Source organism: Nothobranchius furzeri, chromosome 2, assembly GCF_043380555.1.
Source record: "Nothobranchius furzeri strain GRZ-AD chromosome 2, NfurGRZ-RIMD1, whole genome shotgun sequence".
Taxonomy (NCBI): Eukaryota; Metazoa; Chordata; class Actinopteri; order Cyprinodontiformes; family Nothobranchiidae; genus Nothobranchius; species Nothobranchius furzeri.
This window is the reverse complement of record NC_091742.1, coordinates 83,345,811-83,417,899: the sequence shown is the minus strand read 5'-3', so window position 1 is coordinate 83,417,899 and position 72,089 is coordinate 83,345,811. Positions and strand designations below refer to the sequence as shown.

The window sequence follows — 72,089 nt, the reverse complement described above, 5'->3', positions numbered from 1 at the left end:
AATGAACATCACCACTGAGATCATGACAGCTGATGAACATCAGAAACCTTCAGCAGTGGTGGGTCCTCAAGGTCTGCTAGTCTTCATGTTTTCCATGTACTCTGCTCCAACACACCTGGTTTGAACCAGTGGAGGATTAAAAGCCTTCTGTTGAATGGGGGTGGTACAGTTGGTTCAGGGATGTTGGAATAAGAAAATATCTAAAGCGTACACTATTATGTATTATGTATTATCCCAGTTGGACACATCACGGACTCCTGGAAACAGTGGAACTTGATTTGTTTATCTCATCTGTCTGTGGAGGACTCTGAAGACGTGTGGATATTCGCGGTGTTGGTGTCAGGTTTCCTGCTCATTGGCCTTGGAGGCTACCTGGCTTACCGGAAAATTAATGAGCTGTCGAGGAATATTGGCCTGATCCCGGAGCTCAGAGATGGTTTGCACCGTGCTGTGAATTCACAGACTCAAATAATTGTCGAGATGAATCGTAAGCTTGGGACTTTGGCGGAGTCATTCTTTAGCACCAAAGATGGATGCCATCAAGGAGAGAGTGGATGAATCAGCACGGATTGGGATTCTGAGAGTTTGAGTACCAAGGAACCTTAAGACAGAGAGGAAACTATCTCTGTCTGGCCCCAAAACAATTTCTAATCAGAATCTGGCACCCTTGAGCCTGCAAGGCTCCAACGAAAACTCCCCCCTCAGAAGATATGTGGAATGTGCCGTCACTATGGCAACTCAACTCTGTCTACTTTCCCAGCCTGGGCGGGACTGCGGGAAGGCCGCTGAAGTGTCCAGGGTCACTGCAACCCTCCAACCCTCATTGCCCCCCCCCCATCCACACTGAGGTGACATGTGCTGCCTCATCGTGGCTGCAGGAACTGAAGTTGGGATAGTCCCAACCCACCACCCAACCTAGTGGACACTTATGTTGTGATGTCTGAAGTCTGTTGCATCTCTGTCTGAGGTGTTTTTTCCAGAGCAAAGCAGCCCTCCTGGTGGGAGGGTAACTTAGAAGTGCCTTTTTTTCCCTCCACCTGAACCAATCCTCGTGTAAACCCCTCTTATCTCTATTAAGGTAGCGTGACTCAGGGTTGCGAATGACGACAGTCACCAGTTCTTGTCATGTGTCTTGCCCATGTATGTCTGATCTCCAAATTGGGTGTACTGAAACTCTAATTTCCCTCTGGGATTAATAAAGTATCTTTGATTTGATTTGATTATGACCCAAGAGGACCAGGATTGCATATTGTGTTGTTTGATTATTACAAGTAGACTGATTGTTCATTATAACCTCCTCTACCATCCTGCGGGGGGTGCTGCAAAGCCCTCGACACCCCCACCTCCCACAAAATCTTTGTCCTTGAGCACATTTCCACATTTCTCAGAACTGCAGACGCTTTTTGTTTCACAGAAAAACTCTCTTTTTTTTTGTTCAAGATCTGTAAGGGCTGCTGCTAACTTGACAATGGTTCTGTTTTGTTTATGATAATTGTTTTTCTGACTCATAATCATTGTGACAGATTTGTTGACGTTTAAATGTGCCACAAATAACCGGCAATTTTGTGCTCAGAAGTCCCGACTGAATACGTGGAACCTGCAGAGTCTCCGTGTTTGTGGCGACTGGGACGGGTGGACAGTTAGGTCTTATGAATGGAGAAGAAGTTAACTAAACATGCAGAGTGGCTTCAGAAAATCAAATTTGCTTATTTAATAAATGCATGAGGCCGCACCTGTGGCCACTTTGGAATTACAGTAATATTTACGACCCTCTTGGTGGATGTCTTTTGAATTCACGCAGGGTTCCTCTGAAACTAATGTAATTTTGATGAATGCCAGCAATTTAATATGCGCTGTGCTTTCTCCCAAATGGGCATGTGTTGACTAAATGCCATAAAATGACATTTCTTTATTAGTATATTACATCATCAAAAGGTTTGTGGTGCTTTTAGGGAAGTACAGGGTCAAAGAGGCGCTATTAGCTAAAGGCCAGAGCCATGCAAAACCTGGCTGAAGCGCTAATGAAGGCTATCGTGTTTATATGGACAACAGTTAAAACATACACATCTGGGTCTATAAAGTGAGTGTTTACAGGCCTTTAGAAGTTCTGGGTTCTTCAGGACAGGGAGTGATATTTTGCTTTTTGAGATCTTTTAGCCTTTCCACAGGTTTAGCGGTAGTTAACTAGAGGAAGTGAACCCCCTCATTATCTGAACACCCATTCCTCAGTAGGAGGGAGCTGGTGTCTATCTCCAGCTGTCATCGGATGGACAGTCATTCATAGGGACACCATGGGGAAAGCCATCACTTATTCACACTAGGGACAAAGTAGAGTCTCTAATTAATGTAACATGCATGTTTTTGGTCTGTGAGAGGAAGCTGACGTATGATGCAGAAACACTGCAGCCAGGATTCAAACCTGCAACTTTCTTGCTGCTTGGAAATCGCTCTACAACCTGTGTCTCCATGCAACCCAGAACCGGACACAGCTTTACAAATACCAGGGTTAATCAAAGTTAATTCGTGTTTTAACAGGGAGAGAGATGACTGTCCTCTTATTTAAACCAAATATACTTTAAAAATGACATTTGTGTTTACTCAGGTTGTCTTTGTCTGATGTTGATGTTTGTTTCTTGATCTGAAACATTTAAATGTGATTTTAGGGATATTTAACTTTTTCACAGGACTGTAGGAGATGTGGAGAAGCGTGCACACACACACACACACACACACACACACACACACACACACACACACACACACACACACAGGCTGTCTCAGCAGTCATTTTCCACAGGTATTAAAAGACCTCTAACCCGGTGGGCCATTAACAGCTAAACAACATCACAGCTTGACCTTTGACCTTTACAGCAGCTTATACCACCTTGCTGATAGATGCAGCCTCTGCATACGGGACTGAAAATGGAAGGGCGGCCATGACAGAGGAAATCTCTTCATCTCAAGTCCTGCTGGAGTGAATAGAGCAGCTTAGAGCAGGTGTGTTTATGCGTGCGCGTGCGCGTGTGTGTGTGTGTGTGTGTGTGTGTGTGTGTGTGTATGTGTGTGTGTGTGGAGGTGGGTTAAAGAGGTAGGACACACAGAAAACAGAAGCCTGGGATGATGGGAGCAGGTTTTCTTAGCAGTTACACCTCGTCTAAGACCTGCAGAAGAAGAAACGTTCAGCCAAACAGCAGCACCTGTTGACTGGGTAGTGGAGTCATGGTAAGACGTTCCACCCCCCACCCCCCTATTTTATCCCGCTCAGTCTATCTGTAATTCCGGTGGAATTACTGATCTCACTTTTCTCGTCACCTGTCTCTAAGCACATCTCTGTGTGTGTTCCATAGATTTTCCGTCTACCTGGAGGCTGAGTCGCCAAAGAAGAAACAACACGTTACTATAGCATTTCACTCCGATCCCCCTGTCGTGCCATTACTTTTAACCTTTAACTTCCCCTTCCTCACACACACACAGACAACCCGCCACCCCGTCGAGCGGCGTGCCCTGCAACAGCGGTGGAAACCAGATTCCGACGAGGCGGAGTGGCAGCCTGATCAACAGCCTGCCTCCACCTGATTCTCTGAATTTTTCCGCCCGTTTCCCCTCCATCCATCCACCTCCCAACACCCGCGAATGACTCGACACACACCTGCCCTGCAGCCACCATCTATCAGTCAATCTCATTCACACACCCTCCCTGACAAAGGATATCTGTGTGAGATACATGTGAGCAGGAAGGTCTAAAATGACAGCCGCAGCCCTCGGGGAGAGGCTGAACTTCTGTGTGCGGGTATGTGAGTGTGTGTGTGAGCTCATGTAAATGCGGCTATCTCCATAAATATGTATGTTAATGCACAGAGTGGAGGTGTGAATAAAACATGCAACAGGCAACGGGACTCTGCCCTCGCCAGGCCGTTATTGTGAGGACCTGTTCAAATGTCATAGCTTTCTGGGGGTTATGCTAAAGGGAACATGTGTAGTGTGGGGGTTCATTATTATAGGAATTACAACCAGACTGTAGAAGGAATAACTGGAATAGATCACTTTAACCATAGAAATAATGTTTTATTATTTTTAATGGGATACTTAAGCAACTTTTTCATATTTTTAAATCATTTTCTGAGCCAGTGTGTAAAACGAGGGCAAAAATCACGGCATTAACAGTTTTTTTTTTTTTGCTAAAATTTTGGAGCAGAAAAAATTTTCAGCCACACTTACTAGGATAGGCCCAATAAAATGATCCTTTCACAAAAACTGTTGACCTATATCAACAGCCTGCTGCAGAGACAGAGTTCCACCATTCTATAGATGCAAATGAGGGCCACAGGAAAACACTCTTTGGACCACAATTGGCCCTCGGGCCACACTTTGGACATGCGCAACCCAGCAGATTTAAACCATTGGTGATTAACAAGTTTGCGTAGAGCTTTGTGACCTGCTGAGCAGGTAATTCACCATTTAATCAGGTGTGTTAAAGTAGAGAAACAACTAAAACTTGCCGGATCTATAGGACTGGGGCTGGACACCACAGCTCCCAGATTTCCACTGATAATGCTGGAGTCTCTACTCGGAATACGACGAACCCAAGACTGTGCGCACGGTCAGTGTGAATTCAACATCTTATTTGAGAGCTAATTTCCTGTCCAAGCGTGTTACAAATCGGTGGGTAATGACACACAGAAGCACCAGACAGAGTCATCTGCAGATGAAGTTGTTTCAGCTCTTTGTTTGACGGGTTTATAGATCCAGCTTATTCGCCATGTTTGATTCAGGACGCTGTTTCTGCTTGTTGGTCTAATTACAGAGTGATTGCATCCTCAGGGAATTCAGTTTCAATCAAAAACTCACCAGTCAACTTTTCCGGTTTACAAGAGAATCCCTTTATCAAAGGAGCACATCATTTTCAAAGGCAGCACTTAAAAGTTCATTTAGAGATTTAAACCTGAAATTGTTTCATTGATGTGATGTCCTTACATTTTTAATCACTATTTTCTTTTCCTCATTTGAACCATATTTTTTATCTTCTTTTTGTTCTTCTATCTTTTTTATATTTAGAATTTTTGTTTTTGTGAAGCACCTCGTGATTTTTATCCTGACAGCCAGAGCAGCGCTATATAAAAGATAATTTTATTACTTTCTTTCAAATTTTTGCCAACCTCAGTAGGTATGATGGGAAACTTTGGTGCCTCCAAAAGACAGGAAACAAATGTAGACACCTGCTTTTTCAGGCTCTATCTGCAGTAATGAGGTTGTTTGTCTGGTTCGTTGTCGTAACAAAGGTCCTGAGGTGTCTACACTCCAACCCTTATATGGCTGTGAGACCTGGATCATGACCAAAAGGACAAGATCTTGTAGGCTAGCGACTATCAAACATGGCGTACGCACAGCTGCACGCAATCTCTGCTTCATAAATCGGAGACTAACGAGAACGTTTCTCAGCTGCTTTTTAGTCACATCCCGCCCTCACCACGCCCACTTACTGCCATAAACAGTCAATGCAAAGTGCCTTGTGGACCTCATGCATATACATAAGCCGGCTTGTTGCAGCATTTCGATCACGACCGCAGATCAAGGAAGATCAAGGAAGCGCTATTTCACAAGCAGAAATTGAGGTACTTGAGGGTGAGGTGGAGAAATGAAAGGAAGTGCTTTGGCAAAAACAAATAAGAGAAAATCCACGAAGTGGCATAGCATTGCTGAAGCCGTCAATGTTGTGAATTCTTCAGAGAGATCTGTGGCGGATAAAAAAAATGGTCCAATCAGGATTCGACCCCCAGACTCCCAGGTGAAAGTCACACACGCTAACCAGTCACCCAAATAGAGATCTTCCTTGTCCAAGTAGCCAAGGCGCATGATAAATCGGGTCACAGTGACAGGACACACGCACACACTGTCACAGACGCATGACATTCTGTCTCAGTCTGTCCCCCTGCTGATATTCTGCATTCTTCAGGCTGTGTGTGCATGTGTGTGTGTGTGTGTGTGTGTGTGTGTGTGTGTGAGTGTGCGCGCGGGTGTGTGTGAAAATGAAGCAGTACAAGTGATAATGCGGCAGGATTCCATAATTTCATCCTTCTCAGCAGCAGCACTGCAGGTCCTTAATCAACTTAAAGTTGCGCACATTTTTCCGCTAAGTTTTCTTTCACAAATCCCAAAGTTTGCGTGGAAAGTTGCTTACGCAGTTTTCCGACCCCGTTTTGAGTGTAAGCAAGCTTGATAAATGAGGCCCCTGATTGAAAACTGATCGTGAGCAGTCGGAGTCCAGTTAATGAGATTTCTTCATCCTGAGATGGTAAAAAAGTCGATGAGGTTTCAGCTGAGTGAAAACATATCAGAAAGTTGTGGATGAGCATAAATGCTCTGTGATGCTCGGGACGGGGACGGACGGTCTTCCCTGGAGACCCTTGTAAGACATCGTAATGAGTCTCTGGCTTTGATACAATATCAGTAACACACACACACACACACACACACACACACACACACACACACACACACACACACATCCAGAGACAGACAGGCCCTTACTAATACATTCTGCTGTAGACTCTTTTCCCAGCTTGCCTCCCTCCTCCTCCTCTCTCGTCTCTGTCTCTGTTCCAGCCTATCAGACATGACAGTACCAGCTGGCTGCAGGCAAACTCACCGCCAGAGGATATAAGCTGCTCTGAGTGTATATGTAGATGGGACGGGGAGGGGGTGTCAACATATCAGTCTTCTGAAGGTGTGTGTCCTCAGCTCTGATGGTGTGTGTGTGTGTGTGTGTGTTTGCAGACTGCAACACGCCAAAGCAGCAGACAGGTTGGTTTACCGTCTCACAGTCTTGAGTGATCTGAGACACAGGTGTGTGCCGGGTGCTCGGGGTGGGGTTCAGAGCAAATTTAATTCCTATAAAGATAGCTGTCAACACTTTCTCTGAGCAGCTGTGTACTCTTGTGGCTGCTTGGCATTTGCCTCTCCGGCTGACTCACCGAGCACATTAAAAGCCACTTATTTGCCTTTTCTTGATGTGCAGACATGTCCGCTCAGGGCCACTGTACCCTGTCTTCTCTGCTCCTTCTGTGGTTCTCTGAAATTTAGCTTAATTTATAGAAGTGTCTAATGAGAAAACGGGGCCAGGGACCACACTTACACACACACACACACACACACACACACACACACACACACACACACACACACACACACAGAAAATTAAACAGCAACCCCCCACCACCCTTCTGTCTTGGCAGCTTGGAGCACATTCACAGGCCTTCAGGAAACATTTAGAGCTTATTGGAAACATTTGAGATGAACAGCAGATGTGTCTGTGATTTTAGCGCTGTCTGACACGTTCACCCCGACCCCCCCCCCCCCCCAAAAGCTGTTGTCGCTCCTCACCTTTCCCATGCTGCCCCTCACCACTCTCACCCCCCATCGATTAAGTGCATATATTTCCATCTTTTCCATCTGTCCACCCTCTAAAACAGACGGTTTGAGCTGCTTTAGTCTAGATTATGCAAATAGATCAGGGACATTAATGATTGCATTAATAAAAACTGTATATATCTGTGTGTGTGTGTGTGTGTGTGTGTGTGTGTGTGTGTGTGTGTGTGTGTGCGCGTGTGTGTGTGTGTGTGTGTGTGTGTGTGTGTGTGTGTGTGTGTGTGTGTGTGTGTGATATAGGCTTTTTATTTTTTTTTACAATATACCAAAATACTCAAGCCAACACTGATATTTATGGGGTGTCCGCACGTAACATTAAAGGTGTATAACACAGAAACAACATTTTAATGATTATTTCTGATTTTAATCAGTCACTCAGAGTTTGTCATGCAGGCTGATCATGAAATAGTCTCCTACACCTATGTGCTGCATTAGCTTCATCTGATAGAAAATAGACGATGAAACACTAGAATTAGAAAAGCCTGACAGATCTACGTCACACTGTCACTGAACATTCATGGACTCACCCAGCTTGACTCACGATGGGGAAGGTTGTTGTTGGTTTAGCGTCCAGGAAACAGCAGAGAACGTCTCAACAAGTAGAAACTATCTGTTGGCATTAGCAACTTCACCACACAGCAGAACTCCTTCGGGCTTGTGTTGTTAGTGGAGATAAAACGTCAGCATTACAGAGCAAAGAGTCAGTGAGTCACATTGCTGTTAGCCAATCAGGGGAGAGATGATCAAAAATCAGAAGATAAGACTCCAAATCCTACCATCTGAAGCTCTCTTCTGATGTGGCTCACTGCCAGAAATGGCACTGTCAGTGTGTGTAATTAGGAGTTAGAAAGTATGCTGAAAGCTGAAAGATGGCTTGAAGAGGGGTTGGAGTCCAAAATGAAAATAAAGGTAAATTAAAACAAATGAAGACATAATTAAGAATCTTGTGGCCTTGTTGCAATAAAACAGCATTGTTGCGACTTGTTCAAAGTCGCATCATGTGAACCAGGAACAAGTGAGACTTATTCTGTATAACTCTTGTGGTTTCTTTTATACTCCAGCCCAGTGAGACACCGGCTCTGAAGCCTCATCCTCACAGAAACAAAGATTTTAAAGTGTGAATCTGAATTTACACCTGTTAAGAAATGTAACATTACTAAAATTATTTAAATATATACAACATATATGATCTCAGAAAAATGTCATGGAAACATGAAAACATAAAAAAAGTATTTTAAAAAAACTTCATTTTCTAAGTAATTTATAATAATATTATTCAGCTTTCTATAGATTTCCTGTTATAAACTGTGAAAAATGAGTTGCAGTTGAGGGGCTGACCTCATCCATCACACCCTAAATCACTTCTAAAATAATATTTCTTTCAATTTCAGTAAACATGTATGTTTTATAGCTGTTGATGCCCCTTTTTAATTTATTACATTTTAGTTGCACTTTTATCTTCCTTCATTACATCATCCTTTGTGTTGAAAGTAACGTTCTCCTCCTCTATTGGAATAATTTATCTTTCTTGAATCCCCGTGATTAATGGCCACCAGTGATAAAATCTTTAAAATGTTAACGCACACGGCGTCTGCTGTTTCTGTTCCTCGTCTTAATGAATTAAGTTTGGGTTTGGCTCAAGATCCTCAAATTTAAGGGAAATAAAGTCTGCGAATAATCTTGATCAGGAAAAGGACACAAGATGAAAACCAGTAAGTTACCTTGATTATGATTGATTATGTGAAGTGCCTTGAGATGACTCTTGTCGTGATTTGGCGCTATATAAATAAACTTGAATTGGATTGAACTTGATACTGGTCACAACCCACTCACACTCAGAAATACCTTCATCATGCACATTGTCCAGGTTAGCCATATAGATCATTATTATACTTGATTATTTCATTCTGGAACAATTCAACGATAACAAAAACAAATAAAATGTGCCCTTCCCACTGTTTAGATTCTCCACCAGAAGGTAGAGTTAGGGTTTGATACAATAGGTTTTTAAGGAACGCACAAAAAAAAATTAAAATTAAGTAGTTAAAAGAAACCAAAACATAGAATAAAAACCAGAAACCAAAAGCATTAGGAGAAAGTCATCCTATAAAAATGAGTCTTCAACCTACTCTTAAAGACTGCCAGTGATGGGGACTGTTTGATTGTGAGTGGGAGCTGGTTTCAGAGTGAGGGTGCAAGAACTTGAAAAGCCCAATCACCACAAGTCTTGAATCGGGTGTGAGGGACGATAAGCTATTTCTGGTCAGCTGACCGCAATGACCTTGAGGGAACATGCTTTATTGAGAGCTCCGCTAAATAGGTGGGGGCACTGCTTTGGAAAAACTTCAATACAAAAAGCAGAATTTTAAACAGTGCCTGATAAGAGACTGGTAGACAGTGAAGGGAGGCCAGCACTGGAGAAATGTGGTCCCCCAGTCAAAAACCTAGCTGCACTGTTCTGAATTAATTGCAAGCGATGCACAATAGTCTGACCCAACCCAGCATAGAGGGAGTTACAATAGTCAAGCCTAGAGATCACAAACGCATGGAGTACGTGCTCCAAGTGAATTCTGGAAAGCATCGGCTTGAGTTTGGTAAGGCAACGTAACTGAAAAAAGCAAGAACGGACCACTGAGTTTACATGTTTTAGAGCAGAGTCAAGTCTCACCCCCAGGCTAGTGACAACCGGCTTCTGGAGGGATGAGAAGGTGCACGGATCAACAATCGAACCTGAATCTGAGCTGCAGCTTGGTAGCCTAGTGAACTAGACCAAATTCTTGCTTTGTAAAGTTTGATCTAGAAACGCTCCACTGGAACCTCTGCAGCCCCTAACAGCATTCTGGCTGGCCAATCACAGCTCTCTAGAGGGGTTTCATACACATAAGAAGCTGTGATTGGTCCATAATGGTGGGCCAATCATAGTGCTCTGTCTGCTTAGTGAACAAATCACAGAGCTTTATCTGCTTTGTGGACCAATCAGGGCACTCTATATGCCTGGTGGGTGGGATGATGCAACAGAGTGAAACAAGATGGCGACAGCTCGTTTGAAACAGCTTTTACATCAGTTTTGGACTATTAGAACTTGGGCTTCATTAGAATCAGGTGCAGATAGATGTATTTTAGTGCTTTTTTTTTTTAGAAAAATGATGTTTTCTCCTTCTTCAACTGCGGACCGCCTCATTTACCGATAGGTGTTGCAGTGAGTATGTCACATTCATTGTCCAGCGAAATGCGGAGATCATTTGAAAGACAACGGTAGAACCCGCCCCACAACCGAGAGCCGTCAATGGAGTGTTGCCAGACTAAATAATACATTTATTTAGTCTGGCTTGCCAGGCTAGCAGCTTGGGTGAAACATGATAAATTCCATTTTACGTTCATTAAAGTACAGGAAATTAGCTGCAAGCCATGCCTTGACCTCATTTAAACAGGTCTCAAGGGTCAATAAAGATGCGCCCTTCCCCAGAGATAGTGGAGAATAGATCTGGCAGTCATCAGCGTATAAGTGGAACTTAATGCCATGTCTGCGGAAGATGGACCCCAACGGCAACACATAAATTGCAAAAAGCAGAGGTCCGAGAATTGAGCCCTGCGAACCCCCCCCCCCCCCCCCCCCCCCCCCAGCACAGAGCCCAGGAAGAGAGAGCTTCCCCCAATTTCACACTGAACCTCCTACCATATAGGTGTGGTAGCAGACCCAGTGATCCCCACACATAGTTCCAGGCAATCAAGCAGTGTATCATAGTCCACCGTGTCAAATGTTGCCGTAAGGTCCAAAAAAAGAAGTGCCACAGAAAAACTCTGATCCAAAGATATATAAATGTCATTCAAGACCCAAGACCCCATTCAATTCAATTCAATTCAAGTTTATTTATATAGCGCCAAATCACGACAAGAGTCGTCTCAAGGCACTTCACATAATAAACATTCCAATTCACAGTTCATAAAGCCAATCAGAAATAATGTTTCCTATATAAGGAACCCAGCAAGTTGCATCAAGTCACTGACTAGTGTCAGTGACTATACAGCAATCCTCATACTAAGCAAGCATGCAGCGACAGTGGAGAGGAAAACTCCCTTTTAACAGGAAGAAACCTCCAGAGAATCCTGGCTCAGTATAAGCAGCCATCCTCCACGACTCACTGGGGATCGAGAAGACAGAGCAGACACACACACACACACACACACACACGTAATGTGTCTATAGTTATATTGTGATGTCTTAGTAAATATTGTATTTGGTGAAAGATAAACTTTATTGTATTTATCCTAGTGGATCTATAATTAAATGGATAAACTAGTATTAGCACATCAAAAGTCAATGAAAACAAAAAGTTATTATCAGGAGAGAGAGAATGTATTAGTGGTTAGCAGCAGTGTGCTAGTCGATGGCCCCCTCCATGAGGCCACCACAGCTCAGCAGAACGTCATTGTTGCTTCTTCTGGGGAGAAAAACACTTACAGAGAAAATAAAGTTAACAGCTGAAATTGCACAAAATAGTACAGTTAAAGAGCAGACTGTAGAATAAAGCAGTAGAGTGTGAAAAGTGGTCAGTGTGTCCTCCAGCAGTCTAAGCCTATAGCAGCATAACTACAGAGATAACTCTGGATAATCTATCCTATTTAGATGTAGGCATGTTGGAGGCAGGGCAAGGGAGAGCCGTCTTTACCGACTGTACACTCCACCTCCCTGTACTCCCCCACTTGTCCAGATTTAGGCTAACATCAGATTTTAACCATAGGCCCTATCAAATAAAAATGTTTTAAGCCTATTCTTAAAAGTAGACAAAGTGTCTGCCTCACAGACTAAAGCTGGGAGCTGGTTCCACAGGAGAGGAGCCTGATAACTAAAAGATCTGCCTCCCATCCTAAGTTTAGATATTCTTGGAACCACCAGTAGACCTGCAGTCTGAGCAGCAGTCATGACCCAAGACCCTAACATTCAGCCAACAGGATGCATTTCTTCTGATACAGTTGACCAACAAAGAACCTTACCACCTTAAATTACCGTTAAAAAACTGAATTTAAGGATGACAGGGAAGCAATAAATAAAAAGAAGGTGTGAAATTCTGAAAAAAGTTAAAAGGGAGAAAACTAAATCTAAATATTTGTATAAAACTATATTTTGTATATTTTACAAGTCATTTCATTTGTTATTCGAGAAAGAAAAGAGGGAGTTATGCTGTAGGTGTTTTCCAAGCATTTTCCACAAGCTCAAATCCAGTGGCGTGACTTGGCTCGAATCTACTCTACATTTTTGTGACTATAAAGGAGTGTTTCACTCATTTAATCAATAAATTTGCAGTGATCTCTTGTAAGTTGTTCTCAGGGAGAAATAATTCACCGGTGCACCATTTGTCAGACCTAAAAGTTGCCCACATCAGAGTTGAGCCTCAGACGGCAGGTTTTGGAGACTTATTTCCTGATATTTGGACATCTTGCCTCAAAATGGATAACAGCAACACAACTCTACCACTGACTCTCTTTGCTCTGCAACATTGATGTTTTATCTCTACAAGTAATACAAGCCTGAAGGAGTTCTGCTGTGTGGTAGAGTTGCTAATGCTAACGGTTAGCTTGAACAAGCCGAGACGTTTTCTGTTGTTTCCTGGATGCTAAACCAGCAGCAGCATTCTCCGTCATGAGTTAAGATGGGTGAGTCCATGAATGCGAAGTGACTGTGTGACGTAGATCTGTCAGGAATTTCTAAGAGTTTCACCGTATATTTTCTATCAGAAGCTAATGCTGGAGATTGGTGTAGGAGACTATTTTCATGTTCAGCCTGCATGAAAAAGTCAGAGTGACCCAGTATATTCAGAAATAATCATTGAGAATGTTTTTTTCAGTGTTCTGCTCCTTTAAGTTAACTGAGAAACGGCTCTAGTGGGTGGGCTCATCATGACAGAGCGTGACACTAAAGTAGCGCGAGGTGATCTGCAGAGGGGTGGACTCGAGTCACATGACTTGGACTCGAGTCAGACTCGATTCATTATTTTAGTGACTTCTGACTTGACTTGATAAAATCTATAAAGACTTACGACTTGACTCGGACTTGAATGTCAATGACTTGCGACTTGAATCGACTTGCATCTGTTGACTAGATGATGACTTGAGCATATTTGATATTCTAGCACAAAAGTGGCACAGCATGAACAAAAATCGTAAACCATTCTTCGTTCTGGGTGTGATCTTGTACTGCTAAATGCAGCAGCACTTTGTTTATAATCAGTTTCTGTCGCACTTTCTGCTTGTTGGAGCAAATAAATGAAGTCTTAAGAAGTTTTATTTCTGGAATTTATTTATTATCATTGTCATTAAATTGACGTTTGACAGATGACTTGATTATGACTTGAAAATTCAAAGTTAAGGACTTGGACTTCACTTGGACTTGGTTGTCTTTGAATTGGACTTGACTTGAGACTTGACTGAAAGAATTGTGATTTATTGTGACTTGCAAAGCAGTGACTTGGTCACACCTCTGGTGATCTGTATACAACACACAAACACATGGTAGCGATGCTGAACATTCTGCGGTTAACAGTCTTAGCAAGAAAAGGCTGCAGGCAGCGAGGCGAAGCATTCTGGAGCAACCAGGGACCCCACCCCCTTCGCCAATCAGCAGTAATTTCCTAATGTTTAGATGTCTTGCACACATGGCAATAAAACCCTTCTGGTTCTGAGTCTGAAGCAGTGACCAACAGTCTTCAAACATATTGTTTTTGTCTTGGCTTGGCACACTTGGAACCACATCAAAGCCGGTAAAAGAAATGGGGCGGCAACCATGAACTTGTTATTAGTGGAAACACCTTGGAATGTGCAGAGTCGAGTCGAACCGCGCTGAGCAGGTGTCAGCGGAAAGGGGGCAGACCCCTAAACTATTATGTGAAGCTAAAAAGGAATTTAGAAAGAAATGAATGAAGCACAACGGGATCTCAATAACATGAGCTGTCACCATTTAAAGTGAAATACCTGTGTGTTAAAAAGAATATGGCGAGCGTACTGTAGGAAGAGAGGAGGGCTGGACACATGGAGAGTAGCTCTGGGCTACTGGGCAGTTACCAGGAGGGCTTATAGCCCAGCCCTTGAGCCAGAGGCATTTAACCTCACCAGCCAAGAACAATGGCTAACAGCCACACAAATGGATAACATGTGAGGTGAATTTCAATCTTTACTGCCTCAGACAATGACATCTGGAGCGAGGGACCTGAATCAGGGTTCAGAACAAAGGCTAAGGGGTTGGAACATTGTGGTGGGGTGGACTAGAGCATGGTACAGATATGGAAGGGGGTTAGATGGGCAGATAAACTGACAATCTGCTGACTGAGAAGCTTCCGACATTGAAATCCTCAGGGACTCGTTTATCCGTGGTGCGAGCTTCTTTTTTTTTTTTTTTTTTAATCACCTGCACTGTAATGTGTGTTGCAGCTCATTTATGACGGGTGTGAGTCGCTCCCAGGAGAGGGACTCGGAAGGACAGTCACTCCTCCGGCGGGACACACACACCTTGTGGTGTTTGACTCGCCACCGCCACAAGCTACCCTCCGCCTGTCAGACAGGCCTCAGAGTCAATAGAAGCAGCTCCAATTCCATCCCAGCCGTAGTCTGACGCGCCGCTTTTCTCCAGCGTGGATTTCCAATAATTAGATGATTTGTGTCTCATATCTAAAGAAGTCTGATAACAAAGCCTGTGTGAGGTGTGTGTTTGCTAGCTGCCACTCTTACTCTGCGTCTGTTTGCAGAGTGCTGTGTGTGTTTTCTGCTGTGAATGTGCTCCACACAGTGCAGCTGATGGCTATCTATCGGAGAGACTTCTATTGATTTGGCTGGGGTGAATAATTGGTTGGGTCTACGGGCTGTCATGTTCGGCTTGATTGCTGAGCATTGGTGGTCTCTAGCAGTTATCTCTCTCCATATCTCTCTCTCTGATCCATCTCCAGCCTCCTTAGTCTATCTCCACACGTATTGATCAGAACCCTCTACGTCCATCCCTACCCATCCTTAAATTCGGGATGATAATCCTGTTCCAAAGCTTTGTTTTACAAGTTTTCTGTTCTCCACTCCTTGTTTTGCACTAAGGAGGAGGGCCGAGGCAACTTAGGGAAGGGGGGAAGTGAGGGGAATGCAGAATGAGGGCATTTGGAGAGTCGGACCAGACGCAGCACAGGCTTGCATGATCTGCCCCAGTTTCCCCTGACTGAGGAGTACAGTTTCTGCAGGAGGGCAGAGATACGTGTGGGAAGTCCCTTGGAAACATCACCTCGTGAACTTAAGCTAAAAAAGGGACATGTGTGTTTATGTCCTCCAAGACTAACATGCCAAAGTTTATCAGGACCCAACGCCAAAGTATGAATTAAAAGGAAAGGCCTTCTCAGACTGACAAACCCAATCAGACTGCTGGCTCTGTGGCCTACATCCAAACTCCCAGTGGGAGGGCTGGGTGTCAGGTTTGGGAGGCCCCAGGCCAGCAGGAAGCCACCACTCTCAGGATCACTGCTGAGGCAATGACAAGGCCATTAGCGACCCCGTTCGAGGGCCTTTAGGAATTACAGCTGCTGCTAAACCTAGAGCAAGAGGCCCGCACACTCAGCTTCTGTTTGAATGAATGGACACACATTCTCTCCAGCCTGCAGACGTTTTGTTTGTTTGTCTAACATAAAGACTAACATGTATTCAGAAACAAGCTGACTAAACATCAGGCTGCTGTCTTAAGTCTCAAGAAGCTAAAAGACTCATAAAATACCTAATGAACTTACAGCGAGGACTTTGTTTACATCTGTTCAGTAAAATGTCTGTTTTATAAAAAGATTAAGTCTAAATGCTAAATAGATACATCCCTTCATAGACAAACGTGAAGAAAGCAAGCTAACAGACAGTAAAACCAGGTAGGTGTAGGAGTGAATCAGAAGAGGGTAGAATGCCTTCTCCGGGTCAGGGATGAGGTTCTGCGTGGAGTGGAGTTGAAGTATCTCGGGGTCTTGTTCACAAGTGAGGGAAAAATGGAGCACCAGATTGATAGGTGTATTGGTGTTGCATCTGTCGTGGTGAAGAGAGAGCTGAGCCAGAAGGCAAAGCTTTTGATTTATCGGCCGATCTACGTTCCTACCCTCACAAGCTTTGGGTAGTGACCGACAGAACAACATTGCAGATACAAGTGGCCAAAGTGGTTTTTCTCCACAGGGTGGCTGGGCTCTTCCTTGTAGAGTGAGAAGCTCGGTCATCCGGGAGGGGCTCGGAGTAGATCTGCTGCTCCTCCACACCAAGAGGAGCCAGTTGAGGTGGCTCAGACATCTGGTAAGGATACCTCCTGGACGCCTCCTTAGTGAGGTTTTCCAGGCACATCCAACTGGGAGGAGACCCAAAGAGAAACCCAGGACACGCTGGAAGGACTATGTCTCTCAGCTGGCCAAAGAATGCCGTGGGATTTTCCCCGGAGGAGCTCACCCAGGTGGCTGGAGAGAGGGAAGTCTGGGCCTGGGCTGTTGCCCCAGCAACCCTATCCCAGATAAGAAGAAGAGAATGGATGGATAGATGTAGGATACTATTGTAATGTTCAACCTGCATGAAACACTCAAGAGTGAACGTTTCAAAATTGGCTTTCATGAAGGTTTATCATTTTTCTCCATGCAGTTGTCACAGGCATAAATACAGGCGCGCAGATAGGGTGGGGGACGGGGGTGGGGTGGCTGGGATCTGTCCCCCCCAGATTCAGATCGACCCCGATCCATCCCCCCCAACTAAGGCCAGAAAGAAAACAAAATCGGAGGTTAAGCGCTTGAACCTCCTTTTTCCAATTACGTTGAATGCAGCATGACGTAAACAAACACCGACTCCAGAGGCGCCAAAGTGGTTGCTGCTAGGATGCAGGATGAAGCGAAAAAGGCAACCAACGATTACTGCGTATTTAAAAAAGACCAACAGTGTAAGTAGACGGGACCGATCTGTTTATGCATGTTGGTTCTAGTTTCAGTACGTTGTTGTCAGTGTTGGGACTTACTCATTATAAGCGCCAAAGCCTCATTGCTGACTTTAACAAGTCTCATCTACAAATATGATCCCTCATGAAGTTACTACTTTACACCAGAAGATAGTGGAGATGTGGAACCTTCAGGCTGAGCAAAGTTTGGGAGTTTTTAGAGCTTGAAAATCGCCTCCCACCGAGAGGCTCCCAGTCGGGGAGAGGAGGAGATGCGTGCAGCATGAAGAGCGCAAATATGAGATAAAACGTATAATTGCCGGCAGGTCTGGTCTTTGTTGACTGATCACTTTGTCTGGTCATGACTGACTCTGATTATGAAGCAGAATATTGACTCTGATGAAGAAATTCACTCATCCAGCCGGGAAGATTGATGCTGCTGCAGCATCAGACAGCTGGTGCTGCACGAGAGGTGTGTGGAGTTTACAAGCTCCAAACGTTGGGTTTGATGTTGGTTTAACCTTCTCTGGGACGTGATGGATGTAGAAATGATGATAAAACACCGCTAATGTGACAGGCGTAGCGACAATGTAAAAAAAAAAAGCCGTAAAAAAGGGGCAGATACCGATGCGTTCCATATGGAAGTCAAAGAGTGCCACATAATCATAAAAAAAGTAAAATATAAAATTTAAAAAGAGATTTATGTATGTATATATAAATTAAAACTTTCCAAATATAATGAAAATCTATAAATAATGTAAAAATAGGAAGGAACATCTGTTGGTCAGGCTGAAAGGTTTGGGAACTACTGCTCTAAGTGATAAGTGAATATTGTTTCTTATTATATTTTTGTCACGTTATGGAGGATGGTTCGGACCCAAAATGCAGATACCCAGGATGACACGAGGCAGGAGTAGATAAAGAAAATTCCTTTTATTTTAGGATGAACCCAAAACGAACATAATAACCAAAAGGGGCAGGAAGCCAAAGTCCAAAAATGCAGGGGATGATCAGGAGATCCAAAAACACTAAAGGAATGAGCAGGACTGACAGAATAAGTCACACTGAAAGCAACAATGTACCAACAAGAACAATGAGACAAGACAGGGCTAAATACACTGGGAAGAGCAATTAGGGAAACAAGGAGCAGGTGTGTGGAGTGAGGCTGGAGGGAAGGCAGGTGACAACAATTATCTGAATGGGGAAGAGAACCAGTGGAGGGCAGATTAACCTAAAAAAAACTCTAAAACACAAAACTAAACCTAAAGGCTGCGGGAAGGATTAACACACACACACACCATCACTCACACAAATGCACTAATATAACAGGAATGGGGAATGGACAAGCACACACACCACACACACACACACACACACACACACACACACACACACACACACACACACACACACACACACACACACACACACACACACACACAATGAACTGGGGAATGGACACACACCCACACACAGCTGGGGACAAAGAGGCTGGAGCTGCAACTTGGGGCACAGAGGATAACTAAATGAACACTGGCCCTGAGGGGATGATAAAAAGGTCTACAAACAGAACACACCTTATAGCGACGCAGACATGACACATGAGGGTGCTAGAGGACAACAAAAGGAGCACCTAGAGAACAAATGGAGGACAAAAGGAGACACATGAGATGAGACGCAGACACAGACCATGACAATTTTATATGCAGTTTTTTAGGGCTTTTATGGCTTTTATGTCTCTCGTCTCGTCTTCCTCCGCTTATCCGGGTCCGGGTCGCGGGGGCAGCATCCCAACTAGGGAGCTCCAGGCCGTCCTCTCCCCGGCCTTGTCCACCAGCTCCTCCGGCAGGACCCCAAGGCGTTCCCGGACCAGATTGGAGATGTAACCTCTCCAACGTGTCCTGGGTCGACCCGGGGGCCTTCTGCCGGCAGGACATGCCCGAAACACCTCCCCGGGGAGGCGTCCAGGAGGCATCCTGACCAGATGCCCAAACCACCTCAACTGGCTCCTTTCGATCCGGAGGAGCAGCGGTTCTACTCCGAGTCCCTCCCGAATGTCCGAGCTCCTCACCCTATCTCTAAGGCTGAGCCCGGCCACCCTACGGAGGAAACTCATTTCGGCCGCTTGTATCCGCGATCTCGTTCTTTCGGTCATTACCCAAAGCTCATGACCATAGGTGAGGATTGGGACGTAGATCGACCGGTAAATCGAGAGCCTGGCTTTCTGGCTCAGCTCCCTCTTCCCCACGACAGATCGGCTCAGCGTCCGCATCACTGCAGACGCCGAACCAATCCGCCTGTCGATCTCCCGATCCCTCCTACCCTCACTCGTGAACAAGACCCCGAGATACTTAAACTCCTCCACTTGAGGTAGGACCTCTCCCCCGACCCGGAGGTGGCAAGCCACCCTTTTCCGGTCGAGAACCATGGTCTCAGATTTGGAGGTGCTGATCCTCATCCCAGCCGCTTCACATTCGGCCGCGAACCTACCCAGCAAGAGCTGAAGGTCAGAGCTGGATGAAGCTAGGAGGACCACATCATCCGCAAAAAGCAGAGACGAGATTCTCCTGCCACCAAACTCGACACACTCCACACCACGGCTGCGTCTAGAAATTCTGTCCATAAAAGTGATGAACAGAACCGGTGACAAAGGGCAGCCCTGGCGGAGTCCAACCCTCACTGGGAACAGGTCCGACTTACTACCGGCTATGCGGACCAAACTCACGCTCCTCTGGTAAAGGGACTGAATGGCCCTTAACAGAAAGCCACCCACCCCATACTCCTGGAGCGTCCCCCACAGGGTGCCCCTGGGGACACGGTCATAAGCCTTCTCCAAATCCACAAAACACATGTGGATTGGTTGGGCAAACTCCCATGCCCCCTCCATCACCCTTGCAAGGGTATAGAGCTGGTCCACAGTTCCACGGCCAGGATGAAAACCACATTGCTCCTCTTCTATCTGAGATTCAACTATCGATCGGACCCTCCTCTCCAGTACCTTGGAGTAGACCTTTCCAGGGAGGCTGAGGAGTGTGATCCCCCTATAGTTGGAACACACCCTCAGGTCACCCTTCTTAAAGATGGGGACCACCACCCCGGTCTGCCACTCCCTAGGAACTGCCCCCGATGACCACGCAATGTTGTAGAGACGTGTCAACCATGACAGCCCTACAACATCCATAGCCTTGAGATACCCAGGACGAACCTCATCCGCCCCCGGGGCTCCGCCGCTGTGTAGTTGTTTGACTACCTCAGCAACTTCTGCCCCCGAGATCGGACAGTCCATCCCCAGGCCTCCCAGCTCTGGTTCCTCCTTGGAATGCGCATTGGTGGGATTGAGGAGCTCCTCAAAGTATTCCTTCCACCGTCCGACTATAGCCTCAGTTGACGTCAGCAGCTCCCCATCCCCACTGTAAACAGTGTGAGCGAGTTGCTGCCTTCCTCTCCTGAGGCGCCGGACAGTTTGCCAGAACCTCTTTGGAGCCGATCGATAGTCTTTCTCCATGGCCTCACCAAACTCCTCCCACGCCCGAGATTTTGCCTCGGCAACTGCCACTGCTGCACCCCGCTTGGCTATCCGGTACCTGTCTGCTGCCTCCGGAGACCCACAGACCAGCCACGCCCTGTAGGCCTCCTTCTTCAGCCTGACGGCTCCCCGAACCTCTGGTGTCCACCAGCGGGTACGGGGGTTGCCACCACGACTGGCACCGGCCACCTTACGGCCACAGCTAGCAACAGCCGCCTCGACAATCGCAGAGTGGAACAAGGCCCACTCGGACTCAATGTCCCCCACTGCTCTCGGGACGTGGTCAAAGCTCTGCCGGAGGTGGGAGTTGAAGACCGTCTTGACAGGTTCTTCTGCCAGGCGTTCCCAGCAGACCCTCACTATGCGTTTGGGTCTGCCAGGTCTACGCGGCATGTTCCCTTGCCATCTGATCCAACTCACCACCAGGTGGTGATCAGTTGACAGCTCCGCCCCTCTCTTCACTCGGGTGTCCAAAACATACGGCCGCAGGTCAGATGATACGACTACAAAATCTATCATCGACCTGTGACCTAGGCTGCCCTGGTACCAAGTGTACCGGTGGGCATCCTTATGTTCGAACATGGTGTTCGTTATGGCCAAACTGCGGCTTGCACAGAAGTCCAATAACAAAACACCGCTCGAGTTCAGATTAGGTGGGCCGTTCCTCCCAATCACACCCCTCCAGGTCAAGCTGTCATTGCCCACGTGAGCATTGAAGTCCCCCAGCAGGACAATGGAGTCCCCTGATGGAGCACTATCTAGCACTCGTCCCAGGGACTCCAAAAAGGGTGGGTACTCTGAACTGATATTTGGCCCATAAGCACAAACAACAGTCAGGACCCATTCCCCGACCCGAAGGCGCAAGGAAGCTACCCTCTTGTCCCCCGGGGTAAACCCCAACACACAGGCAGTGAGTCTTGGAGCTAACAAAAAGCCAACCCCAGCCCTCCGCCTCTCACCCGGAGCAACTCCAGCAAAGTAGAGTGTCCAACCCCTCTCCAGGTCTCGGGTTCCAGAGCCAATGCAATGTGTCGAGGTGAGTCCGACTATATCTAGCCGGTACCGCTCAACCTCTGGCTTTTATGTTTTCTGTAAATGAAAATCAGTTAATTTTTTGCATAAAGCATGAGGTTTTGGTTAGTAATCGATTGGGAGAGTAACAAATGACTGAATTAAATAGTGGAGCGCCTCTGTCAGTGCGCCCCAGGGCAGCTGTGGCTACATCGTAGCTTATCACCATCAGTGTGTGAATGTGTGTGAATGAATGAATGATACACTGTAGTGTAAAGCACTTTGGAGTCCTTACTATAAGAGGCGCTGTACAAGTGCTGATCATTTATCATTTATAGTGTTGATCAGGCAGATTTGTTGCCAGCCTTCCATTTCATAATGGCTTCAAACACGTATATAAAAGTGTTAGTTTTTACGTAAACCATTGGATGAAATTACACAAACTGTTGGGGGGGGGGGGGGCTCAAAGGGGGCCTCGCCCGGGGAGTAATTCCATGTAGAACCACCACTGCAAGAGTGACTATAATCTGAAATAATAATAAAAAGATGTGTTTTTGATGTTCTACAGCTTTAAGGTCATAAAAGCTATGTATTTTGCAACAAAAGTCCACAAATGTGTTAACACAAGGTGCAGCAGTCTTTTAGCCTTTACTGCAGTAGTGTGTGCAGGAGTCACCTTATTTAAATCCTTCACAATAAAAGCACCAACTTATATAAAATGTCTTCAGAAATTTATTGAACAAGGCTATTTTGAATTATTGTTCTTTATCTTTAAATTTATTCTGACTATTTAGCCGTTTAGTCCCTCAGACAGCAAATTACAGTAATTTTATTTTTTTCTTATTAATTGTTTTTAAAATATAGATAAACCCAAATATAACGGTCTGTGACTTGCGCAAGTGTGAGAAGTCTTGATTTAAATGTGAGCAGGGCGCGTGCTGCGTCACGCGACCGAACCGAACCGGGATCAAGAGTTTCTGAGCTGAGGCTGGAAACTTCGGGAAGAAGTAGGAGTCGGTGGGTGACGCTGAGGGGATGAAGCGGACCTCCTTCTCCGCTGCCTGCCACGTCTCTGAGCTCGGCGGAGTCCACTTCCTCCTTCCCCCATGTTGCTGCTGCTCGAGGTCGGGACTCAGGGGGAGAACGAGAAGAAGAATCAGAGAGAACGTAAGTCAATTAATTGCTTTAGTTAGCAGATTTAAACCGGATAGGCTCATCTACTCATCGCTCGTTGCAGACACATACACATGTTTTAGTGAGTCATCCCCTTTTTATGAGGCGCTGCTCATGTAGGAATTAACAAAAGAGAGCCTTTACAGGGCTTTATCTCTAATATTATTACACATACGGAACTGCTGTAAAGTTAGTTTGAAGTTGGACGTTGGATATTCGACAGACATTGGTTCCCACGATACGTCTTCATCCAAGTCATTATTAGGATTTTTATCATAAATTAATGGATTTTTTTTTCAATATCTCCTAGGTAAATTAGTCAAAATGCCCTAAACCAGGGATTTCCAAAGTGTGCTGCCGCTAGGGGGATGCGCGAGGTGAAAAGTGTAATGGTTGCGGAGCTCAGAGAAGTCTGTCATATGTCACCATTAGCGTAGCCAGAAACTCATTTGTGGGTGGGCCTAAGAAAAAGTAAGTGGGCCCAATAAATGTAATTGAAAACAAGTATATTTTTGCGCGCACGTGTGTGTGTCCTCCGCATGTGCCCTAGCTTCATAATAACAATGCGCCGAGCTTCAGCACTCTGGCCAGCGCACGCCGATATGTTTCGTATTTGATCATTTTTAACGGTGTTGGAGAAATCTGAAGGTGAGTCATTCTGGCAGATTGTAATTAACACCCTGTCTCATGCAGGTGTTCTGACATTGTAAACCTCACACACAGAACATTGTGGATGTAATTAAATAAATCAAGAAATGATTCCCATTCAGGCTATTGACAGCGCGCTGAAGATCTGAAGTTCAGAGTGTCAGAGATCAGACGCGCTCCAGCGGAACCACGGCTCACGGGTGCACAAGTGAGCACATCTGGGCTGGGCAGAAGTACTTTTACAACATTGGTTTAAATAGCGCCAATAACGAGACGCAGTGACTGGAGCGGCTCATGGAGCTGTGCCGCGCGCGCGCACGCACACACACACTCAATAAGCGCGCACGCTGCGCAAACTTCGGCGTGCCGTCAGACTGAAGAGCTCTGCCTCCACTGTGATATAAACTTTTAAGAGGTTTTATAACAACATTTTTCATTCAAGGTCAAATTAAGATATTAGCTTCTATTTTGGGATAACGTATTCACGTCGAGTCCACTCCAGCCAGTGACTCTGAACCTGAACTCATGTTACTGCAGCATTTGTTATTACAGTCCGCGTGGCAGCATATCGCACATTCAGCCACCATAAAACAGCAATAAGTCTGTCTGAGGCAAAAGTGAACCTCATGGTTTTTCCATCTTTTCCCCTATTGACATTTGATTACGCACAAGTAGGTGACCAGTTCAGGTTTACGCAGAGCAGAAGGAAGGAGAACGCTCTGGCCGCACAGGTTAAACGTTCCTACTTTAAGAAAACCGTTAAATTGCATTGTTGATGTGCTACCTGGGCACTCTAAATATTTATTAAAAATTAAATCAAAGGAAATTGTATCGAATGCTTATTAATTACTATTTAAAAAATGAAAGTGATAGGGAAAAAGGTCGATCATATTTTTTAACCCTGTCTCTTTACCTTGACGCCTGATATATATATATATATATGTATATATATAGCCATGCCCTGATGTGGGGGCTGGGGGGTGCGTCGACATGGTCGGGACATAGAAGGGGGTGCGCGGCTAAATAAGTTTGGGAACCACTGCCCTAAATTATTTCTCAATGGTTAGTGTTACTAAGCTAGACCAATGAGACACAGCAGTTTTTATCTCACTTCACAAGATCAGACCTTTTTATTAGGATTTTTTCTATCAAAAATTAAGTGATTTCTTTCAATAGCTCCTAGGTTAATTGACTTTAATACTCAAAACCATTTCTCAGTGATGTCACTGATGAAGACAAATGAGACACAGCAGTTTACATAACATTTCACAAGATCCAACTTTTTTTTTTAGGAATTTTGTCAAAGGATGAAAAGCTAAGGCTGATCCCACTTCACCTTATGTAATATGAAAGCTGCAAATGTCTTCGTCTGCATCTTGGGTGAGGTCATGCACTGGGCGGGGACATCTTAAACATCCATCCTCAGGCAAATTGTTGTCTCTCTCTCCCAACAGTTGAGCCAAAAGTTAAGTTGGGCCCTTGCTTCTGGAGGACATAAAAGAAATACACAATTACCATTTCAGCTTGAAATAAAGACAAATACCATGGACCTTGCCGTTGAAGACTAAAAAGACCATCAGAGACCAGATGCTGCTCAAGAACTCCAAGGACTCCAAACTCACCTCGCCCATTGTGCTGACCAGAGCCTTGGTGGCAGTGATGTTTGCCTTTGTGAAATACTAAAACATAAACCCCATGATGGCACATGACTAGATTCAAGATAATTCGGCCTTGTCACTTACTGATAACAAGGTTCACCTTAAACATGAGTCCAACTGAAATTAAATGGATTGTGTACCAATGCGATTGACTATGACTCGATATCAAGCCAGGTGGTGACGAGGGACGTCCTGATTGAGAAGGGTTACCATCGATGAGATCCCCACTCCAAGGCAGGAGGAATAAGAGCATGCCACCTAAGAATTTGTTGGAGGAGAGGTTTGATTGAGGTCAAAGATTTTAATTGCAATGGCCTGAAGCTACATTGCTAAGCATTGAGAAATGGTTTTGCGTTTTTAGAGCAATTACCTTGAGAGCTATTGAAATAAATCAAATTTTTTGACAAACATTCCAATAAAAATGATCAGAGCTTGTGAAATGTGAAAACAACTCAGGGTTTTTCCTGGCTCAAATTGAGGCAGAGGTGGTACCATCCTGACCACGCGCCAGCACAGAAAAAGGCTCAATAATATGCATTAGATTGGTCTTTAGTTCCCTTTTTCCAATCTGATATTTATAGTTAAAATATTTTTAAATATTTGACCTATATTTCAGTAACATTTTAGATTTGTATTAATAACACTCATCTTAGTCAAAATAACACATAAATATATCCAGTAAAATATAATGCATTTCATTAACATGCATTTGTATTGGAAATGGTAATAACATTTAATTTCTGCTGCTAACAATGTAACGGTGGCATGTCTATTATGTACGGCTTGGCAATAATCCGGTTTGAATTATGTTCAAAGATAGAAGCGTTTATGGGTTATATACTACAACGGCTTGCTATACTTCCTGCTCCTGTGTGTGGAGCAGTGATGTGACTCGTATCTGCAGCGGTTCTGATCCATAGCGCTGCAGGATGCAGAATAAACAGGATGGTGGGACTTTTCATCCACTTGTAGAGTTTAGTTCTTTCTTAGTTTTACGATCACCATATATTTTTCTGTGCACCACTTGATCGTGAGACTGCTACCCGTTAGCTTTAGCATTAGCCAATCTGCGTGTAGCTGCACTTTTGATCCCAAACTTTGGACCGGTTCTGCCTTTGTGCCTTTGCTGGTTCCTTTATTTTCCTCCACTGCATCCAGATGACCACACTGTGCACCAGTAAAAAGCATTTTTCTTACACATAACTTACTTTTGTTCAATAAAGTTGTCATGATTCTAGGAGACTCTGGAGCGAACACACCCGGACACAGGAGAAAGTTTAACAGTTTTATTGAAAAGTTCAGCGGGTTCTCAAAATGGTGGAGGAACTCTGGACGGGTTTGCAGAGGCGGTTCTGAAGGGGAAACAGAAGGTGAGTCGAGGAGCAAGGAGACTGTTCCGATAAAAGAATTGAAGGGGGTGAGCTTACTGGTCTGCGTGGCGAGGAGTGTTTGGAGAGGAGGTGAGGTCCAGTGTGGGAGTGTGGCAGGCTGAGGTTGAGATTTTGCTGGAGGCTCGAGGGTGGACAGGCAGGTGGAGAAGAGGAGGATCCAACAGGGCGTGGATGAAAAGGCTGAAGCACCGCAGCCAGGAGGAGCACTGGGTGAAGCAGACACCACGGTTCAGGGAAGACGCTGGGAGATCCTGGGAACTCAGAAGGTCGGGACTACTGCGAGACAAAACATTACTTGTGAGAGAAACACTGGGAAGCGCAAGGAAACACAGAGCTGACCTGATTACCAAGCTGTGTGGCTTAATCATCTGGCATCTGCTTTCCTCCTCCGGCCAGCTTTAAGTGCTCCACCTTAATTGCCTCTGATCAATGGCACCTGGTGCGGCCTGCCTGTCACACCTGAGGAGAAGAGGTGAGGAACCACACACACACACACACACACACACACACACACACACACACACACACACACACACACACACACACACAGAACCTCACAGTACCCCCCCCTCAACGGACGCCACCCGGCGGCCGACCCCGAGAGGTCGAGGCAACAGACCGCTCAAAGTCACGGATGAGGGACGGATCCAGGATAGCAGAACGAGGAACCCAGGAGCGTTCCTCAGGACCATAACCCAGCCAGTCGACCAAGTATTGGCGACCACGTCCCCGAGGTCGGACGTCCAGGATCCGGGACACAGAGAAGGCGGGATGGCCATCAACAACCCGGGCGGGCGGAGGGGGATCGGCAGGAGGGAACAGGGGGCTCGAGGATACCGGTCTGATCTGGGAAACATGAAAAACTGGGTGAACACGAAGGTGGCTAGGGAGTCTCAGACGGACAGCTGAAGGACTGATGATAGCAGCAATAGGGAAAGGGCCCAGAAACCGGGGAGACAATTTCCTGGGAGCGCCCTTGAGCGGGAAATGCTGGGATGACAGCCAGACCTCCTGACCAACGGAGTATGCGGGGGCTGAAATGCGACGCCGGTCAGCATACCTCTTGTTTTGGGCTGAGGTGCGCTGCAGGGCGGACCGAGTATGGTTCCAAACTCGTTTGCAGGCCATCATGTGAGAACGGACAGAGGGAGTGATGGAATCGGGGAAGGTGCCAGGAAGGAGAGGTGGTTGATACCCGAGTGAGGCCTCAAATGGAGACAGACCTGAGGCGGCAGTGACGTGAGTATTGTGAGAGTACTCAACCCAAGGAAGGTGGAGGCTCCATGATGTAGGGTTATCGGCACAGAGGCAACGGAGGGTGTCCTCGACTTCCTGGTTGAGCCTCTCACATTGGCCGTTTGTCTGGGGATGAAAGCCAGAAGACAAACAGGGTTCAGCCCCAATGGAGCGACAGAAGTCCTTCCACACTTTGGCGATGAATTGGGGTCCGCGGTCTGAAAGGATCTCAGATGGGATGCCATGTAGTCGGACCACGTGGAGAAACAAAAGTCGAGCGGTAGTAGCAGCTGAGGGTAGTTTGGACAGCGGGACCAGGTGACATGCCTTAGAAAAACGATCTACTATAGTGAGGACGACTGACTTGCCTTTGGAGATGGGGAGACCTGTTACAAAATCCAGCGCGATGTGGGACCATGGTCGGGCTGGAACTGGAAGAGGCTGCAGGAGCCCAGCAGGTGGACGGTGAGAGTTCTTACTACGAATGCAAGTAGTGCAGGCAGTAACATAGCTCGTGACATCCTTATTCAGGCCAGGCCACCAGAAGTAACGGCGAACAAAGGCTATGGTACGACTCACCCCTGGGTGGCAGGAGAACCTGGAGCAGTGCGACCACCGGATGACCTGGGACCGGACACTTGCGGGGACATAGAGTCGGTTAGGGGGACCCCCACCCGGGTCTGGTTCAGTCTCCTGGGCCTTGTGGATCTGTCTCTCAATGTCCCAGGTGAGACTGCCCACCAAACATGTGGCCGGTAAGATGGGTTCTGGGGCTTCAGAGGGATCGTCGGGTGAAAACTGGCGTGAAAGAGCGTCTGGCTTGACATTTCGGGTGCCTGGCCTGTAAGTGATAACAAAATTAAAACGGGAGAAGAACAGTGACCAACGAAACTGTCGGGGATTTAGACGCTTGGCCGATTGTAGATATGACAAATTTTTGTGGTCAGTCCAAACGATTACTGGTAACTCGGTACCTTCGAGCCAATGCCTCCACTCCTCAAAGGAAAGCTTGATGGCCAGAAGCTCTCGATCCCCTATGTCATACCGGCCTTCAGTGGGGGTGAAACGCTTGGAGTAGAAGGCACAGGGGTGGAGCTTCTGATCAGCAGATGAACGTTGAGACAAGACTGCCCCCACGCCAGTGTTGGAGGCATCTACTTCCAGAATGAACTGGGCCTTGCTGTCAGGTGTAACCAGAATGGGAGCATCAACAAATCTCTGCTTAAGGGACAGAAAAGCCTGGTCTGCGTCTTTGGTCCAACGGAAAATCTGCTTAGTGGAGGTGAGAGCAGTTAATGGGGCTGCCAGAATGCTGAAATTGCGAATGAACCGCCTATAAAAATTAGCAAAACCCAAAAATCGCTGCAGTTGTTTTCTCGACTCTGGAATGGGCCAATCCTTTACTGCCTTGATCTTTTCTGGATCTGTCTTCACCTGCCCACCCCCGAGGACGTAACCAAGGAAAGTGATGGAACGTGTGTGAAACTCACATTTCTCAGCTTTCACAAAGAGGTTGTTTTCCAGGAGGCGTTGTAGGACTCGGCGGACGTGGACCTGGTGGTCTGAGAATGATTTGGAGAAGATTAGAATGTCGTCCAGATAGACAAAAACAAAGACATTCAAAAAATCCCGGAGTACATCATTTATCAGATTTTGGAATATTGCTGGGGCGTTGCAAAGGCCGAAGGGCATGACCAGGTACTCAAAATGTCCAATGTGTGTTTTAAACGCTGTTTTCCACTCATCCCCTTCCTTGATCCGGACCAAATGGTAAGCGTTCCTGAGATCAAGCTTGGTAAAAAATAGAGCTTCCTGGACAGGCTCGAAAGCAGAAGCAATTAAAGGGAGGGAGTACCTGTTCTTTATGGTGATGTTGTTCAGGGCACGATAGTCAATGCAGGGCCTCAGGGTTCCATCTTTTTTCCCCACGAAGAAAAAGCCTGCTCCCATGGGGGAAGTGGAGTGTCGGATGATACCTGCTTTTAATGAATCGTTAATGTATTCCTCCATAGTCTCACGTTCTTGTTTTGAGAGGCTAAACAGACGACCGGAGGGAAGAGGGGCCCCTGGGAGAAGGTCTATGGAACAGTCATAGGGCCGATGAGGCGGAAGGGAGAGGGCACGCTCTTTACTAAAAACCCTGTGAAGATCATGGTCTTCTGTGGGGACGTTAGTGAGATCAGTGGGCTCAGAATGTTCTGGGACGGAGGAAACCTGAATGGGAACGGCAGAATGGAGGCATTCGCGAATGCAGGTAGGGCTCCAAGATTCCACACGGGCCTGGGACCAATTGATGGAGGGGTTGTGCTGGGACAACCAGGGGTAACCTAAAACTACAGGTGAATCATTGACTGGGAAAACCAAAAATGTAATTTTTTCACAGTGGTTACCAGAAACCACTAGGTTAACCGTTTCAGTCTGATGGGTGATTGTAGTAAGAGAACAACCATCTAATGCAGAAACCTGCACTGGATGATTGAGCTCTAGGATGGGAATGCAATGTTGTTGAACAAAACCAGCACTAATTAAATTTTGCTCTGAACCAGAATCTATGAGGGCACTAGTTTGGACCTGAAGACAATTAATTTGGATGGTGGCGGAAAGCGTGAGGCGAAGATTACTTTTATTTAGGTTGCCCGTCAGTACCCCCACTTTTACTGACGAGCAAACTCTTTTGGGCGGAGCTGGCAGGCTGCAATGAAATGGTCAGGGGAACCGCAGTATAGGCAGCAACGAGCTTCCATACGACGCTGTCTCTCCGCCGGAGAAAGCCGAGCACGGCCGATCTGCATGGGCTCAGAGGGAGGCAAGTTTGGCGGTGCGCTGGACACAAGGGGCGGAGCCGAAACCCCGAGAGGAGACGGCGATGCAGTTAGTTCAGCCCGACGCGGAGCAGGGAATCGGGGACCCGGACCTCTAAGTTTTGCTCGCTCTCTAAGACGGTTGTCGATCCTTATAGCGAGATTGATTAATTCATCCAAGGTGTCGGGCTCGTCTCTGCTGGCCAACTCGTCTTTCAGATTCTCATTAAGCGCATGTTGAAACGCCCCTTTCAGCGCGGGACCGTTCCAACCTGATTCCGCAGCCAAAATGCGGAAATCGACTGTCATCTCAGCTACTGATCTACTACCCTGTCTTAGATTCCATAATCTCTTGGAGGCTTGTTCCTCGCTAATTTTTGGGCAGAAAGTCTGCTTAAATTGTTCGAGAAAATAGTCAAATGAGTGATCTGAAAGACTGTCGGAGCCAAGAGTAGCCTGGGCCCAAAGCAGAGCCTTGTCATTAAGGAGGGAGATGACATATGAAATTTTACTCTCATCTGTCTGAAAAGAGTGGGGACTGCGGTCAAAAGCTAAGGAACATTGCAATAGAAAGCCCTTTGCCTTACCTAACTCGCCAGAGAACGGATTAGGAGTCGGAGAAACCGCATCACGGAAACCGGACGATGCTGAAGGATCACGGCGGACCGGGACTGGTGCCGACGGTTGTGGATCAGATGAGGGGAGCCTAGAACTCAGATCATGAAAGAGTTTAGTGAGATGATTCATTCCTTGGAGTAACGTATCCTGTTGCTGAGACATGTTCTGGAGAGCCGTTTCGTGTCGGCCCAACAGGATGCCTTGTTCGGACAGAGCAGTGCGCAGGTGTGCCGCAGAGTCTGAATGGTGGCCAGATGATTCTGTCATGATTCTAGGAGACTCTGGAGCGAACACACCCGGACACAGGAGAAAGTTTAACAGTTTTATTGAAAAGTTCAGCGGGTTCTCAAAATGGTGGAGGAACTCTGGACGGGTTTGCAGAGGCGGTTCTGAAGGGGAAACAGAAGGTGAGTCGAGGAGCAAGGAGACTGTTCCGATAAAAGAATTGAAGGGGGTGAGCTTACTGGTCTGCGTGGCGAGGAGTGTTTGGAGAGGAGGTGAGGTCCAGTGTGGGAGTGTGGCAGGCTGAGGTTGAGATTTTGCTGGAGGCTCGAGGGTGGACAGGCAGGTGGAGAAGAGGAGGATCCAACAGGGCGTGGATGAAAAGGCTGAAGCACCGCAGCCAGGAGGAGCACTGGGTGAAGCAGACACCACGGTTCAGGGAAGACGCTGGGAGATCCTGGGAACTCAGAAGGTCGGGACTACTGCGAGACAAAACATTACTTGTGAGAGAAACACTGGGAAGCGCAAGGAAACACAGAGCTGACCTGATTACCAAGCTGTGTGGCTTAATCATCTGGCATCTGCTTTCCTCCTCCGGCCAGCTTTAAGTGCTCCACCTTAATTGCCTCTGATCAATGGCACCTGGTGCGGCCTGCCTGTCACACCTGAGGAGAAGAGGCGAGGAACCACACACACACACACGCACACACACACACACACACACACAGAACCTCACAAAAGTTCTGGGGAAAATAGTAATTCAAAGATGTTGCACCAGTGCTACGTTTAAAAATAGGCACGCACAGACTGTTATTTTCATCGCACTGTACAGCCCTGCTCGGATATGGAAGGGCCTGGGGGAAAATCAGGATGTCAAGAGCACCAACCATAGATATGTAGCAACTAGCGAGAAAAGCAATTTTTGATCTTTTTCTGCAGCGGTTTTAGCGCTTTTCGTTTCACCGCTGCTGATACAGCTCCTATGTAGTGACGCAATGCTTACTCCTCAAATGCAGATGTGAACAGTTGTTATGTCCTCCTCCAGGTCCACCATGCTGTCCAAACTCCACATCTGTCTCCTAGTTGTTCCACAAGTTCTCTTTTTGCAAGGCCTCTGATTAATCTCAGAGTCCAGATGGCAGCCCCACGCCTCACCCACCACCTCCTCTGAGTGCGCCCACCTGGGCTCTGGGTCTACCAGGCTCTCCGCTCTGAGTCCAGCTCTGTCAACACGCTCATCTCCTCTCTCCTTCTGGCCTCTCTTGCAGCTCTGGGTGAAGGATCGTTAGGTCAAACCACCACCCAGATCCAAGGTCTCCTCAAGCCCGTGACCCCTCCTTCCAAAGTAGGGGACCTTCTTTCAGAGGCGTTGAAAAGCTTCACCGAAGCTAACGGGACCAGCTTTCAGGTGCACACATCTTCTGGTGTGTTTACGAAGCAGGGTCCTGCCATCAGTCAGGCCTTCACCAAGCAGAGCCAGACCAGGTTCAGACTGCAGAACCAGGCTCTGGGAAAAGGAGACTTCAAGGCTGACCCGAAGCAGCTCCAAGCCTGGGCCACAGCTACCCACCGTGGGCTGGAGGGAGCGCCTTTATTGGCAGACATCAAGGCTAAAGCTGGAGCAATGATCCTGGCTAATGCCCTTCACTTTAAAGGTTTGTTGAAACACGAAAGTGCAAATCAACTATGGTGTTTCCCTAGACTAGTCCTGCACAGCACATCTGGAATACTAAATATTAAAAGTCAGAGATCAATTAAACTTGTGTCATTTAAACATCAGTCCAAATATGCTGCTGATCACATATTTCATTATTGGATGAAATAATTAATTTAAATGCTAATCAAAGAGAGAGAGTCTGGATGTGTTTTTCTCTCCAGTTTTAGGCACAGTAACATCTGCCTGAAGGTAAATCATCAAATTCAGGGAACGAGATGTGTGAGGGGTCATAAAGGACCAGTTTAGTTTTTGAGGTGTTTTTATTTTATTTTTTTTAAACAGCCAGTGTTTCATTAGCAGGTGGGCGGAATATGACTTGAGGGACAAAAACAAAACTTTAAATGCAGCTGTGAAAAAAACAGGATCTCTTGAGTAAAGTTGGATCAAACCTTTAAGCCAGTTTATAGCAACGTTCTTGACTAAAACAGGAGTTGAAATCGATGAAAATAAAGTTAAAAAAGGAAATTAAAGATTAGATTGTACACAAGTGTTTGTCCAATTGACCTGTTGTGTTTAATGTGGTAACAATCGTTTCATGGATGGATGGACAACAAATGTTAGCTAGCTTGTGTTGACCATACAAGTGGCAGTCACTGCATGCGTTTAGATCACATGTGATAAATATTGAAGGTAGCTTGTTGTGTACATTTTGGACATTGTTGGTGTGTTTTGCCCTCCTTTGTCTATTTTTACATCTGCTGACTTTTTGAAATGCAATAAACACTCGACTTTAGCTTTTGTTGGGGAAGGAAGGGTCCATGGGTGAGTAATCACAGTCGATGTTATTGTAGCGGTCCGAGTGGTTCACACAACCTCACATGATTTTCTATGTTAGGCTCAGCTGAAACATCAGGATTTTTTAATTCTCAGGATTTTCAAAACATGAGACCACACATGTGGTGATAACAAACTACAGCTATGCCAGTTTTGGTCCTAATGGGTGTGGTGGGAAAATACTACCACATGGAAAATACCACACAGGAACTGATTTCAAACACATGGGCAGACGGGAAATCTCTGAAGCTCACATGTGACTATGGAGTAAAAAAATATGGTGGAGGGGGAGCATGCAGCACATCTCCATCACCTCGCTTTTTATTTGGCTCCACATCACATTTAACTGGCGGCACATTCAGACTAAGGCATGACAACGTATTTGATCTCCCCAATTTGTGATCAGAGCAGTTCCAATTTAATTCCAAGTGCTATTCAGATCGTTCCTAACAAACCACACATGGTAGGATTATCTGATAAGATAATCTTTAGTGCCGTTACGGTAATCAGGGCGTGTCCTGGACATGTCAAAAGGGGAGTCAAAGGCCCAAATTGCCTGATGATTCTCATAAATAAATAAATAGATCTTTTCTGTAATGTGGACTTATCTTTTGGGCAGACATCCAGTTACATAATAGTTTGGATGATGTAGACGTGAATTATTACAGCTACTACTCACAGGCAGAGGGACTCACTGCTCATTTTGAACTGGTTTGGATGTGAGAACACCATTTTTTACTGTTGAGACATCACTTCAGATTGTGAGCCAGTTTGGCCACATTCATGTGGATGCACGTTTTGATGCGTGCACATGCGTCGGACTCCAGCTGGTGGACTCAGCAGATAAAGGATGATTCTGGGGTCCATCACTGAGAGCTTATTCATCTTCCTTTGGGGGGGGTGATGTGTCATCTTAAATAATTGAGTAACAAGTGCCCAGAGCTCCCCTTTCTCTCTCTCTCACTGTCTCTCTCTCTTTTTGTATCATACCTAACATCTGCGCTCGGAGCGCTCCAAGTCTGTCATGGCACAACTTGTCTCAGATGGGTTCTTTGTGGCAGGCTGCAGCGGTGGGAACTAATCAATATTTCAGCCCAAACCAAGTCGGCTCCATCTGTGATTTAATAGATGTGTTCCCAAATCTAACCATCTAATCCCGATCAGAAGTTTACTGTAGCAGCATACAGCCCTGGGAAAAAGTATTTACCCTTCTAGATTTAAAGTATTTTTTTCCTTTTTGTGTCACTATTTCAGATTAGCAAACACACTCCAATGTCAAAACACCCGAGTAAATACAAAATGTAAGGTTCAAATGACTCACAAGCATTCCAAACAAACCACTTTCTACTTTATGTCCCTTTTCTTCTTGTTAAATAATGAATTCTGCCTTACTCCTTAAAGCAGAAATCTGGAGTTTTTTGTAGGCCACCATCTAGAGGCAGTAAATGTAGAAGAGTTGGTCTTGAAGAAGAACGGACGCAAAAGAAAATTAGCACAGATCACTTATCTTTAAGTTACCGTTTCTAAAATCCCAACACCAGAAAACACTGCAGAATTCCATCATATCGCCGATAAGCTCCCTACACCGGAAAAGTATGGAAATCCCCCACAATGACCTAATTCACAGGTTTGTCATTGAAGGCCATATTTTACATAAAGCTGCTCTCTGCTGCTCTTACTGTGGACACTTTCTGGTGCTGATCAGTGACATCACTCACTCAAGCTGTTAAGCTAACATCTGCAAAGTCCTGAAAGAGCTGAATTTGAATGGAGACGCAACAACCGAGAGGACCGGGACATTGTGTCTCCCGCTCAGATTCTCCGTCCCAGAATTGACCCTGAAGTTCTGGCAATGGAAACACGGCTAATGTCTCCAATTTCCTTGCATGTTTGGTGTAATATTGGTATTAGCACAAGGTCTGTTTTAGCATACGTAGAAGAATACACATACGGTCCATATGACCACAACATCTAATTTTTAATTTTTATTTTATCTTTTTCTGGCATCTTTGTTCTTCAATTTCTTTCTTAGTAAAAATGTATTTTTAATCTTTTTTATACTTTAATTTGTTTTGTTTTTGTGAAGCACCTTGTGATTTTTATCGTGAGAGGCGCTATATAAAACAGGGTATCTGCAGGTCTTTAAAAAGTCTTAAAAAGTCTTAAATTTGCTTTTCCAAATTGAAGGCCTTAAAAATCCTTAAAAGTGACAAAAATCCTTAAATAGAGTTTCCAAAGATCTTAAATTACCAAAGACCCAATAAACAAGATTCTTTTAATTCTATAAAATTTTCGTGATTTTCTAGTTCGTGTTCAGCATTTTTTGTGTATGATAGTGGCACAAGCGGAACCGTACACATTCGGTTGGTTGTGAAAGGGGGCTATTTTTAGATGAGCACGCTAGTGGGAGTTTGCGCCATGGGGAAGTGCAACATTAACGGTAACTGGATGGCTAATCCCACGTTTGCGACGTGGTTAGCACCGGTTCCAGGCAATATCTGGAAATTGTAGCTTAAATTTTATTTTAAAAAATAGCTTAAATTTGGTCCAAGTGGCCTTAAAAAAGGTCTTAAAAAGTCATAAATTTGGCTCCCTTGAACCTGCAGATACCCCGATAAAAGATTGTTTTTTTCCTCTTTCTTTTCCTTATTTATTTGAAACGAGCATTGTTGACGTTTTTCTAAATCCATCAGGACTGGCAGTAACCATGCCTGGGTGCAGCTGGTGAAACTGAACTCAGCTTTCCAACTATTGCGTTTATCACACCTAATTCACAATTAAAATTAGTTTTTCGCATAGGGTTTGCGTCGCTACGTTCCCTTAATATTCAAAAACTAAGATTAACTTCTATCGGTTTATAAACCTCTTTAATCCTAAACAGTGAAATTCTTCATTGTTAGACTTATGCGAGCTAAACAAATTGTCCATTTTCTCGTTTCTTGATAACTTTTGAGGTTTTCAGTCTTTAGCCGTCTCAAAGAAAACTTTTGTATCCAGCGGATGCAGAGTCTTGTTTCTGTTTTTAGCCTCCACAAAAGATGATGATGAGGTAAATATATTCTTCTGTTTCACCCTTTTGTGCAGCTTGCCTCTGTTTTTGTGCTTTTGTCCGCGTTTATCGCTCGTGTTAACCCTCGTCTCTTCTTCTTTCACATTCTTATCTGTGTGGATCTGTTCCTATCCACCGCTCCCCAACCCCCCCAGCCCCTGCAGGTACTTATTTAGCAGCTGAAGTGAGAGCAGCTCGAGAACAGAAAGCCCTTCATAAAATACCATCCTCTAAACAAAAAAGTATGTGTTGATAAGCAACTTAATTAATTTTTCTTTGGTTATTTGACTCTATTATGAAATTAGTTTTCCATGGTGCAGCCTCTCATTTGCTTCATTAATTTAGTGGTGGAAATATACAAATTAGATAACTCAAACCATCGCAGCTCTCAAAGTAGATGACAGAAAATTGAATTCCTATAGAGTTGAATCACAACAGTCAATAGTTTCAATAGTAACAAGTTCAGGCTCCCAGAGTAGCACATTGTGTGGCAGAATTTTCTTTTTGAGTCTCTAATGGAGCGTCTACTATAACTCCCTTTTAATGTTTGTGTTTTCATTCACTTTATTATCTGAAAGGAAACATTAAAAGTCTGTTTGTCATCCATGGGATGTACACAACCTTCAAACAGAGGGAAGGTCAGGGCCAATTAGGAGTGGAGGATGTTGGTGGTGAAAAACTGAGAAGATGAGGAAAGGTTGAGTGGGAAACAACAATAACAAACCCTCACGGGACACAGAAGAGTTTAGCTATTTAAGCCCAATTCACGTGGCAGGATAATTGTGCTGATTTTTGACTGCTTCTCTTCATCCAAAAGACTTACCTGATTATCGGGTCTACTGGAGGCGGGTTTACTCCGAGCCCCTCCCAGATGACTGAGATCCTCACCCTATCTCTAAGGGAGAGCCCGGACATGCCACAGAGAAAACTCACTTCGGCTACCTGTATCCTTGACCTCATTCTTTTGGACAGTACCCAAAACACGAACATAGATCGATCGATAAATCGAAGCTTTGCCTCCATCTCAGGTTTCTCTTCACTATGACAGATCGTTAAAACGCCAGCATCACTGCAGATCCAGCACCGATCTGGCTGTCAATCTCACGCTCCATTTTTCCCTCACTCATGAACAAAACCTAGAGTTACTTAAACTCCTCCACTTGGAGCAGGACCCCATCCCTTTTCCGACTCAAGACCATGGTCTCGGATTTAGAGGAGCTGATTCTCATCCCGTCTGCTACCCACTCAGCTGCGAACCACTGCAGAGAGTCGGAGATGAAGTGAGGGCTGTCTGATGAAGCCAACAGGACCCATCATTTGCAAAAAGCAGAGCCTCAAGCCTTAGGCCACCAAAACGGATCCCCTCAACACCTTGGCGGCACCTAGAAATCCTGTCCATAAAAGTTATGAATAGAATTGCTGACAAAGGACAGCGGAGCCCAGCTCTCACCGAAGATGAGCCCATGCAGACCAAGCTGACACCCTGTAGCACCAAAATTGTTGCATCTATGATTTGGTGTATTTTTTAATGAGCATGTTCAGGATCTCGTGTTTTGAAAATCTTGCCGTGTGATGGGAATGTTTATCTGTGTTTTGATCTGTGAGCTAAATGCCTAATTTATACTTAGACCCTGCTCACACGTGGGTAAGTATCCCATTAAACTAGGGATATCCGATATTATCTGTCTAGTGATATTATGAGCCAATATTGACATTACAATGTAATACTGTAAAATATTGGTTTCGGTTTTTACTCCTTTATTGACCCAACATATACATACCATACACATATTATACATTAATCTTTTTGGGTTCATCTGTTTATTTTATTTTATTTTATTTTTTTATGTATAAAATCTGTCAAGAAATGACAGATCTGAGGTTTAGTTTTTGAGAGATTTTAGTTTTATTTGGCACAACTTGTGAGTAATTAGGAATGTGGAGAGGATCTGCTGTCCCTAAAAACACATAGCTATGTGTAGCTAGCAGCTAGCAAACCACTAAAACAAACAGAAAAATCTTCACCCAAGGCTTGCTTTTCTTAAATGAAGATCTTTATAAATGTTTTATCACTCTAACTACAATATTCAGAAACACAAAAAATACACAACTGACTAATACACACATCTTAGTGTCACAATTGGCCATTAGCCTCACATAGCATGTGTATGCTCACGCTGCTTACATTTTATCACCTAAGTAACTTAAACACACGGCCAAACATTCCCTAAACAAATTAATACTTACAAAGACAAATGTTCTCCAAGGCACGAACGTAAAAAGCAAAATTTGTGTGTTCATGATCCATTTATTTAGTCATTTCTGCATTCATGCAAACACCAGGAACGAAGGAAATAAAAACTATGTCAGTGATAGGTCTGGGGATGTGTATCATAATTGGTACTTTTTAAGGCCCCAACCGAATTCCGTGATACCGACCAAGGATCATTTCACCTGGTATGAAAGGGTGCCTTGTTTCGATACCATAGAGTTTGGTACCTAATTTCCCAAGACAGACAGCAGCGCATGCACAAGAGCGTTATGTCTTCATTTGCTGCTGGCCAGCTGTAAACAGAGAAAGCCGCATGATAGAACGCACTCTAAAGTTTGGGTACACTTCACTAAATGCAATGGGTGACAACATCGACAATGATCATCTTAATCTGCTCCAGTAGGTAGATAAACTATTTAAGATAATGTTAGCTTGATACTTTAGCTTCCATTGCTATCAGCTAATCATGTGTTCACTTCCTCCTCGCAACTGGAAAATTCTGACTTCTGAGTAAGAAAAAAAAACGGTTTGAAAATGAACGGCTAAGAGAATTAAGATACACAGAGAATTTAGTTCACAGCAAAGATTTTTGCTTCAGTTTTGTTTGCAGTTTATAAAACTACAAGGACCCACCCATCACACAATTTTTTACAGAGGGGAAAGGAGAGGAAAGGAGTACGTGGAGCTGGGTTTAGTTTGTAAAACACCACAATATTAAAATACAAACAATTTTATGGTATCAACGTTTGTTTTAGTTTCAGCTGTAGATTATAATACATGGTCTCCTTATCATAGTTATTCCAGATGGCATAGAAGAAAATTAGGAGTACATGCCGCTGGGTTTTAGAAACAGTTGTGGTTAAAATTTTTCATATTGAATAACTTTGTACAACACTACGATGTTAAAATACAAACACTTTATTTATCATATTTATCAAATATGGTTATATATTGAGAGTATATGAGTATATATATATATATATATATATATATATATATATATATATATATATATATTTAACAAAAAATAATTAATTCTTTGTTAAATACTCAAAAGTTTCAGAACGTGGTACCGTTAAGTACCTGTATCGATTATATATACCGAACATATTTATATATCGAAGATAAACGTCGTCAAAAATAATAAAAATCCTGACCAAAGTCGAGATTTGGGAAATCTGTTATCAGCATTTGCTTGTGGATGTAACACCATACCACACTATACCACTTTAGTTATCATGCTCATTTCCAAACAGCGTGGGAGCTGACCAAAGAGCTTTACCCAAAGTACAGGAAAATAAGAGAATAAAGAAGAGATAAAAAGACAGTCAGCGTTAACCCCCACTTAATTGTGTTCATGAGCTCAACTATTGCGCTGTCTAGTAGACCATAGGTGAAGAACTACATTAAAAACTGTTATTGACTGCTCCCTAGTTATTCCATGTCCAAAAAATATTTTCTGGCAAACATGTCAACACTTTGGGGAACTACTGCCACCTACAGGCTTGGTGTGGACCCAAGTTTTTGTCCAAGATGGGCGAGAAGGATATTTGGTTTTACAAAAACCTGGGTAAATGTGTACCAGGGCTAGTGTATCAATAGATGTACATCCACAACAAATTAAGTCATCAAGTCAACCCATTTCAACAGCGCTAACCAGTTGTAATCAACATTAAGATGACCGGTACGGAGCTACAGTTTGAGGTGTTACCAGTGGCTGACCATCATTCCTAACAAACTCAAGCTAACTCGGATAACTCAACATAAAAGGATATTTGTGATACGTGTAAGACTTAAAAGTTCATTTTCAGAACATATGAACATAAAACAATCAAATTTAAACCCATTTCTTTTAAAAAATGCTAGGTCTTTAAATTAATTGAATAATTTCTGCTGTTTTTTCTACTGTTACAGCTGTTTTCACTTTCTTTATCACAAACTTTAATTCCCAGGTGGGATTTCTCAATACCTTCCATGGAGTAAAATGCACACAGTATAAAATGTTCTCATCTTGGCTTTTGATGCGACTCAATTTGTAGAAGTCATCTTGTACTTGGTGATGGGTATTTTTTTGTGTGCAGATCAGATCAATAATCAACAATATGAACAACAGATGATGGTGCTCAATATTTTCAATGAAAAGGTTTCATCATAATAAGTTTTCAAACTCTTGACTTTTTCACGTCTCGTAGCTTTTTAACGTTTTGTGGAGATTTTTCTAAAAGATGAATCAATACTGAGTCATTATTTGTTGCCGCTGAAGGCAGCAAAAGTGGGAACAAGTCATAATCTTGTCAACCTCTGTGCTCTGAACTGGACAAGTGTTTTCAGGTTATTGCAGCAGTAATTCCTCTGCTTTCAGCTCTTCTTCAATTGACAGCTGTCTAGGGGGGTTGGAGGGGCAGGGAGTATAAAGATTTGGACATATTGAATGCTGGATGGTACACAGTGGCCTTTAGGGCTTTATGATTGCCTGAGCAAGTCCCTGAACTTCAGCAGTTTTGTTTGCATGTTTTAAGTAAATAATTCATTATTCATGCCTGTGTCACTATATGGGGCCTATATGTATTATTGTGGACATGGCATGCATTTTAAAGTTTTTTTTTTTTCCGCTTTAGGGTATGGCTGTGTGCTTAGAGGCATTTTGCAGATTCGAACCAAGAACACAGGTTTGTGGCTAAATAAATATTTGATTTGTTAAAAAGGTTGTTGGAGCTCCGACAGTAAATACCAAAATAGGGATGGACAGCTACATAAATTTGGCATTTTAAATTATTTATTTGAATTGTTCATCTTCCTGTACGGAATGACCACACAACAAAAAAAAAACTTTTTTTTTTTTCAAAGCAGGAGCTGGTTATACATATTAGTATTTATTGTTAGGAATGCACCAAAAATAAATTTCTTGGCCAGAATTGAAATTCTGGAATAAATTATTATGTCAATAATTTGAACCATAGAATTTATAGCTATGATGTGTATTAGCCTCAGTAAAATTAAGGCATTGCAATAAATCTATTTAAAAAAATCATGAATATATTTATTTAAAACTGACAAAAAAAAGTGCACAAAAGAAATTAAAACTCATAACAAAATGTTTCACTTAACCCCACTCATGTACATAAAAACAATGTAAATTATAAATAATAAAATGATACATTAAAAGTTTACAGACTTATAACTGAAAGGCCTGCTGGGACTGTAAAAAATAAATATAAAATAACTTTAGAAAAAATGTTACTTTTGAAATCAGTAGGAATTTTTAACGAAGAAGAGAGAAAGTTGTCACATGAGGGTGGAGTGAGGTAAACCGAAAACAGGGTTCACCTGACGGCCTGTTTCGGTTGTGTTGTTTCAGTGATTCAGGTGTTTCGGACGAAAACAAAAAATGCACTTTTGGGTCATTTTCAGCCGAAAAATTTGGGTGGCTGAATTTACGGACCGTCCAAAGTGAAATGGCCCTCATCTTTGAGGGAGCGGTGTCCCCTACCACCAACCCTTCTAAATGATTTTCTCTAAACCAGATTTTTGATTGATGGTGTAGCGTTATGAATATGCCATTTCTGCCCTTGACAGTTGCCCTTTGACACAGTAACAGTGTGCATAAATTGCCAAGGTCGTGTGCTTGCTTCTGGTGTTTACATTCCAGCAAAGAAGACAGAAGAAGGACGAAGAACGCTTTTCATTAGTTAATCAAAGAACTTTATTTTTAATAAAGCTAATCAAAACAACTGTTGGTCAATAATAATCAGATGACTGATCTGTGAAATCACAATGTTATGATTTATGTGTTTAATGAATAACAGGACTTGGGCTAACTGAGCTAGACATCCTGATCCACATAAGGTAAACACATGACACATTGTTCACTCATCCAATCAGAACTTCCTCTCTGATGAGTGGCAGAGCTCTGTGGTGTTTAGTTAATCTGTCCACTCTGATTAGCTAAGAACCATAAACATTTAAGCTTAATAAAACAGAACAATGCCATTTTAATTCTGTTCCACCGCAAGTTTCAACGTAGTTCCAACGTGAGTTCAACCAGCTCTCAAATCCATCTGATGTCCATCATCGCTAAGTGAAGTACAGACTGGCCAGCTGTATTTTCTACTTTTAAGCTGAGAACTGTCAAGCTGGAAAACTCTGTTGTTTTATCAACAAGACAACAGTTCCTTCAGAATAAAAGCTGAACTCTATGACCCAATAAAGGGGGTCTCTATGTGACGCTGAAACCTGCCGTTGTACCGGGAGACTATCCATAGACTGGTTTGTCGTGCTGCCGACGCGGTTTCACCAGTTCCAGCACAAAGGAGGGTCGAGGACCTGGCATCCGGATCTAACACGGGGGTCTCCGCACGGTACGTAGATCGGCATAGATAGCGTCTCATGTCTTCCTCCTAAAGTCCATCGTTGGTCAGTTAGGGCAACACCACCTCGCACTCAGACTCGCCTCCACCAGATGGAGGTTCTGAACTGACACACACACCAACACTTCAGCATTACATTCATCTGCATCCATCATTAGAGAGTTAGTCCTGGTGATTGTTTCGAATAATTATAAAATAAATATTCTTAAACGTCCCATCTCTCTCTCTCTTCTTGTCTCTTAATTCAATACAAGGTGTTTGAATAAAATTCCCTGTAGTAAAAACAACCTCTTTTGATTCTAAGGGCCCGGTCCAAAGATTAATGATCCAGCCCAGATTTGGATCAGTGATATCTCTGAACCTTAATGAAAGTGTAAGAATATACCAACTATATTCTGCTACAATGTATTTATTTTCTATTTGACATATTTGAAATAAACTTTAAAATTACTTGATGATTGGTAGGAAACTTTAGAGCTTTTGCTTTACTCTGGTTATTGTCCACTTTCACAAATCCACTTTGCTTTTGGCCTTTGTGTTAACAGTCCTTGTTCCATTACTTCCTCGTGTTTTATCATCTTCTATAACCGTTTATTCTCAACGTTTTTCCAGTATTTGTTCCAAAAATTAGTGAGGGATTCTTTTTCCCTTTTTTATGGATGTAAGTTGATGTATGAGTTCCACATGGCATGCATTCATGAATTGTGTGTTTAAACTGCCTTTGTTGTGTGTGTGTGTGTGTGTGTGTGTGTGTGTGTGTGTGTGTGTGTGTGTGTGTGTGTGTGTGTGTGTGTGTGTGTGTGTGTGTGTGTGTGTGTGTGTGTGTGTGTGATCAGGTTTGTGGGAGAGAAAAGTCAACGAGGAAAAAACTGATCCTCGGACCTTCCTGGGGAAGAAATACACCAAAGTGATTATGATGCACAGAGCAGGTACTACATATCTATACATATACAGACAAATAAGTGCACTAAAGAGGTCTCTGTAAGGTCCATTCTGTCCCTCTCCCAGTTATTGCTGTGTGCCGTTATGATTTATTAAGCAGCCTCTTTATGTTTTATGTATCGTCTCCAAACAACAAGGAAGAGCAAATTTGTTATTAAAGCAGTAAGAAAATGTTGAAGACATGCATTGTAATCACTTTAATGCTACTTTTAAAATGCCATCTTCAATTTGAGAGGAAGTTGGCAGCAGCCATCTGTTGTCTTCCTGTTGTTCCAACTGTGAGGCTAAATTTAAACCTCGTTTCCTGTTGGAATTCAAACCAGATGCGCTGTGAACTCAAGGATGTGATCTGTCCTCACCTCCTCTTCCTGCTGCAGGTTTGTACCGCTTTTATGAAGACATCAGCAACATGGTACAGGTTCTGGATGTGCCTCTGTGAGGAGGCAGGGCCAGCCTCGTGCTGCTGCTGCCCTTCCACGTGGAAAACCTGGCTCGGTTGGACAAGCTGCTGACCCTGGAGCTGCTGTCAAAGCGGCTGGAGAAGACCAGTGTTGCCAGTGTGGCCATCTCAATGCCCAAGGCAAACATCACCAGCACTCTCAGTCTGCAGGTTGGTGTCTCTGGATTCACCCATGAGCTTTAGAAAACTCCTGGTTTCCCACTAACCCTAAACTAAACTGGCTGAAATGGGGTTTTTAATCATGATCAATATTATATAAAGCAACAGCTACATTGTGGTGGAGTTTCAGCATCCACCCCACCTCAGCCACTAACTAGTAAGGTTTCAACAATCAGGGATTACAGGCAAACAGAGAAACAAAATAAGTGATTATGTGCAGATGCCTACAAACCAACACCCAATGGTGGCAATGCTAAAGATATGAAAGTAGGGACAATGCCTTATGGGCTCGACACACGGGAGGCGACAAACGACCGCGATCAGCGAAATTTGTCGCTGTCGCTTTTACTACCTGACACACGGGAGGCGATCCGCGGCAGCGGCCAGCGTTAAAGCCGTCTACGCGTTCTGTTCCATGGCGAAATCGAAACTTCTATTGTTTTGTTTGGCTGTGTCAGGTTGGAGGGAATTAAGGTTATTTAAGCGGTTCAGAGTTAAAAAAGTGGTAGATATGATGTTTCACAAGGTGCTGCTAGAGTTATGTGAAATCTTACTTCTGATTTTACTATAAAACATAATAATAATCAACTGCGGAGCATCCTGTCCGCTCATTGGTCAGTGAATTAAATCTCCGTTGATTGGTCCTCGTCCGAGCGACAGCGATGAAAAGTTGAAAATGTTTCAACTTTCTGGGATCGCGTCGCTGGGTCGCCTGTGCACGACACATGCACGAGTGCAAAATTTCACACGCACGTTTTTCGCGTTTCGCTTGTGTTGAGGGTCTGACCTCATGAGGAAATTACTATGCAGTGATTTTCTCCAAAATGACTGTGCTTAAATTGCTCTGAAAAGCAAATAATCACATCAGCGCCAAGAAACTTCATTTCCCATGATGCTTTGCACACGGAAGCATTGGGTGATGTCACCGCCTAGTACCAGAAACACGTTCTGCGCATGTGCGGGAAGCCGTGGAGCTTTTCCCGCGAACTAAGACCATAAATCTTCAGCAGAGACAAAGAAACCTCGTTCTTTTGCCCAGGATACCTGGCGGTAAGGACACGCTTGTCGAACGCTCCGACAACTTGAGCACGCGGAAGCTCTAAGTGCCCAAGTTGAGCCCACGCAACCGCTGGAAACTACACTCAACTCCATCGGGACCTGACTGGGAACGAGCGGAGCTCCATTCAGCTCTCAGAGACGCTGTAAGTTGTCAAACTCAGCACAAAAGAAACTTCGTTCTCTTTGTGTCCAGCCCGTGGAGAAACACTCCCGGAGAACGCCAAACAACGGAGAAAGCATCAAACCGACGGATGACGCTGAAAACTGCGGAGAAAACGGAGAACCGTCAAATCAAACAGCTGGGGACGCCTTGCTGCTCTTCTGGTGATCAGAAAACTCATTTTTTTCTCTCTCCTTTTCTTCTCCCGTTTCCTCTATAGTCCAGAATAAGCAATAAAACCGCGCTATTGCTTAAAAAGTAGCTTCGTGTTTTCCTCTTTCGCTCCCAATTCGTCCTTCGGGTCATTTTGAATAAATAAACTGCTTATTGATCATTGTTTGGTATCTTTAAATGTTTTCTGCTTGGCCACGTGGTTAAACTAAAAGATATTATTCGTGATTAATCCTTTGTGTTGTTTCATGATCCTTTGAAATGTTTTGAGTGAATTTAAGGTTAAGTTACTGATGATTCTAAGTGCCTTGGAAGTTAAAGTGCAAGTTGCCACTCACACTTTAGCCAGACAAAGGGGTCAGCCATCTTGCATACAGACTCCATTTTAGAAACACACACACACATACATACACACAAAACACCTTGAACATTATTTTGAATATACATCCTTTTATTATATCACATGGTTATTATTCATTTATGCCACTGTTTATTCATTTGACAAATTGTTAATTAAACGTTATAAAATTCAGATTTTCGTCTCCAGTAGCTTTGTTGTGTCGAAGAGAAGTCTCTGCTCCAAGGATTCTACGAACTTCAAGAAAGACTGATAAGAGTTTTGGATTCAATTTTTCCCCGGTTAAAGGGGAATGGTGCCCCGTATATCTAAGAATATCTTAATTAATTAATAAATCAGTAAATATTTACAGAATTTATTGAAGAATCCAAAAGTAAGTTGAAGCTTACTAATTGTTCGCTCCTAATAACCCCAACACTTGGTAGGAGGGAGACCCGCGATTATCGCGTTGTCGCGCATGTCTCATTGAAAATGAATGGAGGAGAGGCGATGTCGCCTCCCGTGTGTCGAGCCCATTATAGTGTGGTCATTGTTTGGATGTCCGCTACTATTGAGCTAATGTCACCTCCAAGCAGCAAGGGTTAAACTGGTGCAGTAGACGTCACCTATACAAGTACATGAGGGTCTTACGTAGCTTCGGTGATGTAATCCTTTCTTTGCTGTTGCACCCATCTCCTTTAGCAGAAAGTGATGTTGCTGTATTCCCTTGCAGGCAGCCCCCCACCCCCGTAATGCTCCCAGTTCCTGTCTCCAGGACCTTCTTATACTAAAGCAGCTTCCACATTCATTACTTCTTTAGCATTTCTGCTCTCCCTGTGATTGTTCTCTCTGGTAACCTCGTTACCACGGACAAATGCGTTCTAACTTTAAAACCTCGGTGGAGTTGGGATGTTGCCCAGAGTGTCATGTGAGAAGGTGTTCAGAATTCAAATTTTGTGGGAACAGGTGGTTTTAAGGATGCTGCGGGTGGTTAAAAATGGACTGTGTCCAGAGATTGTTGATGGGATGAAGAGTACAACCGAGGTTGATAAATGAGCATCCGGGCAGGCGGCTAAAAACGTCACAAGCTCCAAGACTGTCGATGAGATGGAGAAAGCTTCCCAATATCACTCGGTTACAATTTTGTCAGTTCTTATTGAACAACAGCACAGATGCTAACACGTTCCCAGCTTGTGGTGTATGACGTCATAGCTTCAGCACTGCAGCCTGTTCATGCTGGGGTCTGAAGGCGGTTTCGCCTCAATTGTAATGTAAACAACCACACAGCAAAAATCAGCAACCCCTCCTGCTGTGACTTCTGTTTCATCTTATTCTTTTTCTGCATCCGTCGGATCTTTCAGCAGCAGCCTGCCTCTCCTGTTTTAGCTCAGTCCAACCGACTCCAGTCTCAGTAAGTCCTCGTCTCTCACTCGTCTCCAGTCTTTGGAAGAGATGATCATCCCGCAGTCTAAGGAGGCCCTGAATAAATGTGACCTGTTAGCCCTGGCTGGGATGTGCTTTTGCCAGAGCACAGAGGCTTTGCCTCAGTTCAGCTGGAAGTCTGGGTCTGTGCTCCTGCTCTTCCACCCTCAGAGCCTGCAGGTAGCTGGCATGAGTCAGATTATAGGTGTCCAGGGGAAGCACCAGGCAGCGTATAGGAGTGCACTGACTTTGTTATGGCCACCGAGGAGACTACTGACTGGGATATTTAAGACTTCTTGAGCATGTAGGAGAGAATGGTTTGAAACAAAGCGATTGTTTCTGTAGCAGAGGAAAGCTAAATGAGCACTTAAGGTTCTAAACTCACTAATGAGAAACCACGGTCGAGGGTCGCAGGGAAAGGAAATCAGGAGCTCACATTTAATATAACATGGAAACCAAACTCATCAGATTACCTAATTAATGTAAATGAGTGAAAACTGACTAGACCAGGAGGTCATCATTTAGACTGGAAAGTACTTTTGCTCCAGAGGAGAAGCTGCCTTGCTCTCTACTTTAACACCCAGCAGACATAAACTAGACCAAACTGAAAAGAAAGCTGCAGTATTAAGGCCCATATGCAGCTACAGCTATCATCCAAGGTGCAACAGCTTTCATAATCTACTTACAAATGTAAAGTTTATCATTTGCAATATTAAATGTGTACTAACGTCACTGTAATGGCTTAAAAACGGTCATAAAAACCTTTTTTTTTATTCTTTTGGAGATAGATTTTAAAGTCCTGTATTTGCTACCAATGCACCTTTACTGCATTGTATTAAATGAGCTGCATGGTGATTGGGTGGTTTCCACTGTTGGCTCTATGATTGCCTGTAACTAGAAAATCTGTGTTCAGCCATGTTCACTATGGAAAACTCATTAGCCAAACTATGGATTTATCTAGGATTATTTCAAAATCTAGATTTTCCCCGTGCATCCTGAAACGTTAAAGGTGTGCTCTGACATTCTTCTGTCTCGTTTTCCTCTCATCCAACAAAAACGGTGGCAGTAGCTCAAGCTAGCATTAGCACCAGCTCAGGTTAGCGTTAGCAGTAGCTTAGGGTAGCATTAGGTCAGGCTAGTATTAGCAGCAGCTCAGGCTAGTGTTAGCAATAATTTAGACTAACATTAGCATTTGCCAAGGTTAACGTTACCAGCAACTCAGGCTAGCATTAGCGTTTCCTCGGGCTAGCATTAGCAATAATTTAGACTAGCATTAGCCTTAGCTCAGGTTAACACTAGCAGCAACTCAGGCTAGCACAGGGATTAAAGTTCTCCGTCGTGGTGACGAGAATCCGTTAGTTGGAATAATCAGAAAGAAGTTCCGTCAGAATCTCTTCTTGTGCTCGCTTGGGTTGAGAGGGTACTCGCTGCAGAACTACAAAGGCGGAGCTGCACCATAAGGTGGAGCTGCACCAGAGTCAGCCCCGCCCATTCACGCAAACTCAGCCTAGCCCACTGACTGTTTCTGTTTTTGTTTTTTTAACTTTATCGCAAACTAACCTGACCCACATGAATTACGGCTGTTACTAGTTTACAACTGTTAATGCTATGTTCTATGCTCCAATTAAACAAGATAACTTGCTACATGACAATATCTGAATATATCCCGAAACGAAAAGGTTTCTTTTAGCAAATACCTGCCCACAGCTGCTCCAAAAAAGCGGCCTAAAAGAGCAATTAATAGCAACATACATAAAAGGGAATAAGCAGGATTTGTCATTGTTTTCTAAGTCTTAAATTTTTAGTTGATCTTTCTAGAAAATGACAACCTTTGAAGATGCTTTTTTGCACCAAAATGCCTAAACACATTCTTTGGAGCTCCATCTGAGCTTTGCCAGCTCAGTGACCTAGTGGTAGAGTGTCTGCCCTGGGACTGGGAGATTGGGGTTCAATTCCTGGTCGGGTCATACCAAAGACTTTAAAAATGGGACCCAATGCCTCCCTGCTTGCCACTCAGCTATAAGGCATTGAATTGGAGGTTAAACCACCAAATTGTTTCCACAGCTGCAGCTCACCGCTCCCATCCATGGGGATGGGTCACATGTGGAGATGAATTTCACCAGTGTGTGATGATGACTATGGGACTTTATAATTCAGTTGTGCATCTACTTGACAAAGAAGTGGGGCAGTTAAATTCATATAACTCTAAGCTTGGAACAGGGTTTGTTGGAAGCCACCAGTAGATAGAATTTGGCACAAATCAGAACAATATTCTGATCTGAATCAAATCCCCAGAGCTAAATTACCTCAGACTTTTCTCTTTAACGTAGAAAAATTCAAAGCAAATAATAAAGTGTAATAATGATGAGCCAATAGATACTGATTGTCAGCTGCTCTGACAGTCAGAAACTTGGCCATCAAAAGACATACCCTTTGGCTTAATTTTTTACAGCTATAATTTTTACTTTCTACCAACACTGACTCTGTAAATCTTGTATCGGTCGTGAACTAAATGACCTGTATGAACATTAAGGCCCGAGTTGAGACATTTCCAGCATCTTTGTTCAAGTTTGCATTACTTAATGGGCTTTCTGTTACAGCCCCCAGTCACTGGTCCGTTGCATTTTAACGCTCGCCCTCCTAAAATTTTCATCACATTCAGCTCGAATCCACCCAGCTGGTGGTAGAACAGTTGTATTTGAGTGCAGGAAGGCAGAAAAGAGACAGAGAGGTTAGTTGGACCCGACAGAAACGGAGGACATGCCAGTAAGACCCTTCTCCCTGCGGGATGCCTATTACGACGTCCTCTCCTTATGTATGCTGTAACATCATCACAGGCTAATGAAATCTGCTTTGCTCTCTTTCTAGTTTGACAAACATCTCTGTAGAGCCGCGCTGCCATGTTGTTCTGCTAGCTGTGCCCTGAAGAACAAGCTTTTGACATTAACATTGTCAGGGCGCTCTGGGGAGGAGGCTGTAATCTGGTGCCCAAGCTTGAAACAACTCCTTCTGACACAGCTGTGGCCTCCACCGAGAAAGGGCAGGAAACACGCTGCTGCACAATTATGTTTGTTCTGCAAAAGGCTGCAAAACAAAAAAAAAAAACCTCTTGTAAACAGCTTAAAGTGGTTAGCCCGTGTTTCCATTATGCAACCAAATTATGGATAAGAGCATCACTCTTCTGGACCCTGATTGTGTGACTCATCGTGAGCTATCATGCTCTGTTCTTTCAAGGAAAAGAACATTTGAGGAATATTTATGAAACAAACCCCTCGGCCCACTCCAGATCCCTTGTCTGTGCAGCCCTTCTGGCTGCGCCTCCCTTGACGATTATTCCTCCCATTTGGGTCAAGCAAATACTTGCTCATCACCGTTTGTTAATACTGTTTACCACTCTGTCAGGGCTCAGGACGGCCACGGGCTTGAGATTAGAGGGCAGCATCTGGACAAGCAGATGATCATAGCGGTGTGTGTGTCCTGTGTGCATATGAGAACAAACAAAATCACTCTCCTCCGGGTCGTGCTGAGCAGATTTTCCTCCTTCAGCCCTGTCCTTTCTGCCCTATCAGCCCCCGAGATCTAAATCCTTTTTTGTAGGCCTCACATGTTCCTGTAGTACTCCGTCACTGAGCAAGTGTGTCTCTGCTCTGATGACCCAAATAAAAGAGACATTCGGCAGGAAAGTGAGCGAGAGATTTAGAGGAGGGTTGAATATTGCCCGGGTACGAGGTGGAGACAGTGACAACCGACTATAAATAGCAGAATTCACTTTCTTTTTTTAAAGAAAATAGTTAGTTTCTGGCGTCTCCCTCCGGAGAGCACATTAAGTTGGGACCAAAAGCCCTCTTATAAAGAGGTCACGGTAAGCCACCCTTCTCCCTGTGATTCTCTGCTGACTGGGACACACACACACTAATGGCCAGGTTTCAGCGCCGTTCTGGCTGCATCACCAGTTGGTGACTAAGACTTATGAGTGTGTATCAGAGGGCTCACTCAATCAAGACTAATGAGGTCAAAAGGGCATCAAATATTTACAAAGCCACTGTGTATGGTGACAAGGGGCAGCTCGTTTTAACGCCACCTCGATACCCCCGCATCATCAGATGGGTTTCATTGCCGTTTGTGTATTTTCTCACTAAAAGCTTCTTTATTTGTGCCGAAATGGCCTTGTGGATTAAAACAGCTGTGCATGAGTAAATGAGACATATTGACCATGCAAAAGAGGTAAAAGCTCATGTAAATAATAAACCGGTGGGAGTAAAGCTGATGAGACTCAATAAAGGAAGACAAAGAAGGGCTTTGAAGTCTTAAGAGAGCTGAGAGAAAGCGAGCTTTTTATTTCCTTTTTTGTCCTGAAACGCCGACATCAATGTGTCCATGAAATGAAGCTGTGAGGATGCCATGCTTAAACACGCCCACGCACCGTGTTACAGGAGGCTGTGAATGAAGTCACACAAGGTTTTATGTGTTTAGGGTGGAAGGAGATTAAAAGAGCATTTTACTGGTAAAACCAGAGGGAACAGGAGGTGTACAATGTGCAGGAGGAGTTTTCATTGGGTTGATTAGAATCCTCGTGTTGGTGCTGCTTTTGAGTGGGCTTCATTATTCCTCAAAGGCTTAAAGGTGGATGGTGGTCTGTATGTGTGTGTGTGTGTGTGTGTGTGTGTGTGTGTGTGTGTGTGTGTGTGTGTGTGTGTGTGTGTGTGTGTGTGTGTGTGTGTGTGTGTGAGTGTGTGTGAGTGTGTGTAAGCAAAACATTTCATAAACCACTGGATGGATTTTATTCAGATGCATGTCCAAAACTGAGCTACATTTGGAATCAATCCAATTCAAGATGGCCACCACAGCCAAGTACCTTCAGAAAACTCAAATGATGGCTAGAACATGGTCAGTTATTCCGGTATTGAGCTTTCCTTTGGTGTCTTGGTTGCCAAGAGTCATCTCCAACACAACTGACTTGTTTGAGGCAAAAGAGGCACAGGGCAAGGACCTGAAGCTGTGGATCTATCTGGATAGTCACAGTAAATCCTGGAACTTTTTGTGTTGTTGCTTTCCTCTCGTCCAACAAGGTGCAGTAGCTCAGGCCAGTTCTGTTCTGCGGTTAGCATCAACCATCACTGTCTCTTATTTCCAACGTTGAAGGGGGGGGGTTAGGACATGTAAGAGTGTGTCTAAGCTTATGGCTTGTTACACCAGCTTGTCTGAGAATGAACCGTTTCTCCGTGGCCATTACAACGTAACTATTTTACCTAAAAGACGACAGATCTTTTGGTATGTTGCAGTTAGACCTAGGGAAGGCTACCTTTCACATTTGAATTGATTCAGTACCAATTCCCGGTACCTAGGAATCAATACCGGTACTTAACGGTACCAATTGTCAAAACTTTTGAGTGTTTAATAATTAATTAATTATCTTTTTTAATTGCATAATTTTTTCAAACTATATAACCATATTTTATAAATAAAATTATTATTTAATCATCTTAGTGATGCACAAACATATTCAATATGAAAACTTTTAATCACAACTGTTTCGAAATGCTGCGATGGACTGGCTCTCCGTCCAGGGTGTACCCCGCCTGATTGACCACTGGAGATAGGCACCAGCCCCCCCCCCCCCCCGACCCTATGTGGACAAAGTGGGTTCAGACAATGGATGGATGGATGTTTCTAAGTGAAAATACAAAAACTAAACCAGCTCCATCTACTCCTGTTCCTCTCCTTTTACCTCTGGACAAACTGTGTGATGGGAGGGTCCTTGTAGTTTTACGAACTGCAAATTAAACTGAAGCTAAAATTTTTGCTGTGAACAAAATTTACGTTTTTATGTGATTGATCCTGTTTAACAAACTTTTTCTAAAAGGGATGAAACATGATTCATATTCGCTGTTATTACTGGAATAATGACAACACGCCCAACTGAAACAGACTTCTCATGTGTACGATGCAGGCAGCTAGTTTAGTGTCGCCTTCAAGGGTAATGCCTATTACAGCCATGCATAAAGCAGCCTGTACCATTATTTCTTACATAGCCCAATTATGTTCTCTGAACCAGATTTTGGGTTGATGGACTTTTTGTGTTTGGGAATATTTTTAAATGAGCTTAATAGGTGGACGGAGCCATTAGAGCTTCCAGATTACTCTTTATTTTAAACCCATGTTCAAAAAGTCCCATTTGCTCTCAGTCTTTGCTTTCTTATGTAATATTTTCTCCACCAAATCTATCGTCTATGTTCACTTTTCCCCTAATATTTGTTCCAAGAATTAACAAGAGGTTCTGCTTTCTGATGGATGTCCGTTTATATTCTGTACAGCGACTTGAAAGTTTTGAGTGATTGTGGATTAACACGTAAACAGAAACCGTTTAATTGCACCCTCTGGGAATCTTTCACTGAATCTAAAGCAGCTCTTAAAACAATAAATGCAATATGCAGCTTGCAGATACAAAACTTCACAAAACACATTTTGAAAACGGAAATGCAACAATTGGAGCAAAAAATATGAAACAACGCCAATTATTTTTAAGCCATAATTTGGCAGAAAGTGAACCGCTATTTGTCATTTCAAAGCTTGCATCCATCAGCTGAATAGAACCATCTTCTAGGAAGTTAGTTGTATTTATTTTTTAACTTGGCCATAATTAAAGCTTCCAGACTCCACATAGATGGAGCTGACGTGAGACTCAGGTGTCCCCTCAGCAGCTCCCCTTACGTCCACATGAAGCTCATCTTCGTTGAGTGAGCTGTGAAGGTAGAATAGCGTGATGGTGCTGGCCTGTGGGGTGGACATGGTGCTTCCTCAGGCACGGTTAGCTCTCTCACCATTGTAGCTTTGAGTGAGCGCTACAAAAAACACTAAAGAAGAAGAAAGCCGCAGCTGATGATGCCTCTGGCTCTCACTGGCAGACAAATCGCTGGTGGAAGCTGTGTGTGAGACATCAGCAGTCCTCTCAGCGCTGCTCCATCTAAGATTCATGCGGTGCGTCGGGGAGAAAGGGCAGCCAAAGAGCACCTCCCAGAGGCTTCTCCTCCCCGTATAATGCAGTGCCACACCCGCGGGGCTCCTCTTACATCTCCTGCCTGTTTCCCACCACACTGCCTCCGAATCCCTTAAGTTTTACACTTCACTGAAAAAAACTATTATTGTACTTTTTGCCCTGCTGAGCAGTGTAAGCCCACCAGATAGGAAACCACTGTTTGTGGGGGCTGTATACACCACAACAACTTTACTTCAGACCAGGCCACTTAATAAGGAAATGGGTAGCATGGACAGGAGTTAGAAGGGTCTTCCTCCTCTCACATATAAAGCTGAGATGCTCAAGATGGAGACTGAGAAGTTGTGAGAGCACTGAATATCAGCAGGTCTGTTGAAGAAGAATGAGGCAAGCAGGAAAAAGACAGTTAGAAACAGAAAAGGATAAAGTAGAGAGGCGTGAGAAGTGAATGAGGGATGGAGATGCCAAGCAAGGAGCAGAGAGCGGCGCAGGAAGACGGTGATGGAGTGGTGGCGCGGGGAAGGAAAGAGGAAAATGGAGGAATAATGGATGAAGACAGTAGAAGTGCATTAGAGCTGAAGGTGGCATTTGGTTCCCAATAGATGGAGGGACTTTGCAGGATCCCAACATCTGGATGTCTCTTTATCTATGTGTGATGCTTAGACACAAGTTTGGTCATTTTTAGAACAGTTTAGAACTCCTTGTTTACGCTTGGCTTCCAATAACCTAGACTTTGTTGTGATCTAAATATGCATTTTGGAAAGTCTTTTTAGGACTTAGTCACCTTTTCAGCCACTTTCTGTGGATGTTGCCATAAAATTAAAAGACAATGAAACATTAGATGAAAAACAAATCTGTTTCAGTTAAATGAGACCAGAAAGTCACAAATAGGTGGTAAATTAAATACTATTTTATGTTTGTTAAACTGTGTTGTCTTTCCCTGAATCTACACCACCCAGACCAAAAAAAGTCACCACCTGGACTTAACTTAGCAAATAGGTACAAGCCTCCTGTTGGATAATTCCTGCATCTTTCAGCTGGCAACAACTTGTTTAACTCCAACTGGTGCAACTAGTGCCTATTGTACAAGTCTGTGGGGGCAGTATTATGATCTGGGGTTGCTGCAGTTTGCCAGGTCTAGGTTCAGCAACAAGACGTGCTCCAAGAATGAGGTCAGCTGACTACCTGTATATACTGAATGACCAGGTTATTCCATCTCCCCTGATGTCACTGGCATATTCCAAGATGACAATGCCAGGATTCATGGGGCTCAATAGTGAAAGAGTGTTTCAGGGAGACATCATTTTCACACATGGATTGGTCACCACAGAGTCCAGACCTTAACCCCATTGAGAATCTTTAGGATGTGCTGGAGAAGGCTTTGTGCAGCAGTCAGACTCTACCATCATCAATGCAAGATCTTGGTGAAATATTAATGAATCACTGGACGGAAATAAATCTTGTGACATTGCAGAAGCTTATCGAAACAATGCCACAGCAAATGTTTGTCATAATCAAAGCTAAAGAAAAATAAACAGTTGGATAGGAGGCTAGAAAGGTACTTCATTTAGCTATCTTGCTAATAACAGTGAAGAGCGTCAACAAATCAGCTAGCTGAAGCTCATAGCTCTGAAAATCATATGGTTGGTTTTCTAATTTATATTATAAATAAATGTAAATAGATTCTGCTAAATAAATGGAAATATTTTGTGACAGGCTGGTATTGATGATTGATAATTAGCTAATAACTTTATCAAAGATTGAATGAATGCTACTGCAGTTGCCTATTGGTATGAGTGTCCACCCTGGGACTGGGAGACTGCGGTTCAAATCTCGATTGGGTCATACAAAAAGACTTTAAAAATGGGAACCTGCTGCCCTGCTTGACAGCTTTAAGGGGTTTTTATGGAGGGGGGGGTAAGCCACCAATTTCCCGAGCGCAGCCACTGCTGCAGCTCACCACTCCCAATGGGGATGGGTCAAATACACAGGACAGATTTTCCCCACACCAGTGGCAGCACAAAGACACACAGGACAAACAGTCATGCACACACACACACCTTAAGATAATTTAGAGACCAATCGACCTGACATTCATGTTTTTGGACTCTAGGAGGAAGCCGGAGTACCTGGAGACAACCCACTCACGCACAGGGAGAGGATGCAAACTCCATACAGAAAGACTCCAGGCCGGCTTTCAAACCCGAGACCTTCTTCCTGCAAGGCAACAGCACTGACCACTGCACCACTGTGCAGCCCCTATACAGTTCAATAAAATAAAAAGTTAAAAACAAGCTAAAATTTTAAAACCCTGATGGAACTGTATAAAAAGTGTTATCTAAGGGGACTTTGGGCGTTTAATGTCTGAGTGATTTATAGCTCAGGGAAATGGTATGGCAAATAAACAAAAAGAAAATATTTATCTAACTGACACGTGATGGATTTAATACGAGTCAAAAGGAGCTTAAGCCTGAAGAATTGTTGATCAAGATTACCAAAATGCACCAACATTGAAAGAAACTATGAATGATCTGAGATTCGTTTACAGAACTGCAAATCTAAAGCTTTAGCAAAAATGTAAAAATATCTTATTGTGAGTGAAGACACGAGTGCACCGACACTGAGCATCAACAGAGTTCACCATGAAGCACGCCCAGACAATACATCTAAAACATTTACTATTGTCTGGCTGTAAAAATAGCTCCTGTTTAAGTCAGGTGAGTTAAAACACGTGCCAGAAAATCATGTTGTCACCCTTTCACCCCCTCACACACACACACAGTCACACGTTCACACCCACACATGCTCTCATGTGGCCCCCAGAGAAGCCTGTCACCAGGAGTAGCCCTCTGCCATGGGAGGATAAACTACCTGTCACAGCCAACACTTTCTGTGGAATTCATATCAGAGGCTAAACAAAGGAGGTGCTGAGGTCACGGGGCATCACTCTTAAATTATTCATCCCCTGCTTCCTCCCTCCGTCTCCTCTCAGCCTGTCACCTACTTTGTTCTGCCAGCTCACAACAAGAGCGACTGTCAGCCTCCTCCTTGCCTCTGATTTTTAGGCTACTATGTAAATAAGTATAATAGTGAAAGCCCTTCATGGATATTACTAGTTGGGTGTTTGTGGGGGTGCGTTAGGTCCAAGTCAATTGTCTGGCGAGGTTCAGGAGAAGCAGCACATGTCTCCACTTCTGAATGTCACAGCATCATGAAATTTTAAAATATTCCTTCCCTCCCACTTGCTGTTTGGTCTCCTTGAGTGCATAATTCATCAGCGCCTTGGCAGCTACTTGTTTGCATACACTTGCAGGACATGTCTGAGGTGGACGGCCTCGAGATTCTTCAGGAGTTCCAACTGGAGCCAGTCCATTAACGGCACGGCGTGTTTGCTTTCTGTTTGCAGAAGCAGCTGTCTGCTCTGGGTGTGGCCGATGCCTGGGACCAGGAGGTGGCCGACTTCTCCGGGGGCGTCCGGCAAGAGCACAGGGAAGCTTCACCTCGGTGGTGTCCTCCACTGGGCTTCCCTGGAACTGGGTGCCGGGGCTGGGAAACAGGATGAAGAGTCAGAGGAGGAGAAAATGGACAGACCCAAGATGTTCTACGCTGATCACCCATTCATCATCTTAGTTCGAGACAACGCCAGCAGAGCCCTGCTGATGATGGGAGCTCTGGACCACGCCGAGGGAGAAGTACTACACGATGAGTTGTAGCATCCCTCCTCAGTCTCCTTGTGTCTCGTCTCCTTCTCTGAGACTACATTCCCAGTGCAGACGTTGTCATTCACTGTATCACATCAGACTTCGTCTGGCTGTCAGACACTGACACTGCCATCCCCGACCCTTACACTGTCACACACACGCACACACACACACACACACACACACACACACACACACACACACACACACACACACACACACACACACTACATGGAATGTATAAATGATAATACCGTACAAGACATTACTGAAGCTGACACATACAGCAAAACCATCAACTTAAAGAAAGTTGATGGTTTTCTCCTCCCACGTCTGCACCCACACTCTCAAGCACATTCGAGGACCGATCCAGTCGAGACAACATGACAAACGAGATGGCTCTGGCAAACACCAGCATGCTGACAAGCAGAAGTGACACAACACTTAAAGCAGCTTGAAGTGACACCTCCCCATCAGTAGAGCTAAGGCTTCCCATGTGCTGGCTGACAGACAGATCCAGGGTGACCGCCTGGATGCTCTCTGAGCTCAGCTCGTGGCAGTCCCCAGAGCTTCATCTGAGGAAGACCGATGGTTCAGCCAAGTCCATATTGATGAGCCAGCTTAATGCTAATGACTGCAATGCCTTACAGCGCTTGTCAACATCACCGAGAGGACGGTGAACCTTTTAATCTCTTAATGCCATCTGTGATCAATGGCGCCTTTATACCATTGGAAACAAACATGCTCAACATGGTTTGACTTTAGTGTAGCAAGTTCATTGTAAAGAATGATTTCATGAGGTCAAAGACTTATTGATTGGTGCTTTGTTTTAATTAATAAATAATCCATCATGGATGGTCTTGGATTTGCTTCTCTTTTTTAACAGTGGTTGCAAAATCTTCTTGCATCTTTGATAGGGAAAATAGCAAAGGTCCAAAGAAGGACCTGAAAAATAGTTCCTGGCAATTATTACTGCAAGTTTAGTTATTAGGTGGTTTGTTGTTCCTGATATTCTATCCTGCTATCAAACAGGTTTTCCATCTGTCAAAATGCTTAACTAATACTTATTAGAAACTCACTCTGTTGGTGCTAAAATAGCTTGTGATATTTAATTTGGCGTAAAGGAAACCAAGTTTTGCTTTTGTAACAAGCTGCTAGCAACTAAGTAAGTAGATAGCAAGCTTATAGCTAACAAATTATTGTTTTTTTTAGCTTTGTAGATAATTTGGTTGAAGCTGAAAACTCGGAGAGTAGAGAGGAGAGGTATTCAGAGTGAGTTTCTGCTCATTAAATAACAATAGACAGCTACAGCTTATAAGCTTGACTCCCATATTTCAGTCAGAATTGACGAACATCCTCAGACGAAAAGCTAAACGTCTTCAAGAAACCAAAGAAGTCCAGTTGCCTTCATTTGAATCCTTTGGGCTACCGTGACCTGGATTACTGAGAACCTTAACCAGCATAAGCTAAGGATAATATAATACATCAAATTGGTTTGTTTTGATAAAAAATTTTGAACATTCTGAGACAAATTGTTGGCATTAACTTTACTTAAAGGACAAGTGTCGCCCAAATCAACTTGTTTTTGCTGATAAACTATATAAATGAGTGTCTAATCGTGCTGTGGACACACGTAGTCAATAATTTGGCACTTTAGTGCATCTTAAAATAAATATTCTGCCTAAAACTGTCAATATTGCACAGTCAGGTAAAAACTCTGCACAGCATTTGAACTGAAATCAGCCATTACTAGGCTAAGAAGTACATAATGTTAGCTGGTACATTATGAGGTCACAATGTCATTGTGAGCCTGTGTGTGTGTGTTTGTTAGCGTCTCCGCCCTTTTGGTCTGCCAGGCAACAGCAGTGGCATTTTTCAAACAGGAAGTGGGAGTGGAGTAAGACTGGTAGGGGGTGACTTGCTCTTTAAATGCAGATTGAAAGCTAGCCAATAACTGCCTTACACTGACCGTATATTCCATTGACAATACCACATGTTTTAGCTAATAGGACTTTAGGAATCAGCTTTGTTCTTCATGGTAAGGTCTATTCAGGGGTTCTGGAAAGAAGGGTCCACCAGTTGTTGAACCTCGGATCATAGAGGAGCAATGTGGTCTTTGTCCTGGCCGTGGAACACTGGACCAGTTCTATACTCTTTGTTTACCAGTCGATCTACGTTCCAACCCTCACTTATGGTCACGAGCTTTGGGTAGTGACTGAAAGAATGAGATTGTGGAAAAAAGTGGCCGAAAATGAGTTTTCTCCGCAGGGTGTCTGAGCTCTCCCTTAGAGATAGGATGAGACGCTCGGTCATTCAGGAGGGGCTCAAGAGTAGATCTGCTGCTCCATCTAGAGGAGCCAGTTGAGGTGGCTCGGGCATCTGGTTAGAATGCCTCCTGGACGCCTCCCTGGTGAGGCTTTCCAGGCACGTGCAGCCAGGAGGAGACCTAGAGGAAGACCAGGACACGCTGGAGGGACTTTATCAGCCAGCCAGGGAACGCCTCAGAATTCCCCCAGAGAAGCTGGCCCATGTGGTTGGGGAGAGGGAAGTCTGGGCCTCCCTGCTTAGGCTACTAACCCCACAACCGGACCCCAGATAAAAATGGATCGTTGGATGAATGGACATAATCAAACAGTTTTTAATGTTATTCCATTAAAAATATTTTTATTAGAAGAAGAAAGTAGATTTTTGTCAGGCTGGAAGAATGACTCGTGACTTTAGCCAGTGTTTTCCCCCGATGCAGTCCGATCGATCACAAACTGATCAATAATACATATGTGAACTGTCACAGCTCTGTCTTTCCTGACAGCTTTGAATAATTTGAAGTCACGGGGCTTTTTCGGTTTTCTCTTCCACTGAGATCTGAATTGGTTGACACTGAGCCTCAAGGGTGCATCTAAGTGGATTTGAAGACCTGAACCAGCATCAGTTATAAGATTTTAGTGGCAACACACGACAGACTTGGAAACGTAGCAGCAAGTTTGTGAACACACTCGCCAAATGCTTCCAAGCAACCGCGGGCAAAATGTTTCTTCCATTTATCCAAATGAATAATGGAGCAGTAAAATATACGAGTGGAGAAAAGAAAACAGTCCCTTTTTGACTTTTGCTTTTAAAATGCTGTTTTCAGTGTTTTATTTAAAGAACAAGAACGCTTCAGTCCAACTGTCCATCTGTCTACGCAAACTAAACATTTGTGCTCCGTTCCTGTTTTATCCCGGCGAAAGCCCAGAAACAAACAGAAAACAGAAGTGTTGCTTTGTGTGAAGAGTAAAAATGTAGCTACATCTGTGCTGTTTTCTTGCCAATGTAGGTAAGGCCGTCTAGAGTCTAGACACACAGCTGCTCCGTCTGAATCACTGCATGCAAACAAAGTATTTTCAAAAACTCACAACCGCGTTCTAGCTTTCACCTAAATTAGCCCCCTCATGCAGCTCTGCTCGGCAACAGCGAGCGTTGCTGCAGTTCCCTCTCCGCAGTGGCCTCCCTGTAAAGGGCACGGATACTGCGGGTATACTCGGCAATGAATAAAGCCCGCGTGCAGGATTCAGACAGGCCGATGATGGATCTGAGGTTGTCTGCTGTGAGCACATCAATCCTGCTTATTCTAACACCAGCTCCCAGCTGGCTCTCCTTCACATTTTATTCAGGTCAGAAGACTGACGAACACACGCGCGTCTACATCGACTCACGCGCAGACAAACATAATGTGAGTTACAAGGGAGCGGTAAGAAAAATCAATCGTCTGTGCTGAGAAGCATCCGTTCCTAAAGATCACAACAAGCTCTAATGTGGCCGCGCCGGTTTCAGCTTGCTGTGGTTTTCCGTAAAACAACAAAGCAGCTCAGGGGAAGGTAAGTTGGTGCTGTGCCACTAGTTTCCTGTTTTACCAATCTGGTGGTTTAGATGCAGGTTAATGAAAATGGCAGACAGTTGCAGAGTGATGCAACTAGGAGCACTGGTGCCTCTGCTGGTTCAAATCCTGGCTGTGACCTTCAGGTTTAGGTAAAAGCAGCTTTAAAGAGCAAGTCACCCCCAAATAAACTTTCTTTTGCTGATAAACTAAATAAACGTGTGTCTAATCATGCTGCAGACACGTATCGTCAATAATTTGGCACTTCAGTGCATCTTAGTTAAAATTTAAATATTCTGCCTAAAACTGTCAGTGTTGTGCCGTTGTCAGGTAAAAACTCTGCACTGTATGTTAATTTAAATCTGCCACCGCTATTGGCTAAGAGGTATGCTATGATGTAAACTGGTACATTATGATGTCACAATGCTGTCGTGAGCCTGAGTGTGTGTGTATTTGTTAGCAGCTCCGCCCTCTCGGTCTGCCAGGCAACAGCATTTGTTGCATTTTTCAAACATGAAGTGGGAGTGGAGTTAGACTCTGGTAGGGGTTGACTTGCTCTTTAAAGTTGGTGTGTTCTCCCCATGCATACATGGGTTTTCTCCGGATACTCAGGGTTTCTTTTGCAGAGGAAAACATGCATTTTCGGTTGACTGGAGACACTAACTTGCCCCTAAATGTGAATGAGTGAGTGACTGGTTGTGTGTAACCGTGTCACTGTGATGGGCAGGACACCGGTCCTGGGTGTCCCCCGTCTCTCATCCAATGACAGCTGGAGTTACATACCCGCTCTCCACGACCATCATATGGAAGATGAGCAGCTACTTCCACTTTTCTCATTATTTAGTAGGTTAATACAATTTTCCTTGAAAAATATCATGAATATTGCTCAACTTTAATAAAGATTACTAAATGATATAATAAAAACATAAATAAACACATGAAGTGTGAAATAGGAAGAAAGTTTTAAGCAACATAATACATAATAATACATTTATAATATTTCAGTAACAATAAAGGTCCCTTGAATAACATTTAGTGCATTATTAAGCATTAATAAACTATTAAAGTATTAACAATTGCTCAACCTTAATATGTAATGCACCCCCCAGGCCTTTGTCCTAACCTTAAGGATACTTAATAGTTAATAATGGCAATGTTATTAAAGGGACTCTTTTTATTAATGCTTAATAATGCACTAAGTAATGCTAATAAAGGGACCCGTATTATAAAGTGTTACCGGTTTTAAATGAAAAACGGACTTTTTTTGTATGTGTGTTTTAGTTGAACAGAACATTGAGTAAACCAAGTCACCTATAGTCACCAAAAACTTTGCTGTGTTTTTATCAAATATTATCCGAGTTTCATATCTGACTTAACTCTGTCCTTCGCTAAATAAAAGCGCATGAGTGAGAGACGTGGGACACCCTGGACAGGTCTCCAGTCCATCACAGGGACACATTCACTCACACCTATAGGGACAATTTAGAGTCACCAGCTAACCAGTTCATTCGTGTTTTCTGTCTGTGGGAGAAGAGCCGAGTCTCCAGTGAAAACTCACATCATATGCATGGAGAGGACATGCCAACAGTGCCCCGTTCGGCCAACAGTATTTTAAAATAATAAATTATATATTTACATTTATATAATGATAGTAACATGCTGGTATTAGTGGCTGTGATTTTACAGAGTGCTCTTATACCATAAAGTGAGAGCGTGGGAATTGTGCTTGAGGTCACAATCTCACATGAACCATGCTTCATTTAAACATAACATTTAATTATACGCAGTGGAAAAATGCTATTTATTTATTTATGTATGTTGACTGCTTGTATTCATTCATGTCAACATCATTTAGATTTCATACAGAACTGGATGAGTTCATGTGAGGGTTGATCTCAAAGGACCATGAAACCACCGATGTCTAAATTAGGCCGCTAGCATACGCTAGCATACCGCTCAGATGTTATTTTTTTTATTTCCATATCTCGGCAATAAAAAGCAGGAATCTTTTGGACAGGTACTCGAGGTGAGCAGCGTTCGGAGTGCTCTGTGATGACTTGACACCATCGCCAGCTGCAGTTTCCTCCTAACCTCTCACTTAAAAAAGGGCTTTAAAAAGAATTTAATGTTTAATCGCTGTTTTTAAATAAAAGATGATGTAAAAGTGGGACCGTGAACCTGCTGTCTTCTCTGCTGCCCTGCGTGATGGGTTCACCTCTTGGTCAGACCAAGTGCTGGAGAGTGAGACAGCAAAAGAGCACTCCGAGCCGAGCCATCCCAATTACAGTGTAGTACTTAGCCTTTAGAGGAAATCATCGAAGTGACTCGACTGAGGGTCAACTGGCTGATAGAGATGCTATGGGGGGGGGGGCTCCATTTTCACCTCGCTGCTGTTAAAAGCTTCAAATGGCTCACAAGAAAGAGGCTAGCATGTGAGGTGTGGAAACAGATGTTTCTGTGCTGTAAAGATGACTTACTGACATTCTGGAGAGGCAAAAGCAGCTTCTCACCGTTCATATTCCAGCTGGGAGCCGCTGTTTCTTTTTAAAGGTGTCCTTTCTCATCTACTCAAAAAAGAAAATAGGCTTGAAATGAATCTATTAATTAATTAATTGTGTATTTCAGAGACATGAGGAATTAGCGAGAGTACAATGACCTCGAATTCTGGGCCAACCGTGGCAGTACCAAATGTTCAGCAGGTCGGTCCAGCCATGCTCCATTGTAGCCTCAGCAGGGCTACTATTGGACCAGTTTTGTGTCTACTCTAGCCAATTACAGCGCTCTATATTTGTAGAGGAAGTCAAACATGAAGCAGTGTAAACCGTCTGGAAACTTTCAAAATAAAAGCCGTACATATTTCAAGGTGCTTAGCTAGTGAGACACGTGACACCTCCATGTCTGAGGTAAACGCAACAGAAACTAAACAGACATTTCGTATGCACTCTGCTGTCTTTCTTCTTGCTTGTTATCGTGTGAACTGTCAGAAAATCAAACGATCTTTTATTTTTCTCATGATGTTGTGACCTCACGGGTCCAGCTGCGTGGAACGCTTTCAATGCTGTTTTGTGTCTGGAATGTTCCTGGTGGGAAGGGCCTTGCTGCAAAGCGCTCCACTCTGTAATTTACAGTATATTATTTGTAATTCTATTGTTTAAATGATCTTATTCTTATTTTTGTGTAAGTTGTGTCATGTTTTGTGAGGTGACCTTGGGTTGTGAAAGGCATTATTATCATTATTATTATTATTGTTATTATTATTATTATTATTATTATTATTATTATCTACTGCAGGTATGAGGCTGATATCTTATAACCACCCCCCAAAACCCACCCTCACTATAAGGTGTGTTATTTTACATCTAGTGACCATTTTTTGTATGAATACTGCAGTTAATTACAGCTTTGTTTAACAGTTTTATTTAAACTTTTCAACTTTCTGTCTGAAATGCTTGAATGCTTCGGACAAACATGCATCCGTGATTTACTTGATGTGGGGTTAGTTCTCCTCTGCTGTTGATGGTTAACATGCCAGCAGCAGACACTCTGCTGCAGCCCATATTAATGTTATTGATCACTGTCAACTGATCTGCTTCTCCTCGCCTCCTTTCTCGCCATCTCTCGTCCTTTTCCTCTCAGCAAGCCTATAGTTTATTTCATTTGTCCCATTCTCTGTCCTCCTCACCAATAACCTGTCTCCTTTATTGCACACAGTCCTTAAAAAAGGGACGTCTCGGGTAACTGAATCAAGGTTTCAATAAAAGCCCAGACCACTGCAGGCTTTGACAAGCTAGTTGGATGAAGAGGGGCCGAACAGAAAGAGACTCGAGGAGGACATATCAGTTCAAGGCAGATAAATAGTTCATGAAGCTGTTGACTCCACCATTTTATTACTTTTGTCTATGAATTTTCCGCCTGCCTGCAGCTCTTTCTGTCCACAAATTATTCATTGTGTGCCCCACAGGCCCCAGCCGTCAATCCCTGGATTAGGACTTCCTAGGAAAGATAAAACGCAGGTTTTTCAGCAGCTTAGGTACTCTCAACCTGGTGGAGTCATTAAAGCACAGTAAAAAATACTTGGATAATTCCACATAATTGTTTAAGAATCACCCTGACAAATACAAAGATCCTCAAGTGAAGAATATAAAGATGGACAAACTGGTTTTTCCTTATTTATTTGGGTTCTTAACCTTTTTATACCATTATTAAGGCGGAACAGCTTCGACTGCCTCTTTTTGGACAAGTCTTGTTTAATTTTCTATGGATTGACAAGCTCGCAATCAAATGCATATCATCTGAAAACTGTTCAGTCTCACTGATTTTATAATGACTCGTTTAAATTATAATAAATAAAATATCAGGGTTTTTCCTGCGTTCAAATTTGCGTGGCAGCCGCCTCCAGCTATTTTTGTGCCCAGCCTGATTTCACTCTGCCCCCAGCTATGTATATGGATGCTATTTTAACTGCAGTTGCAGCATTGCACCACTACAGGGGCGCTGTATCAGCAGCGGTGCACCAAAAAGCACTAAAACCGCTGCAAAAAAAGATCAAAAATAGATTTTCTCGCTATTTGGTACATATTACTATTATTATTATTATTATTATTATTATTATTATTATTATTATTATTATTATTATTACTATTATTATTATTATTATTATTATGCATTTAATTTATAGGCGCCTTTCAAAACCCAAGGTCACCTCACAAAACATGATAAAACTTACACACAAATAAGAATAAGATAATTTAAACAATAGAATTACAAAGAATATGCTATAAATTACAGAGTGGAGTTTGTGGGCTAGAGAGTGTAAGTCAGTTTGAACAGGTGAGTTTTGAGTTTGGATTTGAATGAGAGGAGGGAGTCTGTGTTTCAGATGTCAGGAGGAAGTGAGTTCCAGAGCCGAGGAGCAGAGCTGTGGTTGGTGCTATTGACGTCCTGATTTTCCCTCAGGCTCTTCCATATCAGAGCAGGGCTGTACAGTGCGATGAAAAAAAACTGTTTGTGCGTGTCTGTCTGTTTTTAAATGTAACACTAGTGCAACATCTGTGAATTACTATTTTCCCCAGAACTTTATTGAACAAAAGTAAGTTACGTGTAACAAAAATGCTTTTTACTGGCACACAGTGTGGTCATCTGGATGCAGTGGAGGAAAATAAAGGAACCAGCAAAGGCACAAAGGCAGAACTGGTCCAAAGTTTGGGATCAAAAATGCAGCTACACGCAGAATGGCTAATGCTAAAGCTAACGGGTAGCAGTCTCACGATCAAGTGGCGCACAGAAAAATATATGATGATGGTAAAACTAAGACTGAAGTCTACAAGCGGATGAAAAGTCCCCACCATCCTGTTTATTCTGCATCCTGCAGCTAGGGTTGCCAACAATCCCTTGAAAAACCGTGTCACGTTGCGAGTAGGAGGAGGTTAGGACCCAAGGTGCAGACACCAGATGACAGCAGGCAGGAGTGAAGCTGAAAGTAAAAATCCTTTATTTAGGAATGTATCCTTTTTCCACCTTTGGAATATTGCTAAGATTAGAAGCATCATTTCCAGGAGTGACGCTGAAAAACTAGTTCATGCATTTATTACATCAAGACTGGATTACTGTAATTCATTACTCTCAGGAAGTCCACAGAATGTAGTTAAAAGTCTTCAGCTTGTCCAAAATGCTGCAGCTAGAGTTCTGATGAGAATTAAAAAGAGAGATCATATCTCTCCTGTCTTAGCTTCCCTACATTGGCTACCTGTTAAATTCAGAATAGATTTTAAGATCCTTCTTCTCACATATAAAGCTCTTAATAATCAAGCTCCATCATACATCAGTGATCTGATTGTTCCATATGTTCCTAACCAAACACTTCGCTCTCAGACTGCAGGTTTACTGGTGGTTCCCAGAATTTCTAAAATTAGGATGGGAGGCAGATCTTTTAGTTATCAGGCTCCTCTCCTGTGGAACCAACTCCCAGCCTTAGTCCGTGAGGCAGACACCTTGTCTACTTTTAAGAATAGGCTTTAAACATTTTTATTTGGTAGGGCCTATGGTTAAAATCTGATGTTAGCCCAGATCTGGACAAGTGGGGGAGTAGAGGGGGGTGGAGTGTACAGTCGGTAAAGACGGCTCTCCCTTGCCCTCCCTCCAACATGCCTCCATCTAAAAGGCTAGGTTATCCAGAGTTATCTCTGTAGTTATGCTGCTATAGGCTTAGACTGCTGGAGGACACACTGACCACTTTTCACACTCTACTGCCTTCTTCTACAATCTGCTCTTTAACTGTATTATTTTCTGCAATTTCAGCTGTTATCTTTATTTTTTCTCTAAGTGTTTTTCTCCCCAGAAGAAGCTACAATGGTCTTCTGCTGAGCTGTGGTGGCCACATGGAGGGGGCCATCGTCTAGCACACTGCTGCTAACCACTTAAACATTCTCCCTCTCCTGATAATAACTTTTTGTTTCCTTGACGTTGAATGTGCTACTACTAGTTTACCCGTTTAATTATAGATTCACTAGGATGGATACAATAAAGTTTATCTCTCACCAAATAGAATATTTACTAAGCAATCACGGTGCTTGGTGTGTGTGTGTGTGTGCGCGCATGTGTGTGTGTGTGTGCACATGCGTGCGTGCGTGCATGCGTGTGTGTGTGTGTGTTTTACACATATAGGACTGCATGAGACAGTGTGGTTTCATCAAATTCATGCATCTTATTTCTTGGTTGAAGTATTGGTGAACAAAAATAACTTCTAGTTAATAAATGGTGTCTCTATAGTGTCTACGATAATGTTTTATCTTATCTGTGGTCTGGGAGGTGTAACATATCATGATACAAGCCTTTTAAAACATGTTAAAGTGTTACAAGAGGAGATAAATGCATGAATTTAAAGTTCCTGTTTGGAGACCAACCTTCACAGTTTGGAGGCTCACACTGGTGAGGAGACACCATTAGCTCTAGTAACACCTGGGCTCCCAAGGTCTATTCTGACAGGATGGACGTTACGGGACCCATTCCAGTTGGATGATTGGAGCATTATTTAGGAGGACTGGAATGAACAAACTGATTTTAGTGGTGAAGGGTTAAATGAGTGAGTGAACCCACTACCAAGGATGAACTCTGCTTACTTTAAATATCAGCTGCTCTAAATAAGCATGAAGGTCAGAAAGGAGCTCTAGGATGGACACGAATAAAGGAACTGTAAGGTAAAGTAGTGCAGGGCCATTGTTAGCAGCTGGTCCATTTGAAATGTTTGAATTTTATTAGGCTTATTAGTTTATGTGACAGGTTAGAGCACAGTCTCATGTTAGAGTTTTGTCATGAAAACATTGAGATACCTCACATACTGATGGCATCTAAAAAATAATTTTTCCACCTCTGTTAAATACCCAGTATGCACACATTACAAGTGGCTGTTGCTCTGCTTCCGTAGTCTGGTGTAAAATATGTCCAAAAAGAAGACAGTTTAGCTCTTCTGAGCTGACAACAGCTCTTCCTTATTGCCTAGTAGTTAAAAGCTGCATGTTGGTGCCTGAATCCCCACCTGCTACATATTGTGACGTTACGGTGTTGTTTTCAGCCAAGAGCCAAGAAAGTTAGCGCGACTCAGGGTTGCGAATGACCACAGTCACCAATTCTTGTCATGTGTTTTCCCCATGTATGTCTGATCTCTGAATTGTGTGTACTGAAACTCTAATTTCCCTCTGGGATTAATAAAGTATCTATGATTTGATTTGATTTGAAACAGAATATTAGAATTTGTTGAAATGAAACCTAAGCCATTGTTATTCTGTTTGAAAATCCTCTATTTCAGGATGAATTTAAAAGTCACGTTTGTTGTTTTATAAGGTTAAATCCGATTATTTCCAACCGATTCCAGATCCTTTAAAAATCATGTGATTAGGCACAATTTCTGATGTAGCCATGGCATTATTTTTGTTTTACTCTGTCGGGTAAAGAAGGCTGACTTTGAGCTAACAATGCTAACGATGGATCAGCTCGAGAAATATCTCAAGCTACCTTTTGTACTAACAACTTGTTATTACAGTGGATGCATTTATTTATTGACCAACTTACTGTGTGTGACTCATCTTCACTCGCCAGCCCTTCTGGCGTTGATCGGTAGCTGGCAACACTTTCTTAGAACTCTTTTTTTAACATATTGACTGCAGTACCCACATTTGACCACAGGATGTCCATTTTGCTAAATGCACCTTTAAATGTTTCTTGTTCATGACTTTTTTCGATATAAACTATAAAATGATCATTGTAACCATGAGAAAGAAAAAGGTATGAAATAACAATTTTGATGGCATTTGAAGCAATAGTAACAATAATGTGACTTTTTCATCTAAATGCAAAACTGCTGTTTCACCTCCCTTAATAACACCCAAAAATATACAAAACAGTGATTACTTCTCAAAGAAAGACGTTTTCCTTTCATGCGACCATGTCGGCACTATTTAATTATCTTTACCCACTGAGACGGATATAACTGCACAGCGTTACCAGAAGAGGTTACGGGATAATTCTGATGATGTGAAAGGTGTCACTCATGAAAATTGTTTTCTCTGAGCTGTTTGCATTATGTCAGTAAATGTTGCTGCACAGAAACTAGTGAAATTCAAGAGGAGATCCCTGAGTGTCCTCTAATACTCAGCAAAACCATCCATGTTGTAATGGAAACCGTGTCAGCAGCAGAGAAATTGATGGTTGAGGTTTCCTAACCACAGAGAACGGCACGATCCAGAAAACTGCTTAGCTTTTTAAACATGTTCTACCTCAGTCCAGTTCATGTTAGGGAATTTATATCTGAAATTAGGTCGAGAAAATAGGATTTAAGCCTTTTTTTTCCTCCACAAATTTAATCCAGGTATGTTGGTGATACCTTTCCTTGTTTCTACATCTATTTCCTGAATTCTGACTTTTCTAACCAGACATTCATGATGCTGAGGGAACACCAGATGAAGCTTTTTCTTTGTCTGGCTCAGCTTACAGACCGCAGCAGGTTATCAGGACATAAAACCGATTAAAGACTCT

At 43.6% G+C, this 72,089-nt stretch overlaps 1 protein-coding gene across 1 annotated transcript; it reads left to right on the top strand.

The window, feature by feature from the left end:
* The first annotated feature begins 32,674 nt into the window (after positions 1 to 32,674).
* Positions 32,675 to 59,965, top strand: serpinh2 (serine (or cysteine) peptidase inhibitor, clade H, member 2). Its single transcript, XM_054748568.2, is given in 7 exon segments — positions 32,675 to 32,730; positions 32,732 to 32,815; positions 32,817 to 33,277; positions 44,638 to 44,730; positions 45,121 to 45,353; positions 58,912 to 58,971; positions 58,973 to 59,965. Coding segments are annotated over 7 exon segments (1,233 nt in total). The 3' UTR covers positions 59,219 to 59,965.
* Positions 59,966 to 72,089: the final 12,124 nt, after the last annotated feature.